This window comes from Pan paniscus, chromosome 16 (assembly GCF_029289425.2).
Source record: "Pan paniscus chromosome 16, NHGRI_mPanPan1-v2.0_pri, whole genome shotgun sequence".
NCBI lineage: Eukaryota > Metazoa > Chordata > Mammalia > Primates > Hominidae > Pan > Pan paniscus.
In genome coordinates, this window is record NC_073265.2 from 13706131 (window position 1) to 13778219 (window position 72089).

General features: G+C 41.5%; 1 long non-coding RNA gene and 1 pseudogene across 1 annotated transcript; both read right to left on the reverse strand.

Moving 5' to 3' along the window:
• Positions 1-1866: 1866 nt before the first annotated feature.
• On the reverse strand, positions 1867-19009 carry LOC130540863 (uncharacterized). The gene is made up of 4 exons (XR_008954879.2): positions 18739-19009; positions 4203-4400; positions 3419-3542; positions 1867-2257 (listed from the first exon to the last, which is right to left on the reverse strand). It is a non-coding gene; the product is annotated as an uncharacterized LOC130540863 (long non-coding RNA).
• Positions 19010-33955: 14946 nt separating this feature from the next.
• On the reverse strand, positions 33956-34131 carry LOC117978133 (U1 spliceosomal RNA; annotated as a pseudogene).
• Positions 34132-72089: the final 37958 nt, after the last annotated feature.

The window sequence follows — 72089 nt, forward strand, 5'->3', positions numbered from 1 at the left end:
AATGGTGAAAGAACTGGAAATAAACCCTGCATCTGAGCTTTATGAAGAAGCGATTATAATCAATACCAAAATGAAAAAAAGAAACATCAACAGCTACTGTGAACCAAGGTCTTCACAGTTTTGCTTCTTTCCACTAATCTTCCAAAGAGGTTATTTTGAGACGATATGTTCAAAGCACTATAAGCCATTCTTCTCCAAGAAGTGGTGACAATTACTTTGCTTCTTGCTTCCCACTCCTAAAAGGGAAATTTAATCAATATTGTCAGTTCTTACAAGAAAAAGGGAAAACGCACACACACACTCAAGCTCTACTTCTATAATCAAATAAAACCGTCAAGAATTAATCAAAACTTGACTCGAAGCCCTTCCAGAACTGCAAAGCTCACATAGCATCCCAGAGATGGATGATACCATGATCTTTGATGTACACAGTGGAGCATTTGATAAAATGGTGATTTTTTCTGCCATAAGTGGTATAATTACGCTATGCATCATATGCATCCATTTAATAATATCCCTGTTCACAGTCAGCCAGGCATTTCTCACAAGCTGGCATCTTCACAGGCCACTTGTTCTGCTGATTCCACTTTCTTCTGTAGCTGCGCAGGCTGCAGCCGCTGTTTTTTCCCTTACCAGGAAAACTGATGATCTAGTGCTTTCTTGCGTGTTGAGGTTAGTAGATAACTAACATATTTTAGCACATTCATTATAGCCAGTTTTCCCCTAAGAAAAAATTGCACATTTGGGTCTTCTGCCTTGACAAATGTGGTGCTTCATCTTGAAAGCTGATTAAAATCAATACCTCTGTAGAAAATTACATGCAAAATGTATTAGTATCCAGTATATTCTGATAAGAATGCTTCTCATTCATAACTCTGATACCAACCTGCTCACCGCAAACAAAACAAAACAAAACATAAAAGAAACACACACACACATGCTAAAACTGGATGCGAGCACTCATGGGAATGACAGTGTGTTTTTAACCAACAATAAAACTAAAAATTACTCATCAGTTAAACCATAGCTCATAATTTAGGAGAAGTTACATTTTGAAGTCCTGTTTTATCTCCAATTGAAATTTCAGAAGCCTCCAGAAATTCTATGGTATAAACTTTGCAATTTTAAAAATACATCATTTCAAAGCCAGTGGTCTGGAAGAAAATTGCCTATGCTGATGAACAAATATATTATAATTTTCACTAAACCATACAGCACACTTTCTTACATCAACTTTTTTCATCTCATCTGATTCTCTCCCACAACCCATGTGTTAACCACACTTACCTTTTAACTTTTCTCCTAAAATATTAAGCCTTTTCCAAACAGTTTTGCTAGACAAAAATCCCCATTCATCTTTCAAGGTCTAGCTCAAGTGTTGCATAACCGTTGTTCAAGTTACTGAGGCTGTGCAACAAACAACCTCAAGACTCAGGTGCCTAGAACAAGCCCAGATTCTATCAGTCAGAAACTTGGACAGGACACAGCAGAAATGCTTGTATCTGCTCTGTCATGCGTGGCATTTCAGATGCAAAGATCCAAAGGCTGGAGGTGACCCAAAGGCTGTTGGTTGGAATCAACTGGAAACATCATTACTCACATGTCTGGTGGTTGATACTGGTTGTAGGCTGGGACCTCAGCTGGGGTTCTGGTTTGAGAACCTTCATGTGGCCTCTCCATGTGGTCAGGCTTCCTCACAGTACGGGGGTCTTCGGGTATTCAGATTTTATACATGGTGGCTCAGGGCTCCTCAGTAAGTGAAGCAGATGCTGCATGATCTTGTAAGAAAGGAAAACTTTTCCTCCATCCTCTTAGGTTCTGCAGCTTAATTTGTGAATTAAACTGACAAAAGATGGACCAACAAATGAAGAGCATACAAATTTTATTTGTTGTTAATATTTTTATATGCATGGGAACTGCAGAGAAAGAACTAAAAAAATCCAAAGAAGTGGTTACACTTAGGAGCTTACCTACCATTTTAACAAAGTACGATAAATTGTGGGGAAGCAACCAAAGAAAAGGGGCTTGGGCTTCTAGGGGCAATAAATTGTAGGAAGGTAAATATATGGGAGAAACTATTATGGATAAGGGTTATTTAGTTGGGTTTCTTTATGTAGAGTAACCTTGATGCTGTCTCCTCTTCTTGGTATGAGAACAAGGGGACACCTTTATAATGGAAATTTATTCCTTGCTTTTAAGCAGATAAAGGAAGGGTAAACAGCTCTTCTCGCATCTTCTTTTTCTCAATTGCCTTCAGCTTAAAATAAAAATTAAAAATTTTAAAAATAAAATTTATGCAAAAGTAACATATATTAGGGTTGTATATTCTGATACTCTTCAACATTTTCTGGTCTAGCCTCCAGAGTTACTCAACATCAGCATCACTTTCTCTACATTCTGTTGGTTATAAATAAGTCAAAGGACAAATAAGACAAAAAAGTATTTGTATTGTTAATACTGAGAGGTGACAACGTGCTAGCAGCCCTCACTGGCTCTCAGCAACTGCTCTGGCAGTGCTCCAGGAGCCCTTCAGCCCGCCGCTGTGCTGTAGGGGCCCTTCTCTGGGGCTGGCGGAGGCCCGGCGGCTCCCTCTGCTCCCCACCAGGTGTGCAGGGAGAGGCACAGGCGGGAGCAGGGCTGTGCATGCTCGCGGGCCAGTGCTGGTTCCGGGTGGGTGCAGGCTCAGGGGCCCACACTCGGTGTGGCCGGCCGGTGCCTACTAGGCTGCCGGAGTACCCAGGCTAGGTGCCGCAAAGTCTCAGGGCAAGTGCCATTGAGAGGTGAAGCCGGCTGGGTTTCTGTGTCGGGTGGGGACTTGGAGAACTTTTCTGTTTAGCTAGAGGTTTGTAACTGCATCAATCAGCGCTCTGTGTCTAGCTAATCTGGTGGGGACTTGGAGAACTTTCCTGTCTAGCTAAAGGATTGTAAATGCGCCAATCAGCGCTCTGTGTCTAGCGAAAGGTTTGTAAATGCACCAATCAGCGCTCTGTCAAAATGGACCAATCAGCTCTCTGTAAAACGGCCCAATCAGGTTTCTGTAAAATGGACCAATCAGCTCTCTCTAAAATGAGCCAATGAGTAGGATGTGGGTTGGGCCAGATAAGGGAATAAAAGCAGGCTGCCTGAGCTAGCAGTGGCAACCGGTTAGGGTCTTCCAGACCGTGGAAGCTTTGTTCTTTTGCTTTTTGCAATAAATCTTGCTGCTGCTCAGTCTTTGGGTCTGCACCATCTTTGGCAGCTGCTGCTCACTCTTTGGGTCCATGCTAGCTTTATGAGCTGTAACACTGTGAAGGTCTGCAGCTTCACTCCTGAAGCCAGTGAGACCACAAACCCACCAGAAGGAAGAAACTCTGGACCCATCTGAACATCTGAAGGAACAAACTCTGGACACACCATCTTTAGGAACTGTAACACTCACCGCAAGGGTCTGTGGCTTCATTCTTGAAGTCAGTGAGACCAAGAACCCACCAATTCCGGACACAATACTATTGGATGTATGTTTGTCTGGTGTTTTCTTTGGTGAGTTTGTTTGTTTGTAACTGCTAAAAGAGTAGAGAGGAATGAGAGGGGGTTGAACTGCAACATCACAGAACACCTTAAGACGTAAGATTAAGGGTATCTAATAGGCCATCTTAATTTGTGTTGCAACAATCCCCGATATGGGAGTATTGAGAGGGGCATCCTTTAAGTGGTGATTGGATCACAGGGGTTATCCCCTTATGAATCAATCTACTCATGGATTAAAGAACTAATGGGTTAATGGCTAAAAGGGTTATCATGGGAGAGGAACTAGTGGCCTTATAAGAAGAAGAGAGATCTGAGCTAACACGCGAGCATCCTCGGCCCCTTGCCATGTGGTGCTCTGAACCACCTTAGGGCTCTTCTGATTTCCCATCAGCAAGAAGGCCCTCACCAGCTGCAGACCCCCATCCTTGGACTTCTCAGCCTTCATAACTCCAAGAAATAAGCTTTTTAAAAATAAGTCACCTAGTTTCAGGTATTCTGTTATAAGCAGCAGAAAAATGGACTAAGACAGTATGTCTTAAGTAAATCTCACAATTGCCTGTACGGTAGATATAAATAAATATTATTACTCCTGTTTTACAGAAGACAGAATCAGAGAGGCTCAGCAAGTGCCAGAACTCAAATTCAAGTGCAACTCTGCCTGATGGAAACTCAGGTGATTTCCACTCTGCCTCCACCTGCATTCCTCAGCACCCTGCAGTTGGTCCCCAGACTCTATGCTCCATGCTGCTTGTGTTTGTTGGTTGGCTGGTTTCGTGTTCATGTGTTCTGGCTTCTTCATTTTGGGTCTTTACATCTGTACATCTCTAGCAGTTCTTCCCATGTTGTGTAGCAGTTGTCTCTACATGACGGTCTGTCTTGTGAGGTTGAGCTCCCTGAAGGCAGCAAGCTTGTAATTGGTAAATTCTCATCAGTTAGCCATGTCTGGAACATGGTAGGTATTCAATAAAGGTTTTTGCTCATTTAATCAACTGTTCATTAGCATTTACTGAACCCCTACTGTGTGTCCAACACTGTAGCAGGCAGTGAGGATGGAGCGGTGGAAAAAAACAGGCAACACACTCTGCACTCCATCTAGTGTGCAGAAAACATGCAAATAGTCATATACACTAAAACACCTCCCTCAGCACACTGACATACTACTATAACATGCAAATACTCAGATACATGAAAACACTTCACACAGCACACTGACACACTACTATAACATGCAAATACTCAGATACATGAAAACACTTCACACAGCACACTGACACACTGCTGTAACATGCAAATAGTCACACGAAAACACTTCACACAGCACTCTGACACACTGCTGGAAGATGCATATAGTCACATACACAAAACACACAGCACACTGACACACTGCTATGACATGCAAATAGTCATATACACGAAAACAATTCACACAGCACACTGACACACTGCTGTAACATGCAAATACTCATATACACCAAAACACTTCACGCAACACAGACACACTGCTGTAACATGCAAATAGTCACATAAACAAAACACTTCACACAGCACACTGACACACTGCTGTAACATGCAAATAGTCATACACACGAAAACACTTCACACAGCTCACTGACACATTGCTATAACACGCAAATAGTCACACACATGAAAACACTTCACACAGCACACTGACACACTGCTATAACACTCAAATAGTCATATACACATGAAAACACGTCACACAGCACACTGACACACTGCTATAACACACAAATAGTCACATACACGAAAACACTTCACACAGCAGACTGACATACTGCTATAACACGCAAATAGTCATATACACGAAAACACACAGCACACTGACACGCTGCTATAACATGCAAATAGTCACATACATGAAAACCCTTCACACAGCACACTGACACACTGCTGTAACATGCAAATAGTCACATACACCAAAGTACTTCACACAGCACACTGACACACGGCTATAACATGCAAATAGTTATATACACGAAAACACTTCACACAGCACACTGACACACAGCTATAACACTCAAATAGTCATATACACATGAAAACATGTCACACAGCACACTGACCCACTGCTATAACATGCAAATAGTCATATACATGAAAACACTTCACACAGCACACGGACACACTGCTATAACACGGAAATAGTCACACACATGAAAACACTTCACACAGCACACTGACACACTGCTGTAACATGGAAATAGTCACATACACCAAAGTACTTCACACAGCACACTGACACACTGCTATAACACACAAATAGTCATATACACATGAAAACACTTCACACAGCACACTGACACGCTGCTGTAACATGCAAATAGTCACATACATGAAAACCCTTCACAACACACTGACACACTGCTATAACATGCAAATAGTCATATACATGAAAACACTTCACGCAGCACAGCGACAAACTGCGGTAACATGCAAATAGTCACATACACCAAAGTACTTCACACAGCACACTGACACACGGCTGTAACATGCAAATAGTCATATACACATGAAAACACTTCACGCAGCACACTGACACATGGCTGTAACACACAAATAGTCACACACACGAAAACACTTCACACAGCACACTGACACACTGCTATAACATGCAAATAGTCATATACACATGAAAACACTTCACACAGCACACTGACACACGGCTATGTCAGAAAGGCATGCAGTACTCTGTGAGTGTAGGATGGTGTCGAGATGCAGGAAAGAGTTGTGAAGAAAAGGGTATGTGAGTGAGGGGTCAAGGCCGAGCATATAGGTGGAAAGTCCCGGCAGAGGGAGCCATGCAAGCATCCCCTCAGGCAGCAGGGACGTGGCACGACTGGGGGACCGGTGGCCGGAGGGCAGAGAGATTATATTTCCATTTTGCCCCATTAAAAAAGACTAGAATTTAATTTCCAAGGATGTCTCAGCACAGATGCTTAAATCGAATGCGTACTTCCTTAGGAATGAAGAAATAGCAATGCATGTAAGGATAAGTAAGTCAGAATGAGAGAAAAAAATAGTTTTTAAAAAAAGTACAGGTGACTAAAGCAGCATAAGGCTAAGTAGGTTTAAAGGATGAAGACATTAATAAAGAGCTTCCTGCAGGGTTATGAACAGAAATACTTTTTCAAAGAAATTAGTGGGGTTTAAACACTGCATGTTCTCAGTTATAGGTGGGAGCTCCAAGCTATGCATTGAGCACACATGGACGTACACATGGGAACAACAGGCGCTGTGGACTGCGGGGGGCAAAGAAGGGAGGGGCATGCATTGAAAAACTACCCAGCGGTACGATACTCACTAGCTGGGTGTAATACACCCATGTAACACACCTGCATGTGAACCCCCATATCTAAAATAAGAGCTGAAACTTTCAAAGAGGAGCAGTTACTTTGACTGACTTTTATTAGTAGTTGTAACTCTTTTCTTTTCCTGGAAACCTGAGTCCTCAATTGGAAGGTAGTAGCCACAGGGTACCGTAGTTCAGATAGTTTTTGAAGATAAGCAATTAAAATAGATCAGGGAATGGCTCATTTTCAAACTTGTGAGCTAAGAATCCAGAAAGCAGGTTGTTCCAAGATGATGCTGTGAAAGAAAAAATTGGCCTTTCAGTGGGGACAGGGTTCTTTCCAACCTCATGTCTGGCTCTTGTACTTTCTCTTTCATCTCCTTTGTGACCCCATGGACTCTCAAATTGAAATGAATTAAATTTATTCACATTAAGGCATTAAACTACTAACGGCTTCATGTGTTCTCTCTTCCACTGGTGTTTGTATTTGATAGAAAATAATGCCCTAAAAAATGAATGGTTTAGGGAAGCTAATGGAAGAGATGAAGGCTGGAAGGGGTAGGTTCTCAATCACATGATGTTCAACGTGCTCAGCTACATAATCAGCTCAGAAAGGAGCCTGAACATTGATTCTCAAAGTGTGGGCCAAAGTCCCCTGGGACATCCTGAGACTTTTTCAGTGGCAACAGAAGGCCAAAATGACTTTTATAATAATACTAAGATGTTATTCGTCATTTTTACCCTCATTCTCTCACAAATATACGTGGAATTTTCCAGAAGATTCATGATAGGTGACTTCATAACAGATTAAATGCAGAAACAGAATAGTACAGTTATCTTTTATTAAGCTACACATTAAGGAGATTTGCAAAAATGTAAAACAATTTCTCTCTTCTCAACACATTTATTTGGTTTTAAAATAAATGTGATTAATATACAATTAAAATAAATTACAATATTAAATATAATTTTAGAACTAAATAAATTAAAATAAAAATTAAATTGGAATTTAATTTTTTTTTTTTGAGACGGAGTCTTGCTCTGTCTCCCAGGCTGGAATGCAGTGGCACGATCTTGGCTCACTGCAACCTCTGCCTCCCAGGTTCAAGCAATTCTCCTGCCTCAGCCTCCCAAGTAACTGGGACTACAGGCATATGCCACCACACCCAGCTAATTTTTTTGGATTTTTAGTAGAGATGGGGTATCACAATGTTGGTCGGGCTGGTCTCGAACTCCTGAACTCAAATGATCCACCCGCCTCGGCCTCTCAAAGTGCTGAGATTACAGGCATGAGCCACTACGCCAGGCGGAATTTAATTTTTTTTAATTTTCATTAAAATGTTATTTATTTGAAAGGTTGGTAATTATTTAAAATTAACTAATAAATATTTTAAATATTTGTCCATTTCAAATCTTAATATGATAAATATGGTTTTATATACATATTTATATAAACAAATCATAAATTTATTTATATATTTATATTTTTTACTATATATTTTATAAATATTTATTTTTATCCCATAAAAGTGAAAGTTTTCAGGGGGCGCAACACATTTTAGATTATAAAGAAGTTCTGAGAACAAAAAGCTTGAGAACCACTAAACTGTTCTTATTCTGATCCTGACTGTTTTCTGTGGTTTACCTGTTTAAGACTTCTTGGTGATCTTTGATTGACATATTCATCAAATCTGCATCCCATATATTTAATAAAGACAGGAAGAGAGAGATGGAGGCAAAAAAAGAGGAAGGAAGAAAGGAAAGGGAAGAATAGATGAAGGGAATAAAGAAACCTAATAAACTATCCACAGGGAATGCACTGTAGGGGCCACGGGGATGTGTATTCAATGCACACCAGGTTCACGGCCAATACCCAGCTGTGCTCATGACTGAAATGCTTCCAGCAGATGTGCTACGCCCTGGATATCTTCCACATAAACCTGACGTGTGTTCGTTTCCTGAACACATTGTAGACAGATTTACTCTTAAGACGTTTTGTTTGACCTACCCTTTGTTTTATGACAAAAAATGTAATTGCTGGTAGTTAAATGTAGAAAGTTTTATGTGAAAGTCTGTATCTCCATTTTATCTTGAATTTGAAAATAACTGGTAAGACAGTCACCAAGGACCTGTGACAAACAGTGGGCTGGAGCTGCAGAGCCGCTGTCCCTTGCAGCAGGGCACCAAGCACAAACGTCCCGGAGTCACCTCTGACATGCCCCAATCTTCCCTGTTATCTACCCCGGCAGGACTCTGAGAGGAGGCTAATCGTCTCAAGATCATCTTTAAATCTCTTCGGGAACATGAGAACAATGTTCTGTGCCAACAAAAATATAAATTAAAAGGCAAAAAGTCACCCGATCACACCACACAGTGGCAGCCCTCTACATTTTGGTCTGTTTTTAGCAAGCATTTTTTCTCATGTTTAGTATTACGTACTTAGGATCATATATGATACACGATTACACAAAAATGAGGATGTTTTTGTATATCCACGAAGTCACTGTATTTTCCATATTAGAATAAGTGTTTGACATGCCATTAAAATGCTTTTAAACATAGTGTTCAGTCCTGCGTAATTCCCCACTGTGTGCATGCACCGTAGCTCACTCCGTGAATTCTATCTGTCAACATTTAGGTTCAATTTTTCTTACTGTAAATAATGATGATGAACATCTTTATAAAACAGCTAGTTATACTTAGGATAAATCCTAAAAGTGGGTGAAAGAATATACATACTTTTAAAGTATTTACTATGTGTATCTTCTTTCCCTTGGATGGAAATATAAGCAGTTTTTTATTTTACTTTTTGTAAAATTTTCAATTAAAAGTTTATTTTTTCAAAATTTATGGTCTGTATTGGCAAATAGAAACAAGCAGCTAAAATTTGAATCCCTAAAGTACATTTTAAGTATTACTTTAAATATATTAGGCTGTCTATGCTATGTGGCACAAAAACATAAGAACTGTGGACTTGGTTCAAAAGTTTGGGTGATACCATTCTTTGTGGGCTGGTGTTCTCATTTTTTAACTCCTATGATGGTTTCAGAATTTTTTTGCACATCCATTATTGGGACACTTTTGGACTATGATGTCAAGGTGACCATTCTAACAGGCTATTATTTTAACTGCAGTCAGTGGCCACATGAGAGGCTTTGTAAAAGTCCTGGATGAAATTCTCACTTTAAAAATTGTATGTCTGACACTAAGTGGACATTCAAGTGTGCTGATAATGAGTGCGGGGAAGCTTTCACTAACTGAGAAGAAGGGCAGAAATTAGCATGAAATCATGGAGTAGGTGTGGGCAGCAAGAAGCCAAGCACAACCTGAAAGAAAAGGGAACATGATTAAGCAAATCCAATCCCAGGGCAGCTAAGAAAACCACAGACCATGTTGCCACCAAAATGGACATGTGACTGATGCAATATTTATATACACAAATATAAAGCAGAATTTGCATTCTATCATCTTCAGGTTAGGCATGGATCAATCCCAAAACAAGGATTCTATGCTACAGACTTAGGAGAAAACTGTACCATAAGAAAAACTACTTCAAAGTCATCTGGACTAATAATCTGATCCTCATGGCCAATGCATGCTGAACGGAACACAGGGCAGCAAAAAGTGACCCCAGAGAAGGAAGGAAGAGGGAACGGGAAAGGAGAGTTTGGTTATCATTGCTCTTGGAGAAACAAGATGCATGATGTTTTATTAATAGGCACAATTCCTTTATGTAAGTAACCTGATAAAAGGTAGTAGGTTGATTTCATGCTCTGCTGAAGAGATGTGGGATGGCTTTCTACCCTGAAGCCACTAGGGCTCTTTTAGGCACTGCATGGAGCATATTTGCTTTTTTCCTTTATATAAATTGCAAATAGCATCTTAGTCATATAAAAGAGTTGGTCCAGCTCCCTGCAAAAATGCTCTGTTATGTCCAGTGTGCATTTCATATATTTCACATGCTGCAGGGGCTGTCAGCTCATGCAGTCATATCCAACATTGACATTGACTATGGCAGTCACAATGACAGCAGTTTTGTTCTTTCATGCCATTTGGTACTCCACAAGGCACTACTTAACCCAAGACAATTTTCAGGTTTCACTGATATCTTTGAATCCCCTTAGAAAGAGGAAATCTCCCTAAAAAGATCTTAGGACATGCAACCAAGTATGAATTCTACTTAGAAAATCTTATGATATGTGACTAAGGTACATAAAATTCTCATATTTTAGCCAGTTTTATTCATCACAAAGTTTTGGAGATATCCATTGTGTTCTGATTCCACAACTGCTATTTAGTCATTCAATTAATAAATCTGTACTGAATGCCTAGTTGTGCCAAGTGCTTCTGGGCCCTGGTCATAAAGCAGTAAAGAAGACAAACAGTACTTTCTGATCTCATGAAGAAAACTAAACAGGGCAGACAGAGTGCCAGCCTGCCATGCAAGCACGGTGATCAGGGAAGGGCTTGCCAGAAGGCCCATGAGCAAGACCTGTAAAAGTGAGAGAGCCACCCACAAAGATGTTGGAGAAAGGATGTTGCAGACAGAGGCCCAGAGGAAGGAGCATAACCCAGCACGTTTGAAGAGCAGCAAGCAGTCAAGAGAGGGTGAGCAAAGGAAGCACATGTGAGGTGGAGGAGGAAGGGGCTGGGGGCCACCAGATGGAGGGTTTTTGGTTTTTACTGATTGTGGTGAGAAGCCATTGGACATGTTTACAAAGGACTGATATTACCAGACCTGTCTTTTAACAAGATCCCTATGTAATGAATAGAAGACTAAGAAGAACCAATGGAAGAGGGAGAACAGTTAAGAGACTATTGCCATAATCCAAGTGCAAGGTGGAGGTGACTTGGACCAGGAGTAGCAAGATGAGTGGTGAAGAGGGGTCAGGTTATGGATCTATTTGGAAGATAGAATCACAGAAGTTCTGACAGATTAAATTAAGCATAGTGGAGAAAGAAGGGTGTGTAAGGATTATCTCCTAGGTACGTGGGTATACCCATTTGGAGTTCAAGGGTAAGGTCTGGACTAAAACTTTGAATCTGGGAGTCGTCAGTGTATGGATGGTGCTTAAAGCTATGAGACTGTTTGAAATCCCTAAGGGAGTACATGCGGGTAGAGATGTCAGAGGACTAGCCCCTAAGCTGTTGCAGTGTGTAAAGGACAGGATGAACAGCAGGAACCAGCAAAGCAGAGGGAGAAATGAGGCCAACGATGAAGGAAGGAAACCAAGAAGCCTGTGGTGTCATGGAACCAAGTGAGAAAGTGTTTGAGGGTCAGGCAACACCCAGCTGTGCAAATGCTATTCATAGCTAAGTGAGAAGAGGGTTAAGAATCGATCATGGGCTGTAACAACATGGAAGATATTCACATTTTGAAATGAGCAATTTCTGTGAAAGGACAGAGGAAACTGTCAGACCTAGTGGATCTGAGAGGAAAAATGAAGACAAAAATTGGAGATGGTAAATATGAAAACCCTTTCAAAGAATTTCACTCTGAAGAAAGCAGAAATAGTGCAGTAGTTTGAAAGGAACATAAGATCAGGACAGGTAGTGCCAGATGGGAAAATTCAACTGTGCATGTTGATAGGAACACTCCAGTAGAGACATAAAAGTCGACATTGTGGGAGGTAGAAGAAGAATTGCTGGAATTCGAGAGAGACATTGGAATTTAGTGCTCCAGTTTAGCTTATGGGTAACAAAAAGGAAGACAGTGTTTCGACATAGATCCAGGTGGGGGGTGATGAGGAAGTAGCAGTTTGCAGAAGCTCTCATCTTATTCTGGTTTTGGCTTAAATTTGTTTTTCTTTCAGTGACATACACCCCAAAGTCATTAACTGAGAGTGAGGATGGGAGAGAAAACATTAGAGGCTTAAGAGGAGAGAGAATCTGAAGGAGCATCCCAGAAACATGAATGAGCGAGGGAAGGCATTAGAATGGCAGGTGTGCTAGGAGCCTACTAGCGGTTAGCGACAGGGCCAGCTGCATTGGTGGCTTAATGTGTGTGACTGTGGAGTCACACATAATTTTTGCAATTTGTAAGTTTATGTTATTTCTTGTGTGTCACTGTTGCCTGTTTTATGGTTTATAAGTCACAAATTATTTTTAAAATGAAAACACCTTAGATTTTAGTGCATTTAATGAGGCTTTTTAAAAATGTCTTCTGAACGAACAGCCCCACACTTTCATTTTGCCCTGGGCCCTGCAAATCAGGCAGCCAGCCCTGGTTAGTGATCACAAATGTAAGGGAAGAGCAATCAGCGTCACTGTGGACTTCTCCAGCCACACTCAGCTCTGTGGAGAGCTGGATTTACAAGGGATAGAGTTGTGCCAGGTGGTTACCACGAGGAGAGAGAGGGACAGGTTTGTTGAGAATATATAAAAATGATGATTCTGAAAATCAACTGGGAGTAAATAGACCCCATCTGGCTCCAACTCAATAAAACGTATACAATATACATCAGTGTATATTGTAAGTGTCACATCATACCTCAGGGAAGGTGCATTCTCCAGGGATCTTTGCACAGGATCCAGCAGTGGCTGAGCTATCTCTCTAGTTCTTTGATAGAAGCACCTGAAATTTTACCTGCTGTTGCTGGTTACACGCAAACCTCCTGTTAGTGAATAGTTAATTACTCCCAGAGGATGCAATACCTGAGTAGCTCCCAAAGTTTCCTGTGGGAAAGTTATCTTGGAGGAGCCAGTGTATTGAACTTCTTCAGCTAACAAATTTCTTCACCATGTGCATGACTATCTCGTTACAAGTTCCCATAGGCATTCAACACATTTGCTTTCTTTATTATTTTGTTAACATCAGACCATTTCCTAACTCATTACAGCTTATCCTATTACATATGACCATATGTGATGATTACTTTTATGTGTCAACTTGACTGGGCTACAGGGTGCCCAGATATTAAGCCAAACATTATTCTTGGTATGTCTGTGAGGGCTGTGAGAGTTTCAGGAGGAGACTAACATTTAAATTGATAGAGTAAAGCCAATTGTCCTCCTAATGTAGGTGAATCTTATCCAACCAACTGAAGGCCTGAATAAAACAAAATGTCTGGCCCTCTTGTGGAACAAGGGAACTCCTCCTGCCCGGCTGCTTGAGCTGGAACATCACCAGTCTTTTCCTGGCTTCTGACTCAAATGGAAACATTAGATCTTCTGGGTCTTGAGCGCACTGGCTTTTGAACTGTAAATCACACCATCAGCCCTCCAGGTTCTCAGGCCTTCAGACAGGCTGGAACTATACCATCAGCTCTGCAAGGTCTCCAGGCTTCAGCTTGCCAACTAGAGATCACAGGACTTCTCAGCCTCTATAATTGTGGAAGCCAATTCCCTACAATTAATCTCTCTACACACACACACACACACACACACACACACACACTTCTGTTTCTTTGGAGGATCCTGATTAATATACTGTTATTCCTTAGTTTGCTGTTATTACTCTCATGTTTACAGTAACCACAATGTTCCTGTATTCCTCAGCCATCATACAACTGCAGGCTGCACTCCAAATTCTGGCAAGCTTAACTGGATATAACTTCACAATAAAACCCAGGTATAAGAATAAAAGGTGTCTTGCCCAAATCCCTCTGCAGAAACAGTTTAAACATCTGCTATGCTGATAGTTGCTCAACAAAAGTAATTATCATACTTTCATATTCAACAAACATAAAAAAATATTCTGTGAGAATTTTTACAATTATTAACTTTTTTAATTCTTAAAATATTCTAGTGAATAAACCATTATTATGCCCATTAAAACATGAAGAATAAAGAGGATAAATAGCTTGCTTGAGTTCATACATTTAGTATAGAGAAGAGAACATAGGATTTGTAATTAAATTCTTGCTTTTCTACTGTTATAAGTTACCTAAACTCTCTAAGATTGAATCTTTCATCCATGAAGTGGGAATAATACTGGCTACTTCAGGTAGTCATGGTGAGAATTCATGCTATTCTATATGTTCAAAGCCCAACACAGTGCCTGTTTTTTAGAAACTTAACACCTTTTGTTTGTTTCTATTTTCCTTTGTCTCTCTCTCCTAAGCTCTTTTTGTCTGCCTTGTGAAAGACATTGAATTACATGGATGTCTCTGAAATAAGAATTAATATATTTTTTCAAACTCTGATTTTTTCAAAGCTGATAATTTATTCCAGGTCTCTTGTTTTGCAGGCTTGGTATTTGTTTTCTAAATCCAAATTTGAACATCCTTAGAAGCATATTCTTTCTAGTTTTCCATAGAACCCACTCTTCCCTGCTATCCACATTTAGTCCGATTCATACATTCACGTTACCTTCCTGTCCCTACAAGGTTTGGAATTTCAGCCCCTGCAGTGCATCCTATGACTCCGTCACTTCAATGACTTCAGAACTTTTTGGTTTGGGCACAATGATCTAATTTTATTTTAAAACTTTGGGGAATGACACAAACAAGAGTTATTATTTTTAACAGTTCAGGAATTCATATGTTCTCATGGTCAAATCAAACTTCTTTTCTTTGCTTCACCAACAAAGGTTGTCACATCTGCTACACCCAAAAGCCACAGCTCAGCAGTCATTCACAACCGTCAATATACTTATCAACTCTAAAACAATCAGGAGGCGGATTTTAAATTTACAACGAGGTACCTCATTTTCAAAGTATTATAAAATCTGTTCTCTAAGTCATGTGTGGTGTCTTTTTTTCTCTTTCTTTTCTCTGGAGTGCCTTCAAAATAAACATTGTAATTTGAGATGTGGACCATATAAAATGGACCAAATGATAAGATAATGGGCAAAAGCATTTCCAAAGTGAGACCAGCTGTCGACCTTGTCTTTGGAAGGGAGGTTCTGGCAAACTTCCATTGGCCCCCAGCCTAGTTTTGTTTCAAACTGATTAGCAAACTTTCTAGTCAATCAATCCTGTCCCAAATTAAGTTGCTGGTAAGAAAAAAGGAGCAGCCTGATTTGCATTACAAAGCTCTCAGGCATCTAAGAGTTGAGATGTGACTATCCTGAGGCTCCTTCATGCTGAGTAAAAGCAAAGGCTTCTCTTCTCTCCAAGTCAAGAGGAAGAGACAAGTAAGCCCAGAGCACTTTAACCTACTGAGGAATAGGTTAAAACTGAGCATTCAGATGTTTCTGTATTTGTGGGCATATGTAAGTGAATAGTTTTTACATAAGCTGCATTTCTATTTTCACAAATACCTTCACTAGCAAATTTTCACCTAGTTCGAATAGATTTCTGGTGTTCTGAGCACAACAGTCTTTACCTATTACCCTTCTAAAAGCTAAGGTGACACCAATTAAATTAAGGGTGACTGATAATTCTCTTTTATTACTACATCTGTATTCTTATTTATATACTTTTCATTAATGCTCTTGGAGTCAATTAAACACGAGTTTAAGCTTTTATATTTTATAATGTTTCAAGAATTATGATGTGAGTTAGAACATATTCCAATCCACAGGACAACAATACTGAAATAAAATTCTCTCTTTCTCCAGTTTTCCGGAGATTTTATGAAAATTGAATTTTATTTCAAGTTACTGCCTGAAAGTGTATTATTACCAGAATAACAAGACAAAATTGTAGCCTTAGAGCATATAGCAAAATTTGTATTAAAGATGAGAGGTGACAATGTGCTATGTGCTGGCAGCCCTAGCAGCCCTGACTGGCTCTTTGTGCCTCCTCGGCCTCGGCACCCACTCTGGCCGCATTTGAGGAGCCCTTCAGCCCACCACCGCTGCACTGTGGGGGCCCCTCTCTGGGCTGGCTGAGGCCACAGCCAGCTCCCTCTGCTGTGGACAGGTGTGGAGGGAGAGGCATCAGAGGGAACAGGGGCTGCTGTGCACAGGTGGGAACCGGGTCTGCTGTGGGCGTGGGCTTGGCAGGCCCCCACACTCCCACACTCGGAGCGACTGGGCAGCACCGCTGGCCCCAGAGAGTGAGGGGCTTGGCACCTGGGCCAGCAGCTGCAGGGGGTGCACCGAGTCCTCCAGCAGTGCTGGCCCACTGGCGCTGCACTCAAATTCTTGCCAGGCCTCAGCTGCCTCCCTGTGGGGCAGGGCTTGGCACTTGCAGCCTGCCATGCCTGAGCTTCCCCCCTGCCATGGGCTCCTGCAAGGCCTGAGCCTCCCCGAGGAGCACTGCACCCTGCTCCACAGCTCCCAGTCCCATCAACCACCCAAGGGCTGAGGAGTGCAGGCGCATGGCGTGGGACTGGCAGGCAGATCCACCTGCGGCCAGGTGTGGGATCCACTAGGTGAAGCTAGCTGGGCTCCTGCGTCTAGTGGGGACTTGGAGAATCTTTGTGTCTACCTAAGGGATTGTGGATGCACCAATCGGCAACCTGTGTCTAGCTCAAGGTTTGTAAATGCACCAATCAGTGCTTTGTGTCTAGCTAACCTAGTGGGGACTTGGAGAACTTTTGTGTCTAGCTCAGGGATTGTAAATGCACCAATCAGCACCCTGTCAAAATGGACCAATCAGCTCTCTGTAAAACAGACAAATCAGCTCTCTGTAAAATGGACCAATCAGCAAGGTGTAGGTGGGGCCAGATAAGGGAATAAAAGCAGGCTGCCTGAGCCAGCAGTGGTAACCTGCTAGGGTCCCCTTCTGCACTGTGGAAGCTTTGTTGTTTTGCTCTTTGCAATAAATCTTGTTTCTGCTCACTCTTTGGGTCCACACTGCCTTTATGAGCTCTAACACTCACCACGAAAGTCTACAGCTTCATTCCTGAGCCAGCCAGACCATGAACCCACCAGGAGGAATGAACAACTCCAGACAAGAGGAAGGAGCAAACTCTGGACACACCGCCTTTAAGAACTGTAACGCTCACTGCGAGGGTCCGTGGCTTCATTCTTGAAGTCAGTGAGACCAAGAACTCACCAATTCCCGACACAAAGAGAGGCCTAAGAAACCATCTAGGCCAATGCTGTGGTTTTGGAGTCCAGGACATTGTGGCTTAGAGACAATAATGGATCTGCCTAAAATCACAACACAAACTAGTACCAGTTCTTGAATGAAAATGTAGGTCTTCCTGATTCCTAGCCAAATGCTTTTTATAAGAATGAAAATTTTGTGTCCTTGGAAGGCCTAAGGCATTTTCCCAGAGTAACTTAGAAGAGTCTGGCTCCATGAATAATATAGAAATAAGATTTTTTAAAATGTCTAAACTTGACTGTATGACCCTGGATATAAAGTATAAAAGCAGAAGACAGATGTGATGTGAGGCTGGCAACAACTCGTGCCATGCTCTATGTACCCACACTAAAAGACAATATCCTTTCCACCTTACATACTTTATGGCAGTATAAGTAGCATGTTAAGTATGCAAATCCTACAATGCTGGCAACATTTCAAAACTAGCTGTGTCAGCGTGTTCATAAGCCTGGGAGCTCACTAAGCTACAGAGCTCTTAAAACGTAGAAGTAGAAGAGGTAGAAAAAAAAAAAGGAATCACACTCCTTATTACTGTAAACCAAAGAAAAAAATTTACATTTTCAGCATTCTGTTGGGTAGGAAAAAAGCTTTTCCTATCCCATCTTACATTTTGTGCTGGAGCCTGTGAATTAAATTGAAAAAACAACAGCAACAAAAATTAAGAAGAGGCAAGAGCATACACATGTAATTGATGCCTTAATGTTACATGCATGGTGGCTACACATAAGATAAGTGAAAAACTCAAAACACTGGTTAGACTTAGGGGCTTATATACGATGTTTGTAATTCTGGAATAGATCCTACTGACCTTGAAGCCAGCCCAATACTCCCATAGTGTGTTCTTTCGTATAAACATAGACATTGACTCTTCCGCTCTTAAAGCTTGAAACTTGTATTTGTTTCATCTGCGTTCTTTCCTCAGGAAAGGACCTTCAGGCCTCTCCAAAAAAAAAAAAAAAGCATTGAAGAACTGAAACTCACCAGATGAGGCCACCAGATGACTCCTTGTTCCTCCCTAGTTCGTGTTTCCTACACATTGTCACATTTCTTGCCTGTTGTATAAAACCCCACTTTTAGTCAGTCAGGGCGATGGATTTGAGGCTGAGCTCCCATCTCCTCAGCTGCAGCACCGGATGAAAGCTTCTTCCCTGGAAACACTCACCATCTCAGTGATTGGCTTTCTGTGCAGTGAGCAGCAAGCAGGACCTAGACCAAACCCATGGTGTTTTGGTAACAACCTCACCAAAATAGATGGGCACACACACAAGCCTTTAAAGATACAAAGTTAAATGGATAGTATGGATCATTCAGTATAGAGGAAACAGCATAGCAAATGTATAGAGATGGAAAATTACTAGATATGTTCCAGGAGCAACATGCAAATTCCACTGCCAGTTTTGGCTGTGAGGTCAAACAGATCTGATCTGAATGTTTGCATTCCTCCAAAATTCATACATTGAAACCTAATTCCCAATGGAATAACATTAAGAGGTGGGGGTCTCTAGGAGGTGACTAGGTCATAAGGGTGGACCCTTCATGAATGGGTTTAGTACCCTTATAAAAAGGTCTGAGAGAGCTTGCTTCTTTCTTCTGCCATATGAGGACATAGAGAAAACTCCATCTATGATGAATGGGCCCTCAGCAGGCACCGAGTCTACTGCTGCCATATGAGGACATACAGAAGACTCCATCTATGATGAATGGGCCCTCAGCAGCCACCGAGTCTACTGCTGCCTTGAGCTTGGACCTCTGGCCTCCAAAACTACTAGCAATATATTTCTGTTGTTTTATAAATTACCTAGTCTAAGGTACGTTGCAGCAGAAATGGACTGAGAGAGACATCTTTCAGAGAATTACCTCTGTTTGTCTGTTTCTGTTTTGTAAAATTGGAAGAAGAACAGAACTTACAGTTCTGTGGTATAAGATTGTGTCCAGAATTGGTGGGTTCTCGGTCTCACTGACTTCAAGAATGAAGCTACAGGCCCTCAAGGTGAGTGTTACAGTTCTGAAAGGTGGCATGTCTGGAGTTTGTTCCTTCTGATGTTCGGATGTGTTCAGAGTTTCTTCCTTCTGGTGGGTTTGCGGTCTCACTGGCTCAGGAGTGAAGCTGCAGACCTTTGCGGTGAGTGTTACAGCTCTTGGGACAGTGTGTCTAGAGTTGTTCGTTCCTCCCGGTGGGCTCCTGGTATCGCTGGCTTCAGGAGTGAAGCTGCAGACCTTCACGGTGAGTGTTACAGCTCATAAAGGTAGTGTGGACCCAAAGAGTGAGCAGTAGCAAGCTTTATTGCAAAGAGCAAAAGAACAAAGCTTCCACAGTGTGGAAGGGGACCCCAGTGGATTGAAGCTGCTGGCTCGGGTAGCCTGCTTTTCTTCTCTTATCTGGCCCCACCCACATCCTGCTGATTGGTCCATTTTACAGAAAGCCATTTGGTCTGTTTCACAAAGAGCTAATTGGTCAGTTTTGACAGGGTGTTGATTGGTTCATTTACAATCCCTGAGCTAGACACAAAAGTTCTCCACATCCCCACTAGATTAGCTAGATACAGTGTCGATTGGTTTATTTACAAACCCTGAGCTAGACACAGAGTGCTGATTGGTGCATTTACAAACCTTGAGCTAGATACAGAGTGCCAATTGTTGCATTCACAATCCCTTAGCTAGACATAAAGGTTCTCCAAGTCCTCACCAGATTAACTAGATACAGAGTGCTGATTGGTGCATTCACAAACCCTGAGCTAGACGCAGGGTGCTGATTGGTGTGTTTACAAACCTTGAGCTAGATACAGAGTGCTGATTGGTGTATTTACAATCACTTAGCTAGACATAAAGATTCTCCAAGTTCCCACCAGACTCAGGTGCACAGCTGGCTTCACCCAGTGGATCCTGCACCAGGGCCGCAGGTGGAGCTGCCCGCCAGTTCCGCACTATGCGACCGCACTCCTCAGCCCTTGGGCGGTAGATGGGACTAGGCACAGCTCTGGAGCAGGGAGCGCCCCTTGTCTGGGAGGCTCAGGCCGCACAGGAGCCCATGGGGGGGTTGGGGGAGGAGGCAGGCTCAGGCATGGTGGGCTGCAGGTCCCAAGCCCTGCCCTGCCGGAGGCAGCTAAGGCCCAGCAAGAAGTCAAGCACAGCAGCTGGTGGCCCAGGTGCTAAGCCCCTCACTGCCCGGGGCTTGTGGGCAGGCTGGCGGCTCTGAGTGTGGGGCCCACGGAGCCCACGCCCACCTGGAACTCGCGCTGGCCCTCAAGCACCGTGAACAGCCCCGGTTCCCGCCTGCGCCTCTCCCTCCACACCTCCCTGCAAGCTGAGGGAGCCGGCTCCGGCCTTGGCCAGCCCAGAAAGAGTCTCCCACAGTGCAGCGGTGGGCAGAAGGGCTCCTCAAGCGTGGCCAGAGTGGGCGCCAAGGCTGAGGAGGCACAGAGAGCGAGCCAGGGCTGCAAGGGCTGCCAGCACGCTGTCACCTCTCAAGATAAAATGAAATAAATGGATATGAAGTTCTCAGCACAGTGCCTAGAAAACAATAAGATCAGCAAATGTTAGCAACTATAATAATAATTATCATTAGTTGCTGCAGTAGAGAGTTTATGTAGAAAACTAGAAGGACGTAGGCTAGTAAATGGTCAGGTCCTATCAGAAAACCATCCATTATAATGTGTGATATCAAATCTACTGTATCTCAAGTATAAGTTCAAAAAATGTTCAGAAGTCAAGCTGTTTCAGGAAAGGTCAATAACACCTATCATTGGCTCATCATCATGGTCCTTCAACCAGCTCTCTCCTCATTTGGAAATTTGCTATCTGTGAGAAGAGAAGGAGTCTCCTTAATGGGAAAACATGCTTTGGATTTCCGCTTGATGGGAAGCACTGAATACTAGTGAATTTTGCTTTGTGGCAATTAAATTGAAAGGTCAAAATATACTAATTTGAATTCATTTTTAACGTGGCAGATAACTACCAAAATTGCAACTATCACTAAAGCACTTTGATGTACATATGCAACAAAGGCAGAAAACTGCTCTGAATATCTCCTAAATCAAATATGTCTCTTGTGTATCTTACAAGTAAAAATGTCGTTTTAAGGGTTTCTTTAATGTGGAAAATTTTGCTAAGAAACAAGAGATGCCCACTAGTTTGATTTGCAGTGACATCCACTTTCATCAGCTGTTATGGTTACTGATAATTCTTGGCAAGAGCGTTTAACTCATATGATGTAATATTCAGCTTTTTAGTAAAGTTATTCTTTATATGCCTTATCCCAAATCCCAGCATACACGCTCTTCAGAGGCCATGTTTTGTGTTTGTCTCCATGCCAAAAGTAGCCATAATGGACTTCAATGCACATAGACGAACGCTGGTTGAATAAATTGCACCTATAACCAAGAAGATCAAACATGCTTCCTAGTCTACAGGGTATTTTGCAAGTAATATTAGAAGAGAGACTGTGGAGTATCTGACACATTGATATAACCTCCAGTTGCTAGATGCCTAGTAACTCCATGCACGAAAAGAGTCTTTCAAGAGATTCTTTCATTAGCAGAAGTTGCACAAAATGTCCACAGGTCGCTCGAAACCCTAAATATCTATGATATTCTACCAATGCTATATTCCCAAACGTGTCTTAACGGTTCTCACCAGATTCTATTTTACTCACTTTTGAAAGGTCACCTAATTTTTTAAAGTGAGCTAATTACTGTAGTGAGTAAAATAGTCTTGAATGATTGCAGGTGGCAATACTATCCTATTACCCTTCTAAAGGCTAAGGTGACACCAATTAAATTAAGGGTGACTGATAATTCTTTTTTATTACTACACCTGTATTCATATTTATATACTTTTCATTAATGCTCCTGGAGTCAGTTAAAAGATAAAGGGCAACTAAACTCAGCTCATTAATAAAATTTAAAAGTTGGTTTCCAGACTCTATATGCTAATTACTCTCTGCCACCACGAAGGCATTTTAAAGCAGCACAGATGAGCACATAAGCAACGAAAACGGACTTTCCACAAATAAACCTTGAAAAAGAAAAAAAAAAGGCAAGATAAACAAGATCAGCAGGCCAGCAGTCTTGTCAATTCTTCACTGTCCCAGTGGTACTTTCAACTCATTAATGTTGGCTGCTGTGTTCTCAGGTGACTTGCTGGTATAAATGCCTCACTGTCTGGTAACCAAAGGGAACAGCATTTTATTGCCAGTAACCTGATAAAGAATTTTGAAAACAAGAGACACAGCAGATAATGAGCATTTTGCATGGGCCCTCTGCACTCTATAACCATTCAAATTTTCCGAGCAGAAAGACATGACCTTTTCAGTCCTTGTGCCTTCTACGCTGTGCAGTGCTAGTCGGTGCCAGGATAAAGCCAACAGAATCCTCCCAAGTGGCTCCAAGCACAGATGAGGCAATCACGATGGAAAGCACTAATCCGACTCATTTTACTTCCTCTAAACACAGGAGCGCTAACAAGTTTCCTCTACTTAAATATTGCTTTTGTGTGTATGTGTCTGTGTTTGTCTGTCATTTAAAGGTATGACCGGGTGCTACCTTGCAGCCTTTTCCTGGTAAACTCTTGGTCATTTTCAACATTTTCCTGACATTCCAGCTGAATAGTTATCATTACTTCAATTTTTAATACAATAATTTAGAGCAATCTATGATTCCAGTTTTCAAAAGGTACAACACACATAAGTACTTCCCTTAAGATGCTGATAACTAGTGAAAACACTATACTGATAATTCTCTACTAAACAGTAAAATAAAGGCTAAAATGTTATTGATGCTTTCTCATTCTGTATAGGAAGTGATTTTTCATAGCGTTATTGACTGCATTCCATCTGTTTTGCATATTGTTAATGAACCTTGTTCTCTTTAAAACAAAACAAAACACCTTTCTTTAAAAAAAAGAACTCACTTATTTCCTTGACACCAACATACACTATGACTTCCAAATTATGCCACCTCTGGGGAACAGTTTTTCATATCCTCTCAAGTACTTATTTTTTTTTTTTTTGAGATGGAGTCTCTCTCTGTTGCCCAGGCTGGAGTACAGTGGTGCAATGTTGGCTCACTGCAACCTCTGCCTCCAAGGTTCAAGTGATTCTCCTGCCTCAGCCTCTTGAGTAGCTGGGATTATAGGTGCCCGCCACCATGCTTGGCTAATTTTTTTGTATTTTTAGTAGAGACAGGGTTTCACCATGTTGGTCAGACTGGTCTCGAACTCCTGACCTGATGATCCACCTGCCTCAGCCTCCCAAAGGACTGTGATTACAGGCATGAGCCACTGCGCCCGGCCAGTAATAATTTTTCTCTGTGTGTTACTTGACATTCTCCACTTTTCTGTTCTCTTTTGTGCATTTGTATTCTATTTTATATTAGTCCATGGTTGTGGCACATATTAAAGATGTTTGTAAATTCTTGTCAAGTAAAATGAATAAACGATCTGATGCCAGTTGTTCTTAAAATTACGTTCCCTCTCAATCTCAGAGGGACTTAATACTCTTCACACTTTTTACCGACTGAATGCAGGAAAATCCCAGGTCATCCATGAAGCCTGTGATTTTGTTGGTTCCACCGTCCAAAGTGTCCCAGCTATCATTCAAGAGTGGACATAATGCTCTGCTCCCAGACCACGTCAAAGTGTCCACTCTGGGTACCCCATGACAACCTACTGGCCAGCACTGACTACCAGACCCTGTTGAAGTGTCCACTCTGGGTGCTCCACGACAACTTACTGGCCAACACTGACTACAGGGCTCTAAACTAAAGGAGAGAACTGTTGGGTGGTTATGCTTGCAATTAGACCCTCCAGGGTGTCTACTACCACTGATGGAAGCAGGGGAAAAGAAATATTATACATTCAGAGTTTGACTACTCCAAAAGAGTAGGAGTCCCCCAAACACTGGGGACTCCTACAGAAGCATCATATATGAGACATATGAAGAGTAGAAAATGTAGGAAACATTGACAAACATGTATTAAGTCACTTCAATAGAAGCCTTGGAAAAGTCTAGGAGCTCTATTAGAGATGCATGAAGAGAATACAATCAGGGGACATGGTATGACCAGAGTTGAATAAACAGCATTTCTCACTACTCTTCCTGAAAATAATACTAAAAACAGCAAGAATATATTTTAAAATACAATTTCATTTTAAGTCGAACTAGGAGTAAATAGAAATGGATCATAGACTCAAAAGTACATATAGAGACTCTAAACAGCTGAAATCAAGCAAGCCATGGAAGACCAAAGGAAGAAAAGCACAGTGATGGCTTAAAGGCACAGTGGTGGCTGATTTCAGAAAGGGCTGAAGGCCAGGGACTCTGAAATATAAAAGTTGTATTCTTTGTTTGTAATAATGGATTCAGAACCTCTATGGACCGAGGTCATCGAAGCCTTTCTGGACTGAGTTTCACTCAGAGAAGGTGATGCTCTACAAAGAGCCGATGACTTAGGTGTATGTGCAGAAGCCACTGAATTCTATGGCAGTGAAGGAGAAGACTGTTGGGTTGTTAAGCTCTTAGCCGTGTCTGCAGAAGCCACTGAATCCTATGATGGTGAAGGAGAAGACTTAGCCATATCTGCAGAAGCCACCTAATTCTATGGTGGTGAAGGAGAAGATTTAGCCATATCTGCAGAAGCCATTTAATCCTATGGTGGTGAAGGAGAAGACTGTTGGGTTGTTAAGCTCTTAGCCATATCTGCAGAAGCCACCTAATTCTATGGTGGTGAAGGAGAAGACTTAGCCGTATCTGCAGAATCCATCTAATCCTATGGTGGTGAAGGAGAAGACTTAGCCATATCTGCAGAAGCCACCTAATCCTATGAAGGTGAAGGAGAAGACTTAGCCGTATCTGCAGAAGCCACCTAATTCTATGGTGGTGAAGGAGAAGACTTAGCCATATTTGCAGAATCCATCCAATTCTACGGTGGTGAAGGAGAAGACTTAGCTGTATCTGCAGAAGCCATCTAATTTTATGGTGGTGGAGAAGATTTAGCCATATTTGCAGAATCCATCCAATTCTACGGTGGTGAAGGAGAAGACTTAGCCATATCTGCAGAAGCCTCCTAATTCTGCAGTGGTGAAGGAGAAGACTTAGCTGTATCTGCAGAAGCCATCTAATTCTATGGTGGTGAAGGAGAAGATTGTTGGGTTGCTAAGTTTGCAAGACAACTTTGCCTCCTCCTTTCTTCTTCATAGAAACTTTTCACAAATTATTGGTTCAAAACATTTCAATTAATTCAGTAATTAATAATTATTGATTTATGTAAAGACACTATAAGAAAAAACTATGGGGAAAAATGCAAACTTATCAATGGAGAAAGATCACACAACAAAAATCAATGCCAAAAGCAAGATGAAAATGTTACCCAAATATTTTGCCATGAAATGAAAACTTAATGGAGCTGTCAGATCAAAAATGGAAGACCATGAAGCAGAAATATAAGAACTCAGAGAAAGAAGTGGTGAAACGTTAGAATAAAAAAATGTGCTGACAAAAACCAGCAAACATGAAGAAAAACCAAAATCTTCATAGAAATGAAGGTGAACCTAGAAGAAGTAGAGAAATTAAAACAGACTTTAGAAAACTCAGTAAGGAACATAGAAAATATAAATAAAAATGTAAAAGTAAATACAGTAAAATTAAAGGGAAAATCTAAAAATTATTAGAAGGCAAACAGTGGCTATAGAAGATAAGCAGAGACAATCTAAAATATATCAAAAAAGGAAGGTATGGAAAGAAAAAAAAAAAAGACAGCATTGAAAGAGCATGAATCCCTTTAAGAACTGATTCAGCAAAACTTTTCCAGAATAAAATTAGGTTCCACAGAAAAGGAAACACTAAGAACACCCTAGAAAATTTTAAAGAAACATTAAGGAAAAGATCCTTTAATCAAGCCACTCCTAAAAAAGAGAATGGCTAGTCTCATATTTTTTTCCTAGCAAAATTTAATGCCAAGATACAGTGGCCCATTACCTACAAGATATTCAAAAAGTGGAATGAAAACCAAAGGTTTTATACCTAGTCAGGCTAATTTCAAAGTATACTTCAGGCAGTTTTAAATACACACAAACTCAGGGAATATTTTCCTACTTGGGAAAAGTCCCAGAGAACAAACTTTAGCCAACAAAGAGGTAACTAAGGAAAAACTATGGTGAAATATTATAATTGTGAATTGCATTGACTAAAACTAAAATAAACATGAGAACCAGGGTAATAAAATGAATATAAATGCCATATCCCCTGGAAATAAACCAATATCGAAACTAACAAAAAGTAGAAGAAGAAGGAGGAAAGAATGGAAGACATAGGGTAGATCAAGGCTGCTGCATACGATGTTTGTACAGTTTTCAACTTTGAGGGGTCTCGTTTGCTGAGACCCTGACATCATCTGCAGCTCCAGAGCTGAGAGACACGATGTGCACACACACAGGTGGGGGTCTGAGGAGGAGGACTTGGTCAACTCAGCTATAACAGCCAGGACTCAAAGTGGATCATTCAAAGCAGTAAATCAAATGTTAGAAATAGAAGTGTATGTAATAGCAAAATAACAAATACTAAATAACATGCCACGGATACTCTCATTGACCGAATTCTAGTAGTGAGAGGCCTGGAAGGGAGTAGAAAGAGAAACCACCTAGTTTTAACACAGCGGAAAATAAAGAAGTAATCACTCCTGGGTAAAAGAGGAGATCATAAAAATACTGCATAAAGCTGTCATTTTAAAAATTACCACCGAGCAAGTCCCCAAATGAAGCTACCAGAAAAAAGTTTTTCTCAAGCAAATAAATCAGATCACATGGAAAACAACTTTTAAAATTTATGAACACATAAGATGCTATCATATATGCATGAAACACCAAGCATAACTGTTATATCAATAAATATAAATGTAAATATGATATACACATATATAATTAACCATTACTGAAGGACTTAAAAAAGAATTTGATAAGATTTCCAGAGGAGAGGAGCTTGGGATACTCTTTTCCCCGCAGTGAAACAACTGTTTAACTGGTAAAAATTATAAAACACATTTAAAGTCTCTGGAAATTGACCTAAGGGCAGATGCAAATTAATAAGCATTTATTCAAGAAAATCTCCTAAATGTTGATAAAACAGTGGAAGTCTGTGTCCTCTGAGCCAGAGCTAGTTCCTATTCCCTCCTCCAGCTCCATGTCACAGGAGATCTTCTCCACATCACATGACCACACATCACATGACCAGGAACATGGGAACTCCTTTTCAGCCCCACTCCCAGTCAAAGACGTATGATTACACCCCAGGTGATCTCATCCCCAGACACCACCCCTCTAAGTAAAGGAAATTAGGATGCCATCTCACATCAAGGGGACAGATGAGATGTTTCAACAATGTTGATGTTTGGACAACTAGGAAGATATATGAAAAAATAAAGTTAGATTCATTTCCCACATCACATACAAAAATAAATTCCAAATACGACAAAAACTTTAATGTGAATAAAAATAAAACTATACAACAACATAAAATAACATTAAAGAATTTCTTTAAAACCTGGAAGTGAGGATGACCTTTTTATTTCTGAAAATCCAGAATCCATAAAGTATTAACATTTTATCACACACAAATTAAAAATTTCTACATGGCAAAAAATAATGTATTTGGATCTAAAGACATATAACAAATTGGAGGGCAGACATTTGTAATCATATCACAGATAACGAGTGAATCTCTCTGTATAGGAAGTTTTAGAAATGAAGAAGGAAAAGATAAACAACAGAAAAGGATTCAAAGATAAATAGTTCTCAGAAAAATTCAAATAATTTTTTGATAGATGTCAACCTCAGTTATAAAACGAGAAAAGCATTTAAATTACCATGAAATAACATTTTTCACCTTTAGATTGGCAAGAACTAAAATTTTTATAATATATATCATCAGTAAGGCTGTGGAGTGTAAGCTTTTACTACCTCTATCAAGGGCAATTAGTATCTATCAAAGTTGCAAATAACTGTAATATTTGACAGAGCATTCCCACTTTGGGGTTTATACAACATACTTGAACATGTGTAAAATAATGTATGCATAAGTGTACTCATCGAAGCTATTAACTATTAACAAAAGATTCAAAATAATTTTATTCTTCAATCTTGGACTAGTTAAGTAAATTATTGTCTAAGTTCAATGGAATGCTATGTCTTCATTTTAAAAATACATAAAGTCTACATATTGACTTATATGAAATATTATTTAGAGAAAAAATAAGGTTTAAAACAGTGTGTTTAATAAACTGTCCTTGCTGTAAAAAGAGAAAACATAAAGGTATACATTTATTTTTGCTTGCATATGCCAACAGAAACCCTAGAAGAACGCAAAAGAAACTAATGACATCAGTAGCCTCATGATGTGGCCATGGGGACTGAAATGGAGACAATTACGAGATTAGGAGGAAGACTTTTCAATGTATACTTTTACACTTTTTAGATATTTAGCCATGTGCATTGATTTCCTACTTCAAAACATACCCAAATTTTAAAATAAAAGATATAAAATTCAAGATAATATAGATCAAATAATCCATTCACCCTGGCCCAGTCACCACTCCTTCCTCTACAGAAATACGCACCTACAGAGAATTTTTGAAATCCTCTAGAGAAATACACACCTACAGAGAAGTTTTGCAAAAATAAAAATAAAAAAGCAAGAGGCAAAGCAGTGTTTATTACTAGCTGAGATGCTTTTGCCCCCGTAACCCCCACAGGCTGAACCACTTGGAGAAATTGTCCAGCCTTGCATAGACACAGAAATGGGCTCCTCTCTTGAAAGCAATTCTGAACCTCAGTGTTACACCGGGCCCAGAACACAAACACGGGGAAGCAGGGAGAGAAGAGGAATTAACAATGCCTCCAAAGACTGGGGTTAACCTAGGCCTTCCCAAGCTGGAGAAGTAGATGAGCACCAGGCTGCCACAGCTAGTAGGGTGCAGGCACTGGCCCCTGAAATTCTCATTCTGTTTCTCCCAAGAAATGTCTGAAGGGAGGTCAATGTCTGCTCAATGATCTTGCCCTTGCACTCAGAATAAGAAGCTTCTGATTTTTACCCCTTCGAGGCCCCACCTGTAAACAATGTAAACCAATCAGGTATCACAAAACCTGAACGCTACGCCTTATTTTGGGGAAATGAACTTTATTGCTCTTGATCTACACTCAGCTCTTGTAGACAAGTGGGAGCGTGGGAGACACAAAAGGGTAGAGAAAGAGCCCTGTGCTTACCAGGGAGGCTACTGTGGTGTTTCGGAGGCTAAGTTCAGGAGTTTATCCAGCACAGAAGGCAGGGGTTTAATGCCTCTTATCAATAAATATTTACACATATAACCTGCATGCATTGAATCTATAATGTGCATACATTTCTTGTACCTGAAAATATCTAATATTAAACCAAGGAGAAATATAATTATAGATAATATAGTACACATAGTTATAGCATACAGTTTAGATGAAGCATTTTTGCATGCTAGGGTAGACAATACACACAGTTACAACATACATCGTAGATGAAGCATTTTTGTATGCTAGGGTAAACACAAAACCTGTTTGCTATGAAGGCCCTGGCGGTCTGTACATCTAGCCAATCATTTGCATACTATTAAATAACACGTTTGCAGTAAAACTAGAAGGCAATAAAGCTGTATTCATGTGTTCTCTAACCTATTTGATCAATGCTGCCATAAGAGCTTCAGAGATTGAATATTTGTGTGGCTCTCAATTTTGCTCACAATTTACGTAAATTAGAAGTTTAAATGTAGGATAATGGTAATAATTTATGTCATCTAACAAACAACTCTCTAAAGTCTTTGGAATATAAGGTCTCTGGATAGCCAAAACTTCTAATTAATTGAGGATTACAACTTTAATCAACAATAATTTTTTTAAATAATTTAAATATTTGGGGTGAAAATCTTTTCAAACAATTTTCAAAGCCTAAAAGCTTTGAATTTGATTGATAATTTCTAAGTCAACACTATGAACACTGGGTTACATATAATAGATATAATCTATGTCATACAAACATGTACACAATAGATATGATGAGGTCTGTTAAACTATGTGGGGTTATTTGCATTGGTCTATTTTTCCACTTACTTTGTGAGTTTTTCTCTCCGTTTCCTTGCTGTCAGTGTCCTCATGTAGCAGCTTTTCTCCTTATTTCTATTTTTCTCATTTTACATCTACTACAGGCTTTGAAATTGCATACTGAAGCTTCTTTAACTAGTATGTAACCTAAGATTAGGCCTTGAAATAAGGGCGAAAGAGATCACTTTCTAGCCACATGTGTGAGATTTGAATGCAGGCCCTTGAGATGATACTTTGGCTGTATACAGGTTTGTTGCTTCCTGCTTTAGGCTACATCTAAAGAAGAGTTTTCTCTGATAAGAGTTTGGGTTAGATTCAACATAACCTTAGAAGAAATGTCTACCCTATTTTATTTATGCTTTGCTTTTTTTACAAAAAAGAAATTTTCTTAAAATGTATATAAAATCACATGATAAAATATTAAAAAAAAAAGAAAAGAAAAAAGTGAGGTCTTTGAAATGTAAGGCAAAAGGCAAGAGCAGACAGAGCCAGGTATAAGACTCATCACACAACGCAAGCCAACAACCCTCCATCTTTGCCAGAGATGAGGAACAAAGTTGGTTTTATGCTTTGTAGTCCATCCAAAAAGCTAACAAAACTCATATTGTTACTTAGTGTAAATAAAACAATCGCTTTAGTAAAGTGCAAGTTTTTCAGACAGTGAGTCCAGAAAACAATTACTTCTTACTTCCTCCTCAAGAAATCACTGTGAAATGCAAAAATAACGTTCTCGGCAATGACGTTACAAGAAACCCAAAGATGAGTTTTAATAGCATAATTCAATGAAAAATAATTCTATGGGAAAAGAAAAGATTACAGCTCACCAGAAACACAAAATTGCGTATTCCAAAGCACAACCACTGATGGTCTGTGGCTGCTCCTGGTGGCTCAATGGCACTATCTGTGACAGTGTTGGATGCACACAGGTGGTCATCTCCCAGTACAGTGTGAGTCATTCAGCACCTCAAGTCACTGAAGAGTGCCTGACAGACCCTAGGCCCTCCTAGCCCCACATCTCAGTCTTGGTTCCTCAATACATCAGCTAAGTCTTGATTTAAGCAAATGAAAACACAGCAGGGAGCTCTACTATTATTCCAAATATGATTACTCACTATAGGCTTTAGAACAAAGGAAATAGAGACAAATTAATCAAAAGAAGCAAAATATCTAGTAAAGATATTACTGTCAGTGGTTTGTGGTTAATGAGTGAGTGACCTCGATAAGGACTACTTATTGCTAAAGGCATCCTCCAATACACAGAGTGGGGAAAGTGAAAGAAAATTAAACACACAAAAACAGCACTACTCTTTTTTGCCTGTGACAGCAAGTCAAAATGTCAACACCAACTCCTTAACTTTACTTTCCATGTAAGCAAGCAGCATTAGCATTTCTCTAGAGGAAAGGACAAAAAAATAGTTCATAACAAGGTAACATTTGGAATTAAAAACACAAACTGGTGTGGTTCAACAAAGCCAGATTTTTCAGTGCAAACAATGTATCAACTGTCAGTTGAGTGAAAAGGTAACCCAGTCTCCAATGCCTAGGGGCCTGGAATTATACACTGCAAGGTATTGTGCATCAATTTCCTATGTGTCAGAGAAAGGAACAGTTTAGCCTTGACACCAAGAGGTCTGCACACACAAATACCTAAAAGTAACCTAAAAGTCTATTCATGTCCTTAGCCCACTTTTGGATGGGATTATTTGTTTGTTTCTTGCTAATTTGTTTGAGTCCATTGTAGATTCTGGATATCAGTCCTGTGAAGATTTTCTCCCACTCTGTGTGTTGTCTGTTTACTCTGCTGACTGTTCCTTTTGCTGTGCAAAAGCTCTTTAGTTTGATTAGGTCCCAGCTATTTATTTTTGTTCTTATTGCATTTGCTTATGGGTTCTTGTTCATGAAATCCTTGCCTAAGCCAATGTCTAGAAGAGTTTTTCCAATGTTGTCTTTTAGAATTTTTATAGTTTCTTGTCTTGGATTTAAGTCCTTCATCCATCTTGAGTACCACTTGTTCCCCAATAACCTATGGAAATACAAATATTAAAAAATACAAAAATACAAAATAAAAGTCACTTAGCACTCAATTGCAGTATGTCTAAACCTCTTGGAAAGATGGATGCCTTTCAACTATTAAAATTATTTTTTAACTATATATCTGAAAAGTATTATTAATAAAGATTCTTGAATGTAGCAGTTATAGTTCCAGAGAAAGAGTGCCAGGTGTACAGCTCTTAGAATGTAAGCTATTAAGATGCAGAGATTGTATCTGTGCAAATCACTCTGTTCAACACCAAAAGCATGTCAGCAAGAAGTGAAATATTTACAAATTTTTTTGATGACAATGACAAGGAATCAGGACCCTTGATTGGAAGAGATGGATATCCAAGTCAAACCAGCTATCTTAGAAAAGAAATTGGGAGCTCCCCTTACCAAATGTTGAGAAGAGCAGAAGCAGAGCTGGGCCTCAAGCTAGTGCCAACATCTGAAAAGGGGCTGTTGGGAAGAGCAGAAGCAGAACTGGGCCTCAAGCTAGTGCCAGCATCTGAGCATCTGAAAAGGGGCCAGGACTCCCTGTCTCTAAGTCTTTCATTCCCGCTTTCTTGGTATCTTGGCTTTATCTCCAAACCAAAATCCTTTTCTTCCCTAGAGGAGGAAATAGAACTCCAGTAGCTCTCTGCTAGCATCAAGCTAAGCTGAGGTGTAAAAACTCTCTTCTACTTAGTTCTGTGCATGGACAGAATCATCTGCCTACTCACAAACCAATCCTGTATTGGGGGTGTGACATTCTGATCTCCCAGGTTGGGTCATGTGCCTACCCTTAGGGTGGGAGGCAGGGATTTATGAGTTGGGTGAGGAAAGAGAAGTAGTTCCTGCAGAGGAAAGGAACATGCACTGAACTACAGAAATGGGGAGAAGCAATGAATATTAAAAGAAGTAGACTGATGTTAGGAGAAAATGGCAAAACTAGGGTAGATTCCCATATATCTCAGCAGGAGTACTAGAGAGCCCCATGTGTTAATACACAAGAATACATTTTATAGAAGATGTTATTATTATTTGTATGAAACTGGATACTCAGTTGAATTCATACATGAATGCATAATGCCATCGCTCACTACCAAAAATTTTGCAGTAGAGCTTCCCACATTTGGGGCAATTCCAGGGATCAGCATATCCCTATAATGGATCCAGAGTGGAATGGATAAGCCTTGCCCTGGGAAAACTGCCTTTAAGATCATGGTATCTGCCCTGCCAGGTAAGTATGAAACTGGATATTTCTAAGGCACATTGGAACAAACCTCATTTTTAGCCACAAGTTATGGGTATCTTGAAAAGCCCTTATTGCAAAACACATAGAAATAGCAGGTAAAATACAGTCAACATGGACTTAAATGCCTAGTTGTGCTTCCAGGAGGATAAGGAAACCCCCGGGGGAAGATGGCAAAGCAGAAAACCTGAATGGCCAATGAATGCAAAACCATGGTGGCTAGGGAAACATTTCCCAACCTCAAGAATCTAGAGACATGAATCTGAAGGCTGAGTGGGGTGGCAGAAGACAAGGCTTTAGGTCACTGCCAGGTAGAGACCTCTGCATACATTCAGAACTCATTAATCAGGAATTAAAAGCTTCTAACAAAAGTAAAGAGATAAAAAGAAGCTTGTTCATCTCATGTTCATTGCAGCATTATTCATAATAGCCAAGAGGTAAAAGCAACCTAAATATCTGTCAAGAGATGAATGGATTTTAAAAAGTGGTATATAAACAATAAATTATTATTCAGCCTTAAAAAAGAAGGAAATCCTGTCATATGTCATAACATAGATAAACCTTGGGGACACTATACTAAGTGAAATAAACCAGTCACAAAAATACAAACACAGTGCTGCATGATCCTTCTTATATGAGGTCTTTAAAGTAGTCAAACTATTAGAAACAGAGACGTAAAATGACAGATGCCAGGGACTAGCGGAGGGGGAAAAGAGGACTTGTTCAATGGGTATAGAGTTTTATAGGTGAATCCCACACTCTAATCCTACTCAAGCTGGTATAGAGGATGGGAACAAAGATAAGACTATAGATTTATGAACAATAAAAAGTGTAAACCAAGCATTCTATACCTAGCCAAACTGTCATTCATATATGGAGACAAAAAGAGAAAAAGAGTTTCAAACATGCAGGAATGTAGGACAATCATTTGTACAACCTTACTGAAAAATTGTTCTCTGAATTAAAATAAATGTGGCCGGGCACAGTGGCTCATGCCTGTAATCCCAGCACTTTCGGAGGCCAAGGTGGATGGATCACTTGAGGCCAAGGTTCAAGGCCATCCTGGGTAACATGGTGAAACCCCATCTCTAGTAAAAACTCAAAAATTAGTTGGGCCATGGTGGCGGGCTCCTGTAATCCCAGCTGAGGCAGGAGAATCACTTGAACCTGGGAGGCAGAGGTTGCAGTGAGCACAGCACTGCACTCCAGCCTGAGTGACAGAGGGAAACTATGCCTCCGAGAAAAACCAAGCAGACAGACAAATACATTTTACACTGGCAAAGATCAAATTATTTGTGATTATAGTGCTCATGATTTACTGAGCATATAATCCCTAGCAGTAGTTTCACTAGATACTTTATAAATGCCATTTCTGTCTATCCTTCAACAAGCCTCTAAATTAGATGTTCTATCCACTTTGTGGATATGAGAAATCTAAGAGAACTGACTAACCTACTCTTAGATTTCTCATCTACGAAGTTGACAAAATAGCTCATTTACAGGCTTTGTAATTTCTAAAATATCATATAGCTAGGATTGTAAATTGATCCTGGTACTTTTTGATTTTTGGAGTTAAAGTTCATGCTGAAGCATGTTGGGTTGACAGGCATTCTGAAATTCAGCACAGGGCATAAGCAAAATGGCATCTTTTCCTTCTGGGGTAAAGGAGCCAGACCACCAAAATAATCGGTTCTTTAAACCTCCTTTCTGATGACTCACATCCTCAAAACTTTATGAACTCTTAACATGATATCGTGTACACTGGAAAAATGCAATGTATATTTTTAATAAAAATGGAGTGGGTTTTAGGAGATCTAGAGCAGTGACAGCTGACATCCAAACTGTTCTATTTCATGCGAGGAGGTTTCCATCTTCCACCACCACGACTTCCACCTTCCTGCTCTTCACTCCTCCTTACTTTACTGATCTAGTTACTGTTTTTCTCTCTTCCAATTCAGACTCAAAGTGACAGGACAGGACAGAATGAGGCAGAAATCACAGGGTTTGTAAGGCCTGGAGAATGGGGTCCACACAAACCTTTGGACCACTTTTTCTCAGGGGTAGACTTGATGCTCAGATGCTGATGTTCTGTGCTGGACCTGTTTGGGTTCCTCCTTCCCATTCACTCTTGCTCCTGAGCATCACCTGCTCTGACTTGTAAACGTTCTTCTAACATCCCCTAACACAAAGGAGTTAACTGAAGCTCTGAGAGGCCTGGAGGTCAGTCATGGACCTTCACATTATTTGACTTTAAACAAATCTTGAAAGATTCATCCCCCTCAACATGGCACTTGTGTGCATGTAGAGGCATTCATCTCACACCACTACAAAAGAAGCAGCAGTGTTTGCCAGAAATCATGGGATTCCTCTCTTTTCCTCGGGCTCCAGGTCTGAATTGCCAGGCCGGCTTTGTCAGGAGTGATATATGTAAGAGTCATGTCTGGGTAGGGCTGGATTGTGCTATGTGTGGCACATAAGGGATGAAAGTGAGAGATATTTCTTAATTACAAATGTATGTTCTTTATTCTTCAAAGTTTGGATTCACACCTCTCTATTCCATTTTTCTGCACAAAATCTCACTGTATCATTAATGGATTTGTCCAGTGCATTGATAATATCATAATCTATCCACTCTAACCTGATTAAGCATGCCCTTGTCATTTTAAAAAATGAGGAAACTGGCATACATGTTTCAGCAAAGAATTTGCCACACCTGCATTGTGTATGCAGCTGGTTTAATTACAGACATAACGTATTTAGCATAGTATGTACAAAGCTGCATCACACCTGAACATCTCATTTGATATATTTCCTGAGGCCTATTTGCTACTGTTCTTTCCTTTGTGACTGTCCTTACAGAATTAATATTTTTATAACTATTATATAATTAATTATACTTTAGGACCTAATTGAAACTGCAATCTTATTCCATCACATTTGGAAATGAGTGTATGCTTATAGCTCCTTTTGAAGATAATGAGGCATCACAGAAGGAGTCATGATCTACATTTCCTTGAACATCCAGAAAGCAGAAATTATGATACTGTGACTGGCCTTGGCTGTGTTTTGATGAGATTGTCTTGGTCATCACTTTCTCAGTTTCTTAGCACCAAGTTCTTGGGTGACCAGTTGCACAGAACACCACTTGCATTACTGAATACAAACTGACTTGGGGTCTATAGGGTGACGGTGGTTGAGGGTTGACAGCAGTGCTGTAGGAACAAGACTTGAATCACAGAGGGAGTCTACATGGAGCAATGTGGTGATATATTTCCAAGCATACAATTTCTACAACAGGTCAACTGCAATTCCCACACAGCTAACCCAGCCCTAAAGTGAATATTGAGTAAAAGCAATCATATCTTTATTCCAAACCATCTGAATTTGCTGATTTTTATAAATATGTTATTTTATTCTATCAAATAAATTCTACTCCTGGATTCCTTAAAACAACTCCTGCATTACTTTGTAGGTAAAACTATCAAAAAATTTGCATAATTACTTCATTTGAAGTTATTAAACTGCTAAGGCAGCAAAATTCATTAAGCTACATTTTACTAAACTCTAATCATTAAGTGAAACAATATTTTTCCCTCAAAAAAGGTAATAGTTTCCTGGAAATATTCTTCATGGCTTCATTTCCTCTGCTAATGGTTCCAGGTCATTTAATTCAATAATTTTTATAAAGGTAAAATTATAGGAATTTAACTGACTTTTGCTTAGCTTCCAATTATGTCTAATTTGTTTCTATTCAGTCTCATTAGATCCAGTTGTGTTTGGACTAATAGTAATTACTCCCAATAGTTAATGTACTTTAAAATAAGGACTCTGTCTTCTGTTATTTTCAAGTAATTTTTCATCAGGGTTAGGCAGGGCTTCTTAATCATATTAATACAAATGGTTTCCTATGTGCATGAGTAAGCTTGCATTTAGTACGTAGGCAATCTCATATAACTTAGCAAAGCTAGAAAGTCCCTAGACATGGCGCAGCCACTGTAGAGGTGGCCTCCCACTAGCATCATTAATATCAATTGTAATTGGTAGGCAATCACTTAGTTTCACATTTCATTAGCCGAGTTATACAAATGTGTAAAAAAAAATACAGTTTTAATAAAAGGGAGTAAAGGATAATATGAGTAATATTCACAATCTCTAGTTGGAAGAGGTAGTGTTTTCTCAGAAATGATGCATTCCTGGAGCAAGGTCATTTTGTGTTTGGTTTGTTAAATATCTATTTCCATTTTGACAAACCATTGGAAAAGCCCAGCTTCACAAGGACTCTCCATGAAAGCGATCACACAAAAGAACACCCATAACACAAAATCAAAACAAGGGTGGTCCGGGCTTCACATTAAAGACTCATTACCAAGTTTTCTTAGAAGAGATAAAGAACACAAAGTTACTTTTATGTGGTGGAAAACAGAGAGAAAGAGTAAATGGAACAATAAGCGTTAGGAAACAGCAGTGAAAAACAAGCTGTGGAAAAAAATGAATGGAATTATGTTTTGTTTGCTATTGATTTCCTATCCTGATATCAGAAAATATGGGAAAGAACAAAGCACATTTTTTGAGACAAATAGAACATAAAATAAATGAGTGTTAAAGATTATTTTGCAGTGCGAACAAAAATATCTGTGACTTGTTTCTTCCCTTCAAAAATACGATTTTGTACAATTACATCTATATAAATTATAGAAATAAAATTGTAAAGATGGAGAACAGACTATGGGATTGCCAAGGGGAACAGGTGGAGGAAAATGTGTCAGAGTGTCCACAAAGATTGCAAGTTGGAGCCTGGTGGTGAGGCTACAGTTCTGTATCTTGACTGTCGAGGTTGTAGTTACAGAGATCGACACGGGGTAAAAATGCACAGAACACATGCACACACATACACACACACATACATACAAAAACAAATGTGAACAAAATGGTTGTGATCTGAGCAAGCTTTCTGAATTGTACCTATGTCAGTTTCCAGGTTTTGATATGCTCTATGGCTATGCGAGACGTCACCGCTGGGAGAATTAGTGAAGAGTACCTAAGACATCCCTGTACCTTTTGCAACTTCCTGTGAATCTATAATTATTTCAAAAGAAACTTGAAAGTCGAGTATAGCAAGGACTAAATCCATCACTTCAAAGACGAAAAAACTGAAGATGAATGAAATTGTTGAAGAATATCAAATACTCAACAGTCCATATGAGAGCTGTATTCTGTCCACTCGAAGCTCGGCTGTCGTTTAGCCTTTTCCTGACGTGCCCTGGAGGACTTGAGCTCCCCTTGGATTGCCAAGGCCTATAATGTTTATTTGTTACTAACTTTGCACTGGACCCAAAAAAAAAGAAAAGTGATCAAATAATCATTTATAATAACAACTAGTACTTTTACTTATAAAGAGACAATAGTGGTAATGAATTTAAATATTTGGGGTAAAGAATAGGATCTTGGTAAGACAATATTGGCAAAATATAAAACAGAAAAAATAAGGAATCAGAAACATAAGTAGTTCAGTATTGTGAAAAAATTCTGGATCCGAGAAGCAAAAGAACAGAGATTGTATTGCATTTCTGCTCCAAACCTGCTGAATCCCCTTAGGCAATGCATGCCCTTTCCCTGAATCTGTTTTCTTTTCTGCAAAATAAAGTGAGCTAGATCATCTCCAAATATTCACATTTTCTGACTCTACATGGACTTCAGTTGAATTCCTAATTTCAGTTTGGATAATACATGTGTGCTGCACCACAAGTGGTGTGTCTAAACCCACATGTTGGTCCTAAAAAATAATTAAATCTAGCATTTGGCAGCTGGAAGCCATTGCAATCTTTTAAGTATTCCTGAAGCTTATTTTATCAGTGTATCAAGATAAAATGCTAATAACATGGTAGATATAAAGTCTGTTAGCAACTATCAGTGCTGTGTTATCTCAGAAGACTTTGTAAGGATAATGATAAGAAGTGGATCAAGTAAAACAGCCTGAATTGACCCCCAAGATCCACTAAAATGATTAACTATTCCATTCATGAAAATTCACTACAGTCAAACTATCTAAACCTGCTGTTCCTGAGCTGACGTTATTCCAGTTCTACATGGCAGTATTAATTGCACCTTCATTTGGCTAAGCATCATGAATAACAGCAGTCTTAACAATGTATCGCCACTTCCTTATATACCTGTTTACACTTGTGATCATAATAATGTCAACTTTAATACTCTCACCAAAAAAATGTTGAAAAAAATACCCCTTTTACAACGTAAATCTAAAGATCTAGGCTTGCATAAATGATCAAAAGCTAAAAGGTAGCACCAGTAATCTCTGTTAGTGCTGCAAAAAGACATCAAGTTCAGTATCAACTTAATAAAAAAGACAGTTATTAACCAGCAACTGAACTTTAAAGTTATCATGTTGCTTGCAACTGAAATACGAACCTATTCACAAACACAGACGATATTCACATGAACATCCCTGCTAAACTCTACCTGACCTCACCATGAGAGTAAACCGGGAGGAGGGGTAGAGATGATAGCTCTCCATATATAATGCTTGAATCTCCAGGAGGCAACAGAACAGGATCATTGCCCCACCATGGCTCCTTCCCATCTGTTTTGATCATCCAGGCAGACCTATAGTGAAACAAAATGAAAGCACTAACAGTTTCCTGGGCTGTATTTTTCTTAGTATCATATAGAGAAACACCTAGTCACACTGCCACTGACTGCACTCCTAACCCTGGATTTTGCATTCTCACACTGTGGTTTACAAGAGGCAAACAGCAATGTAGATCCATCACTATCATCGGATATAATTTTGCATTCTCACGCCATGGGTTACAAGAGGCAACAGCAATGTAGATCCATCGCTATCACCAGATATAATGCAAATAAGACACTTGCTGTGGATGGCTGATCATAACAATAACATGATCTGGGGGCATCAGAAGTCCTGCTTGACTCTTATTTTCTAACATTTTTGCAGGCTGCTTGGTGACCTCCACCCCACTTCAGGAACAACAGGATAGACTACAGCTGGGCCGATCCATAAACTCACCAGTAGCCCAGGAGACGGCCTGACATGAAAAGTTCTGCACGAGCAGGAGCAAAATGAGCCAATAGCTCCACTTGCATTCTGTTGGTATCCTGCATGTTATTTTCACAGAGCAATACAAGTTTCTGCTGTACTGCACGCACATATTACTCACTTTCTTTGCTGCCATGATGCTTAAGTATTTCAACTGCATTTTTAAGTAATATATCTTTCAAAACTTAGCTTAAAAATTGCATGATCTCCAGTTGTAGCTTCAGTAGTCTGTTGAAAAGTTTGTCTAAGACAGCAGGCTTTAAACATTGAAATAACTCCTTGGTCCACTAGCTGGACGATTAAAGTTGTATTTGTTAGGAAAAAGCAGCTTTTTAACATTTTCATGGAGGTATCCAAATGAATAAAGGTGACTTGGACACTTATCCAACAGTGATGGTGCTTTAGAAGTTAAATTATGTGAGTTTATGACTGGAGGACAAGTAGTTTACACAACTACACACCTTGATATCTGTCTAAACTAAATTCATACAGACGCACAGGTACACAGCGACAAATAACCAGCACACTTTCACAGAGAGAGCATGATTGCTCACTGATCATCATGCTTGTCCATTAAATACTTACTAATTTTTGTACTAAAAACCAGCATCAAAATTTTTACTGAATGAAATTACACGTAGTTAATACACTGTGGAAAGTGAAATTTGCACTGTGTCCATGAAGGAATTATACATGTTATCTAATCAAAGCACAGTAACAAAAATTCCTGCATATAAGAACCACGAAAAGCCAGGACTGCTTATATACTGCTGTAAGATTTTTATATTACTTGGGAGATGATATAATAGTACTTAAGAATAAACTGTGATAAGTTAACAATATATATGGTAAACGCTTGAGCAATAACTTTAAACAAAAATACATAGTGCAACTATTGAGCCAATAGTTGCAATAAAATGTAATACTGACATGGTTTGGCTGTGTCCCTAACCAAATCTCATCTTGAATTGTAGTTCCCATAATCCCCACGTGTCCTGGGAGGGACCTGGCAGAAGGTAATGATACTTATTGAGCATCTACTATATCAGGTGCAGCCAGTGTAGCTCTTGAACGAGACAGAGAAAATTATCATACCTCTACCAGGGTCATATTTGATCTTCATTTATCTACCATTTATAACATTTTATTTGTCTTTTATTGGAAACCCTTCAAATCCTTTCTGAAGTAGATATAGTTGAAATAAAGATATAAGTTGAGACTGAGATCATATACTGCGTTATTTCCCTTGCAAATTCATATTATAGTGAATATCTCATTTTGTTTTTCTTTTTGTTTGGAGAGAAGGAGTAGTAGTTCCTGTCTTGCTACTTTTCTTTCTAACCGTGCCATGATTTAAGTTCCTTCATTCATCGTGTTGGCTCTCTTGAAGATAAATCCAGACACCTGCCTTACACTGGAAGCAGCAAGGGCTTTTCCTCGCCAGCTCCCATGCAGCTCTCGGGCAGGCGTGTGACCAGCCCATGGCTGTCAGTCGCTCTCCCTCCAGGCTTGGACTCTTGATCCGTGATGAGAGAACAGCAGAGGCACATGATATTTATCACAGCACCAGTGCGCTGAGTGAACCCTTCCTGCCCAGAGACGAATGCAGGGTCCTTGCTTCCCCAGTCCCTTTGATTTCTATTTCCAAGACTAGTTTCTCAGCTTCCAGTTTATTCTTTGAGCCTTGCTCTCATTGCTACCACCAACATTTTTCAGGAAATTCCCCTTTCTTTTCATGTTATTTTCAGATGGTTGCAACTAAAGAGCACTAAGCAACACTCTCCAAACTCAACTGGGCCCTGCTATTCCCAGTGTTCCCAATGAGAAAGAATACATGGAGTCCCACAGAAGGAGGGGTCAGAGTCCTTAGCTAAGGGAGGAGACCACTCCTCATATTGTCTTATGCACAATTTCTGCCTCCAAAGAAATAAGAAGTAAAAACTAAAAGGCAGAAATGAAATCCACAGGCAGACAGCCCAGTGCCACACACTGGGCCTGGTAGTTAAAGATCGACCCCTGACCTAATCAGTCAGGTTAACTATAGATTACAGACATTGTATGGAACAGCACTGTGAAAATCCCTGTCCTGTTCTTCTCTGTTCTAACTACCAGTGCATGCAGCCCCCAGTCATGAACCCTCAGCTTGCTCAGTCGATCACGATCCTCTCACGCGGACCCCCTTAGAGTTGTGAGCCCTTAAAAGGGACAGGAATTGCTCATTCGGGGAGGTCGGTTGTTGGAGACGTGAGTCTTGCCAACGCTCCCAGCCGAATAAAGCCCTTCCTTCTACAACTTGGTGTCTGAGGGGTTTTGTCTGCAGCTTGTCCTGCCACAAGCCAGCACTGGACACTCAAAGTCTGTTATGCAATAAGCACTCAATAAATATTGGTGAAAGGAAAAGGGTAGAAAGGAGGAGGGAAGAGAAGAAAGGACAAAGAAAGAGAGGAAAAGAAGGAAAGGAGGGTGGGAGGGAGGAAGGAAGAAAGAGAGGGAGCAAGAAGGGAGGGACGGAGGGAAAAACGTAGGGTGGGTGGGCAGGAGGAAGGGAGAGAGAAAAAGATAAAGGGAGGGAAGGGAGGGAAAGGAGAGGGGGAGGGAAAAACACAAGGGCATAGGAATAAATCCCAAGTGACCATTTCTGGCAAAAAAATGCTGAGTTAAAAAAATCACGGGAGAACACCCCTTTGTTTAGGTACCTGCTATCTCTTAAAAGAACACAGAAATTATAGTTTATATATTTTACATGAATATTGAGGAAAATAAGGATCTGAAGGATATGCATAGAAATATATGAAAATACAAAATTTGTGCCTAAATTCAGAAAAGCTGGTAAATATTAATGAAGTAAAATAGCGGGCAAAGACATGTGGGAGGGGAGTGTGACTTAGAACGTAGACCTGAATAAAAAAATAAAAAGTTATTTTAAAGTTAGCTGAAGGACTAAGGGTGGAAATCCATAGGATTCCTGCTTTTTTTCTGTCTATGCTACTTTGGCAAGTATAGTGCATAAAAGACATAAGGAAGATTGAGAAAATCATGGATGATCTTTCTACTTAAATGAAATTGTATCCAAAACCAAAAAACAAAAACAAGAGTGAGAGACAGAACTTTTTCTATGGGTTTCCCACTGTGGAAATCTCCCTAGAGACACTTCATGTGTTCTTTGATTATTTGGCTGGTTGGATTATTTTCTCTCTCTTCTGGCTGTTTGCTAACTGAGGTTTTCATTACAGAGGCCCTCTATCGTCCGGGTACCAATTCCTGATTAATGAAAAGATACCATCTCTCGACATGGTACCCTCCAGGTTTGATTGACGCTGCTTTGAGCTTTGAGCATGCATCAGTTATGTGACCCCGGGCCTCTTGTTTCCTCAACTGTTTTCATTTTGTGGTATAGAAACTTTACATGTCCAGCCACTACTAAGCAGAAACACAAAGAAGCAATTATCTGTTCAATTGATGTTTCCCAGATGCAAGTTATTTAATGCTTTTATTAACCCTTAGAGTGGCATGTTATTCAGTCTCCACACCAGGTGAATATTCGGTAGGAAACGCAGCTCCTATACACACACTATTGTCATTTAAAATTAAAGGAAAAAATTAAAATGTCTCTCCAGCCAAACAAGCCCTTTTTCAGCATTTTTACATATTATGAAATATAAATCTAAGGCAACTTTTAGGTTGTTTACAGAGAATAAAAAGTTATCTTTAAATCTAGGGCTTAAAATGAATAATTAGAGGTAAATCTAGTTGGCTTAATCAAAATAACTGCTATAGGAATTACATATAATTAGCGTCCAAATAAAATCCTTAGCCTACTCTATACAGGAAAGTAATATAAATAATAGATAGGAAAATATCAATTCTCTCTCTCATGTCTTCTCAAGATCACATTTAAACCCTTGATCTTTCTTGTCATTTCAAGCACAAGCCAAAATACAAGCCAAAACACAAGCAAATCATGAATTTTAAATCTTGATTCCAAAAGCCACTCTCCTATTCTGGTTGGAAAAATAACAAAGCTATGTTCTGTCTTTTATCACTGCACATTTAGGCCACAATCATTCAAGTGTTTTGCCAACAATGAGCACAGCACAAGGTACCAGAAGGCAATGGGTAGACAACCTTTCGACAGCTTATTCCAGCACAGACTCACGCAAAACAAAATGCTGCCAGAGCCAAGTCCCCTTTCGGCTTCTTCCTGGCTTGGTACAATCTTATTCCTCACTTAATTTCTCCATCCTGTTCCCTTCTCTCTGCCCCTAGTAGCCCCTGTGACTCACGTAAGCCTTTCTCAGGCCAGCAGGCACGTGGGAGCCTCACCCGGCCTGGGGCCAGCAGATGAACCAGGAGTGTGACCCAGGTCCCAGCAGTAACCAGAGGTGACAGGGCAAGGGCTACAGTTTAAGCACTTTGAAGATGAGACTTCTGACCACATGGAGAGAAAATAAGCACCAACCTATACCCTTTGCACAGGGTACAGTAGAGCCACCAAATCGCAGTCAGGAGCCAGGACCTCTTCACTGGATGCTGTCCTCGCTCATATCACCCCACACCGGGTCATGGCGGTCTTTGTGCATCACTTTCCACCTCTTTCCTTTATCTTTGTCCTATTCCACCATTGCTTCTGCTTTCTTCCCCAAGACTGATCATGTATGTCCCAACTGAAAAAGAAAAATCTCTTTTCTGAACCCTGCATCAGTCTCTACCAGCGGTCCTCACACAGGGCAATGCCCTTCCCACCCCCACCAGAGGACATTTAGCAACATCTGGAGACCTTTACGTTTGTCACCGCTAGGGGAGGGGTTGCCACTGTCATGGGGTGTCCAGGCCAGGGATGCTGCCAAACCTCCTACAAGGCATAGGACAGCCTTCCCTCCGCAAGAACAAAGAACTGTGTGGCCCAACCTGCCCATAGTGCTGAGGGAGCAACTCTGCTTTGGACACCACTCGCTAAACTTCCCAACTGAACTCCCTGCGTGTTGTCTACACTTAGTGGTTTGCGCTTTCTCCCTCCCAACTCACGCTGAACCGCAAGGATTGGTTGGCTGCCTGCTCTGCTGCACACACACAGCTCTTGCAAATGGCACACCCAATTCTACAGAAAAACGCAGCGGATACTGCAGAGGAGAAACACAGGTTCTCTCCTCTGTTCTTTGCTTTTACACAAAGATAATCTTCTCACCAAGACTACTCTCAGTGTGACATCAGAGAGAAACCAGAATGGGACTTCACTGACATCACTCACCACCACAGAAATTCAACTAGCAGCTCTCCACAGGCAAGAATACCATCGTGCATGTCCCAGAACTCAGGACTAAGGCTGAGACACACTCCTGGACCCCAGAGCTAAGAAAAGCTGTTGCAATGGTAAAAAGTGGAGAGAGATGTTGAGCGCACACTCCTCCCCAACCTGGCAGAGCCTCACATGCAGAGATTCCTCTGGATCCGCAGTTGCACAGTGAGAAAGTGAGTTGGAGGCAGAAGTTCTGCTTCCCCACCATTCTGGGCCCCTTTGCAGGAGCTCACACTTGTGTTGCCCCACGGGAAATGCTTCCCCACCATTCTGGGCCCCTTTGCAGGAGCTCATGCCTGTCTTGTCCCACGGGAAACGCTTCCCCACCATTCTGGGCCCCTTTGCAGGAGCTCACGCCTGTCTTGTCCCATGGGAAACGCTTCCCCACCATTCTGGGCCCCTTTGCAGGAGCTCATGCCTGTCTTGTCCCACGGGAAACGCTTCCCCACCATTCTGGGCCCCTTTGCAGGAGCTCACGCCTGTCTTGTCCCACGGGAAATGCTTCCCCACCATTCTGGGCCCCTTTGCAGGAGCTCACGCCTGTCTTGTCCCACGGGAAATGCTTCCCCACCATTCTGGGCCCCTTTGCAGGAGCTCACGCCTGTCTTGTCCCACGGGAAATGCTTCCCCACCATTCTGGGCCCCTTTGCAGGAGCTCACGCTTGTCTTGTCCCACGGAAAACGCTCCCCCGCCATTCTGGGCCCCTTTGCAGGAGCTCACGCCTGTCTTGTCCCACGGGAAATGCTTCCCCACCATTCTGGGCCCCTTTGCTGGAGCTCACGCCTGTCTTGTCCCACGGGAAATGCTTCCCCACCATTCTGGGCCCCTTTGCAGGAGCTCACGCCTGTCTTTTCCCACGGGAAATGCTTCCCCACCATTCTGGGCCCCTTTGCAGGAGCTCACGCCTGTCTTGTCCCATGGAAAACGCTCCCCCGCCATTCTGGGCCCCTTTGCAGGAGCTCACGCCTGTCTTGTCCCACGGGAAATGCTTCCCCACCATTCTGGGCCGCTTTGCAGGAGCTCACGCCTGTCTTGTCCCACTGGAAACGCTTCCCCACCATTCTGGGCCCCTTTGCAGGAGCTCACGCCTGTCTTGTCCCATGGGAAAGGCATCCCCACCATTCTGGGCCACTTTGCAGGAGCTCACACCTGTCTTGTCCCACGGGAAACATTGGGAGTGCCCACAGGGCCAGTTAGAAACAAAAACAGGTGGGGCTCACAGCAAACAGGGCACAGATCGGGCCTGGCCCATGGAGGTGCCACATCAGAGAAACTAGCCAGAGGCACCACGCCACAGGAAGCACCCCCACAGGTGCTCCAGGCTCAGCCCCCAGCGTGCTTCAACGCCCTTCATAATAGCAAACCCTCGCAGATCCAGCATAGAGGGAGCTGCCTCAGCACAGGAGAGACGCCCATGCCACACCCATAGCTAACGTCATTCTCAATGGTGGAAAGTCGAAAGCGTTTCTCCTAGGATCAGGGAGAAGGATGCCCACTCTCACCACTCCTACTCAACATAGCACTAGAAGTCTTAGCAAGAGAAAGAAACAAAAGGCATTCTAATTGAGGGAAGAAGTGAAATGTCTCCATTTGCGGACAAATTGATCTTTTATATAGTACGCCCTAACGGCTCCACAAAAAAACTGTTAGGACATATAAACAAATTAAGGTTTCAGGATATAAAATCAACGTACAAAAATCAGTAGCGTTCTATATACTAATAACAAATATTTAAAAAGTAAATTTCAAAAAAAATCCCATTTACAATAGCAACAAAATAAATAAATACTTAGGTATTAATTTAACCCAGGAGGTAAAAGACCTGCATACTGAAAACTATAAAATGCTGATGAAAGAAAATGATGAAAACACAAATAAATAGAAATATTTTCCATGTTTATGGGTAGAAGAAATAATGTTGTGAAAATGTACAAACTACCCAATATGTTCTATAGATTCAGTCCAGCCCTTATCAAATATTCAATGCCATTTTTTACAGAAATAGAAAACACAATCCTTAAATTCATATGGAACTACAAAAGACCTTAAATAGGCAAAACAATCATGAAGGAAAAGAACACAGCTGGAGGCATCACACTCCCTCATTTTAAACTCTTTTAGCAGTTGCAATTAGTACACCCCAGAATTGGCATAAAAAACAGACAAATCAATCAATGGAACAGGATGGAACACCCAGAAATAATCCCCCACATTTATGGTCAACTGATTTTTGATGAGGGTGCCAAGAACACACAATGGGGAAAGGAGAGTCTCTCCAACAAATGATGTTGGAAAAACTGCATATCCACATGTGAAATAATGAAATTAGACCCTTATCTTATGACATTCACAAAAATCCACTTAAAATGGATAAAAGATTTGGCCTGGTGTGGTGGCTCATGCCTGTAATACCAGCACTTTGGAAGGCTGAGACAGGTACATCACCTGAGGTCAGGAGTTTGAGACCAGCCTGGGCAACATGGTGAAACCCCATCTCTACTAAAAATACAAAACTTAGCTGGGCGTGGTGGCAGGTGCTTGTAATCCCAGCTACTCAGGAGGCTGAGCCACGAGAATCACTTGAACCCAGGAGGCGGAGGTTGCAGTGAGCCGAGATCACACCACTGCACTCCAGCCTGGGTGGCAGAGTGAGACCCTGTCTCTAAATAAATAAATAAAATTTTAAAAATGGATAAAAGACTTAAATATAAAAACTGAAATTCTAAAATGACTAGAAGACAACATAAGGGAAAGTTCTATAACGTTGGTGTGGACAATAATTTTTTTTGGATAAGACCCTGAAAGCACAGGCAATAAAAGCAAAAACACACAAATAAAATGGCATCAAACTCAAAAGCTTCTGCAAAGCAATGGAAACAATCAGCAGAGAGAAGAGACAACCCACAAAATGGAGTAAAACATTTGCAAATCATACATTAAATAAGCAGCTAATGTCCAAAATATAAAAGAAACTCAATAGCAAGAAAACAAATAATTAGATGATGTTAAAATGGGCAAAGGACCCAAAGTCCTCAAAAGAAGATTTACAAGTAGCTAGGTGGTACACGAAAAAATGCTCAGCATCTCTAATTGTTAGAGAAATGCAAATAAAAACCACAATGAGTTATCACCTCACCCCTGTTGGAATGGCTATCATCAAAAAGATGAAAAATAAATGTTGGAGAAGATGCAGAGGAAAGGGAACTCTTATGTGTAGTGGAAATGTAAATTACTACAGCCATTGTGGAAAATGACATGGAGGTTCCTCAAAAAACTGAATATAGAACCAGTAAATGATGCAGTAATCTCGCTTCTGGGTGTGTATCCAAAGGAACTGAAGGTAGGTCCAAGAGACGTCTGCACATCCATAGTTATTGCAGCCCTATTCATAACAGCCAAGATGTGGAATCAACCTAAGTGTTCATCCGTGGGTGAATGGATAAATGTGGTATATATACAATGGCATACTATTCAGCCTTTCAAAAGAAGGAAATCCTGTCATTTGTGACAACATGGATGAATCTGGAGGACTTTATGCTGAGAGAAATAAGGTAGGCGCAGAAAGACAAATACCCCATGATCTCACTGGCATGTGAAATCTAATAAGGTTGAACTCATAGAAGCAGGAAGTAGAATGATGGTTACCAGAGGCTGACAGGTGCGGGGTGCGGGAAGACAGGGAGTGAGGAGTTGATGATCAAAGAGAACAAAGTTTCAGATAGACAGAGGGTTGGTGATCCATTGCATAGCAAGGTACGTAGTCAGTAATGCTGTGTCATATATTTCAGAATAACTAAGAGCATAAATTTCAATTGTCTCACCATGAAAGAGAACAGGTAAGCAAGGTGATGAATATGTTAGCTTGATCTAATTATTTCATCTTGTATACAATTATCAAAATATCACATTGTACCCCACAAATGTATACAGTTATGATTTGTCAATCAAAACAAATGTTAATAATATTTTTTGTTCTGAGACAGTCTCACTCTGTTGCCCAGGCAGGAATGGGGTGGTGCAATCATGGCTCACTGCAGTCTCAATCTCTCAGGCTCAAGCGATCCTCCTGCCTCAGCCTCCTGAGCAGCTGGAACTACAGCCACGTGCAACCACACTGGACTAATTTTTTAAATTTTGTGTAGAGATGGGATTTTGCTATGTTGCTCAGGCTGGTCTTGAACTCCTGGACTCAAGCTATCCTCCATCCTTGGCCTCCCAAATTACTAAGCTTAAAAGCAGGGGCCGCTGCATTCAGGCAACTTTTTTTAAAAAACTATGTTCTCTGCTGGTTTCTGTGACCTCGTCACATCATTGTCGTGGTCATTGATTCCTGAAGTGTGAACTCTAAATGTCTTTGTCTGGCTCCTAGGACCCTTTTCTACATGCCCACCATTGAATCTCATAGGTCCTCCCCTCACACCTTGCTTTTCGGTTGTGCAAACCACTTATCAATTCCCAAAGAGGCTGAGCACACTCTAATCTTTCCTTTTCTGCCGAGATCCCTCCCCGCTAATGCTGATTAACCCTTTTCCACCTTTCAAAATTCAAGACAAATGTCTCCTCCTCTGTGACAGAATTCTGGGCCACCGTCAGTGCCTTCCTCTTGCCTGACAAATATCTTGTCACACTTCAGTTTCTACACTTGCTATACCTATGTGTTCATATGTCTATTACAACCTCCTCTCCATGCAAATGGAAGGCCCTGGATCTGGATTCTCTGTACTTTTGTACACCGAGAGCCCAGCACAGTGTCTGGCAATTAGTTGGTCCTAAATAACAAAATATGGCAAAACAAATAAATAAAATACATGATTTAAAAGCAGACAATGTAATTGTCATTTGAACAAGTTCTCCAACTTTATTCTATTACCTTTAAATTCTCTTTTTCCTTTCTTCCCCATCCTTGCAAATGAAAAGATCCATGTACTATCAACCTTCCTCTCAAGGCTTGGGGTTTTAATGAGTCAAGGTAATAAATTTACCTGTTTTGGAGACGAAAGAGCTGAGACAGAGAGGCTAAGTAACTTACCCGAGTAGGAGCTGCGACCTAAACTCTGTATTTCTGACACTGCACTGATCCTAACCCAGGCAGTGAAGGTCCAGGGAAGTGAAATAAGACACGCTGGACCATGACGATACATGGGAGGGAAATCTGTGAAAGACAGAGAAACAGAGCTTAGTGCCCAGGGTGGGATCTTAGGCTATTCTGGGTGATGGTGAGTGGGCAGGCCAGCACCATTAAAGCAGCAGTAGGAGGCAGGGATGGGCCCCTCGTCATAACCCGCCTCTAAGGGAACTCACTGCAGGGTGAGCATGGCCCAGCAGTGACCCGTCAGGCAGGTGTAGCAGATATTTTGCATGACTCTGATGCACTGCTTCCATATTTTTAAGGGAGTGGTTGACTCACAGTCGGTATACCGGGGGTGACCCAGGCTCTGGTCTGCCACAGTAACACTGGTCACATGCTCCCCGGAGCGCAATGGTAGCTGGTTGAGCATCCTCACCAATTACGGTTACCTGCTTCTCATTCTCACGGACACACAGGCTTCTGACAACTTTTCCGATTGCACAAGATCATTTTTGAGGCTTCATTCCCTCCCCCACAGTAAAGAACAGACCCTAAATCCTCAGCTTGGTCTAAAAAAAGTATTCTAAAATACGTACATTGATTTTTTCAACTGAATGTTTTCAACTAAATCAACTCAATGGAAAGTGAAAAGGGAATTTTTGTTTGTTCAATAGCTTGACCAAAGGATTGTATCATTTCTTTAAAGTAAATTTTAGTCAAAAAGTAGGTTTATATAAAATTCTAACAAAGTTGCTTTCTTCTGGAAAAAACAAGTCCTGTAAAATACTGTGTATTTATATATAAAATAACAGATACTATATACTATATATATATATATTTATATCACACCATATAATATGTACTATATGTATATAAATATTTTATAAGGAGAATTTTATTCCTATGACATAATGGTGTTACAATTTTGAAAACCAGAAGTAGGGCCTAACAATGTGTTAAAAATATTTGCACTAAGTGTTAATTGATGCATTAGTGTCATTTTCATCTTTCCCCAACAAATATTTAACATTCAATACTTATACATATCCCCTGGTAAATGAACTTTCTTATTTGCCAGCAAAGGTTCTTAGAAAAATAGACTGAAAAGAAATAACTTCTATCTAAAGATGTTTCAAAAGCTTCACACAACTTACAGAATGGATAAAAATGTCCCATAACTTACAAGGGTAAATTAGCATGTGAAGGGTAAATATCATTTTACTTTAATGTCTCTCAAAAATCAAAATCTTTCCTTACCATAATTCTTAACCTAAAAAGCAATTAATAAGCAATGTTTTATAATGTTGCTGTATCTTGGGTGTGCCTGGGGAACTATTTGTGTTCTTCTTAACTGAGCTGTATAAGCAAGTAAAAAGCTGCTCTGAGAAATCATTCGGGTTTTGAAACCAAAATGATTATTAGATTAGGTCAGAGAGATCCACAGCCAAATTTATCATGCTCATATGTCTCTTTTTATCTGCCAAATATAATTGCTTGTTATTTGTCTTTTTAAAATATAAAATAAAGTTCAGTGCGCAAATAAAAATTCAATGCAGCTCAATACATGAAAGTTGTTTTTACAGCGATTCAAATCAAAGCCATCCTGTCCAATCCCGCTCTCATTTAGAAAGGTTTCCATTGGAGCAGAAAGGTGGTAATGGCTGACAGCCAATCTGCAGTGGAAAAAATGCAAGCCTGTGACCTAGAAGGCACTGGTGTTCAAAGTCCTAATTACTCAGATGTCAGAAGTACAAGATTACAGGCTTTTATAATGTCAAGTTAATTAAGATAGTTTGCAAAATAGCACCTGGTAAATTCTAAATTCAAGTGACCCCAGTGGTCTGCAAAAGAATATAAAGATGTCCCTGGTAGCCTTCCGCCTGTATCTCAGTGGTACTCTCTTCCTGCCTTTATCTCAGTGGCACTCTCTTTCTGTCCCTAATAATGCACATTGTGATCCCAAACCTGTACCTGTGAGTCGAGATGAACAAGATGGTGCACCAGCTCATGGGCTTCTGAGAAGAAAAGGAAAACAGGAGCCTGTCCCCATCCCACACTGTGCTGGAGACTTTCTTAGACACTGAACCACACTTCCACCCATTGTGTTGAAGACAAGAATACGGGGAGCCAGAGACGCTGAGGAAACGTGCCCAAGCCGGCGGCAAAGCTGAGATTTGCAGCAGCACCTGTTAGTCTAGAAGACTCTGATTGACATCAGCTGAGGCCAGATTTAAAGAGATAAGCATTCATGCGAGCATCTGTCATTTTGTCACACCCTCCCTAACTCGGTTTTAAATAAACAACTCAAGTGAAAAGGGGCAATATTATATGGATAACTATCATATTACATTATTTGTATTGGAAGACGCTTTTGTTTTCCTCATATATTCTTGATGTCACATGACTTCAGGCCTTTATGCAAAATGTACAACTGCCACTGTTAAAGTACGTGCTGAAATTATAACGATAACCCTCTCACATCAACCCCCACCCATATGGGCTGGCCCACCCTATAAGATGCATTGTCATTAGTTATAAATTGAACACTCATTAGAGCTGACAAAATGTTGAACAGCAAAGTATCAAGAATTCCCTGTCATTATTTGAGGTTAAATTGTCCAAAGTGACTCAGCGCAAGGGAGAATAGGTGTATTGCTGGGACACTTTTTGTATTTCAGACTCAAAATTCTCTTGAAAGAAATACAACTCGAACTTAGCTCATCATATCAAGAGCCAGATCACATAATCCTTCTCACTGAATAAAATCAGATGGGTCTGACAATGAGGTTGGAAGCCTTGCCAAGAGCTTTTGCTGTATGTTTCTCGAGGAGTGAGAGAGAGAGAGAAAGAGGATGCAACCTGAAGTTCAGGAGCAGCTATCACCACACAGTCAGCTCCTCCTGAATCCCAGCACCTTGAGGATTAGAGGGTCCTGTTCAACACAGTAGCCACTAGGCACCTGTGGGTATTGCCCACGTGAAATGGGCAGGTTCCAACTGAGTTCAGCTGCAAGTGCAAGCTATGTCCTGGATTTCACAGATTTAGAGTGGAAAAGAATGCAAACTCTCTTATTACGTGTTTAATTGATGATTTGTTGACGTGAGATTTGGATATATCGAAGTAAGTAAAACGTATTATTAAAATTAATTCCACCTGTTTGTGTTTTACTTGTTTAATGAGGCCACTAAAGACAACTTACCCATATGTTCCAAATAATTGAAAGTAGGATCTTGAAGAGGCATTTTCATGTCCATGTTCATAGCAGCATTGTTCACAAAAGCCAGATTTTCAATAGCTGAATGGATAAGCAAAATAAGGTCTACCTGCATAATGAAACCTCATTCAGCCATAAAAGATAATGAAGTACTAATACATCCTACAACATGCTTGAACCTTAATAACATCGTGGTAGGTGAAAGACGTCAGTCACAAAAGACCACATACTCTATGATTCCGTTCACATGAAAATCCAGAATGGAGGGGTCCACAGAGACAGAAAAGAGGTAAATGGTTTCTTAGCCATGGGGGTGAGAAGATGGGGCCATTTGGAAAGAGTGCTAGTTTTCTTTTTGAGGTGATAAAAATGTTCTAAAATTGACTGTGGTGATGTTTGCACCTACTTGTGAATATATTGAAAACCATTGAGTCATACAGTTTAAGTGGGTGAGTTGTATGGAATGTGAATTATATCTCAACAAAGTTGTTTTTTTTTTTTTAAAAAAAAGAAAACTCTCAAGAAACTGATGGAAAGTAGGGAGAAGAGAATTTCAGGCAGAGAGAGTGGCACTTGCAAATTGGATCTGCTGTGAAGGAACAGATTTGTTCTCTCCCCTTGGATGGTGCTCCATGTCTCTGTCCTTAATTAAGACCCAGGCCAGGCTTTCATTGGGCCCCATGGCACTGGCATGGGACAAAGCTCTCCAGGCCTGTCTTGCCCAAAACACTGCTCGTACAACCCTTTATTGTGCATGCATGCAGACTCACTGAAGCTTCTACTGGAAGAAACAGAAAAACTACCACATAACAGGAAGACAGGGTAAAAAAAAGTGCTCCTGGTGTAATACATTAACTTGCTAGTGATAATTAACCTTGTTATTAAGAGCCACAGTAATTATTACACAAAAATAATGTAACCATGCAAAGTAACAAATCAAATGGACATGTTTGTAAAAATGAGGATTGAGGAAGATTTTTTCTTACTGAACTGCATAAAAGATGTTGCATTTGAAGCATCAGAAAGTATTTCTCCACCAACAGCATCTCAAAAAAGTCAGAAATCTGACTAGTACCATTCCCTTAAAGAACGAGACACTTTGCATGATTGCGTTTTACAGCCCTCACTGAGGCTGGAGACTTGCACAACTGAATCAAAAGGGATGGCTAAACTGCTCCAGGGAAAGGGAACTTTTGCCCTCTGATTCACTTAAAAGGCAGAATGACGGACAAGCCAACCTGCTCAGCCTGCAGGTGAGGGAGGGAATCCGAGCCGCTGGCACAGAGAGGAAAACCACACTGTTAGGTGTCCAGTTCACTTCATGTGCTCGCACCAGGGTGAGGACAGCAGGCCTCACCCCAAAACGCAGAAATGCTAGCATGCTGTTCCCCTAAAAAGGAGCTGAAGAGTACATGATACAAACAGCACCTGCCACGTAACCCTCAAAAACATGAGGAAAATTACATGACACTTGTCAGTCCTTTTTGTTGATTCAAATATCTGTGGATTTATTACTAAATTTGTTGACTAATCCCTCAGGTAGTAAAGAAGTCATGAAAACCTGAAGGCTATTAAACAGCCTTTCCCACATTTTCAAATGTGTCCTGACCTTGACCAGGAATATTCTAGGGTCCGAAATGGTGATTTACGTGATCCTATAAAGTGACATAATGAGACTGGCTATTAGCATATGTTCAAATACGTTCAAAGCCAGAACCTGGACATGCGATGTAGTGTTTAGGGCCTAATGAAGTAGACCCGATTGATCTTTCACACGTTTGAGAAGCAGGCAGGCGGCTCAGGGCAGGTAAGCAGCTCCGCTGCATGAAGTCATCTAGGGCTCTGATACCCTTGACATTGCACTGGCTTTCCTCGGGATGTTCTAATCGTCCATGCCATCGATACTGACTCCCCACCACACCCATGCTTAATCCTATGAGAAGAGAAACTGAGCCCCAAATCCCTCCTTTTAAGGGCCTTTCACTGCTGGGGGACTTAGATACATGGTCCAGCTTTTTCACTGGGGAGGCTGGGATATGCAGTCTCCAGCAGGCAGCCATATGCCCAACCAAAGCTCAGGAGAATGGGGCTTCTGAGTTTAAGGCAGACAGGGGAAGGGGCAGCAGAGGACAGTTAATGTTGCCATGCCTGACTTAGCAAAGCAGTTGTGTGTTTCTCCTTAGCACAGAAGGCTATGTGCTTTGAAATGATTGGATTTTCAAAGTCATTTGACCATTTTCTAACTCCTCTCCATCACTTCCTGTGCATTCTATAATTTCTCACCCTATCCCATTTTCCCAAACTCTTCCTCTGCATCCTGCTCGTATATATCAGCTCCCTAAATCCTCTCTTGCATACTGTAGTTCCTCTTTAAAAATTGTCTTCACCCCTAGCTATCAGCGAGCATGACTTTCCCAGCCTCCTTCTCCACAGGAACGTTTTTCCTCCCATATTGTACATAAGCCATGGCCTGCAGGTGGGGCAAGCACGCCCTTACTCCCACTGCTGTATTCACACAATATCTCCTTCTTTCTCCTCCAAAAGCCTCCAATTCCTTTGGAGCACACGCCATCTGACTACACCACCTGCGTTTCCCTGCCATCTTCAGACCCCCCACGTTCTTTCCTTCATCCACCACGGACTTCAGCGGCTGGCTCCATCTTCATCTCTACCTACTCTTGTTACCATTTTCAGTGACTTCAGCTTGCGCATAGATAATCCACTGAGCAGTGAGCTCTCAAATCCTTAGCTTTCTCTCCCACGACACTCTTTCCTCCACCATCCCATGAGGCCCAGCCCCACAATCACGCCTTAGCCCTTGCCATGTAACAATAAATGCCCCACCCCATAAGACTGATTGATACTGGCTGGGTGCAGTGGCTCACACTGTAATCCCAGCCCCTAGGGTGGGTGGATTGTCTGAGCTCAGGAGTCAGAGACCAGCCTGGGCAATATGGGAAAACCCCATCTGTACCCAAAATACAAAAAATTAGCCAGGCGTGGTGGCAGGTGCCTGTGGTCCCAGCTACTCGGGAGGCTGAGGTAGGAGAATTGCTTAAGCCTGGGAAGCAGAGGTTACAGTGAGCTGAGATCGTGTCCCTGCACTCCAGCCTCGACGACAGAGTGAGACTCTGTCTCAAAATAATAATAATAAGATTAAAAAGACTGATGTTAACATCTCATTCTCCTACTAAGCCTTATCTTTCCAGCTCACTTACTCTGTGCTGCCTACTCCAAACATTTTCAACATTGTAAACCACAAATCCATTGACCTTAAAATGTTTTTATTATCTATCATCCCCTCCTGGTCTTACTTTGAACTTTTCCACTTTGGGGTCCAGGGCCCATCATTATAATCACGTTATTCAATTTGATAAACTATAACCACAAACTTTGTTTCCATTGAATTCACACAGCAAAGCAATAACCTATTCAAACCAACTATTCACCTACTCAGCGCTGTTAACAAAAGATCATGAAATCTGCAGAGGAAAAAGGAAGAGCTTTGTTCTCTATAAAACAGTCAAAAAAAAAAAAAAAAAGACAAAAAAAACTCCCGCAGACTGGGGAAGCACAAATGAAAGTGTGTGCACCGAAGAACAAAGGAAGGGTTTATGGCTCAAATAGGAAAAGTTTTCTCCCAGGTTCTCTGTCACGTCTGTTTATGCAAATGTAGGATTCACGTGTGTTCAGTTCTTATTGGTTGAGGTAGCCAAGCCCTGACTGGGTGGCTTCCCATCCCAACATTAGAAGTGTCTTTGTCAGGTGTTTTCTTTTAAAATGGCCAATGGGATGGAGGTGAGGAGTCTAGCCACTGTTTTTCTTGGCTCTGGTCACAGAAAGCGCATGAAGTAGGATGTTTGTGAAGAGATGGTTCTCCTCTCACCGCCCCCTATGGCTGCTTGAATCTGTTATCTAAATTTGGGTGTCTCCATTAGTCACCAGGAGCCCATTTCCTCCGGAGAGCTTGAGGTCCCATTTACAATTCTATTTCACTGCACCATCAGCCAGTAGCTGAAGAAAATCACAAAGCCATAGTGACTGTCCACACTCTAAACTCAAGGTCACAAATCTGAAACACATACTTATCACCGTCCAGAGGTTCTGCTACACCTCCCTTCTAAACAAAACTCCAGTATCCAAGACATCCAAGTATTTCACACTTTCTTTATGCTCCTGAAGCCTCCAATATTTCTTCTTCTTCCTTCTCTATAGAGAAGAGATAGAGGAACTCCATCTCCCCTCCACCAACTCCAACCTTCCAGGAGGATGGAAGCAACGTCAAGGTGTTCCCATTCCTGTCTCAAGGCAACACCTCCCCCAGCACTCAGGACCTCACCAGCTCTCAAGGCGCAAAGGCTTTGCTTCAGCTGTTTTCCGCTCTCTCCTCTGCACCATCATAATGTCATCCACACAAGAGAATTCTCACCAACACACTAACCAACTCCAAGATATCCTTCCCTCTGAAACCCTGCCCTGAGCCAGTGTCTTTCTAGCTCTTTTCCTCATTTCCACTCCCTTGAATTTCATTCTCTTCCTCCCATTCTTGTCAGTGTCCTTCCCCACCACTCCCATAAAGCTCCTTTTATCATCGCCACCAGTGGCCTTCATGTTTCTGAATATGGTAATTCATTTTCTTTCTTTCTGCCGAATATGGTGATTCGTTTTCTTTCAGCAGCAGCCGACAGACCTGAGAATGCTTGTTGAGGCATTTCCTTCTATCAGCTTCCCTGTCACCTTCTCCTGTCAATCCCCTTGCTTCTCTGGCTACTCCTCGGTCTTCTCTGAGGGCTTCGGCTTCTCTGCCAGACTTCTAAACCCTGATGTTTGTCCTGGGCCTCCTCCCTTCTCTATCTATCCTCCCTATCTCTACTTAAGCTAAGTTGGGTCATGCTTTCAAATACTATCATCCCTAAGTGCATGACTTCCAAATTTATATTTTCTAGTCCTGACTAGCCATAGATTCCTAATAAGCCTCTGAAACTTAACACATCCAAAACATTAAATCCAAGAAAATAGAACTATCCACCCAGTTGCTTCAGCCAAAAGTCTAGAAGTCCCATTGTTTCCCCCTCACTTCCCACAATCAGCTCACCAGCTGAATCCACCCTCTTCTCTCTCTCACCATTGCACCACCCAGTCCAACTCATGAACCATTTCCTCAAGTACTGTAATGACTTCTTAACTGTTTCTGGTTTTGCCCACTTATAATCCCTTTTCCACAGAGGAAACACAATAATCTATTTTAGGTATAAATAAAAGCAAGTCATTCTTTGGTTAAGCCTTCCGGTAGCTTCCCATTCCTCTTGGATAAAATTCAAACTCCTTACTATGTTCCACAAAGCCCTGTATTATCTGGCTCTTGTTTATCTTTCTATTTTTATCTCCTGCCACACTCTGCCTGGCTTACCGCATCTGCATCACATTGACCTTCTGTGAGTATTTCAAATGCTCTTCATTCCTCACCATACTCCAAGCTCCTCTCCTTGCCTGTTCCTCACCACACTCCAAGCTTCTCTCCTTGCCTGTTCCTCACCACACTCCAAGCTTCTCTCCTTGCCTGTTCCTCACCACACTCCAAGCTCCTCTCCTTGCCTGTTCCTCACCACAGTCCAAGCTTTTCTCCTTGCCTGTTCCTCACACACTCCAAGCTTCTCTCCTTGCCTGTTCCTCACCACACTCCAAGCTTCTCTCCTTGCCTGTTCCTCCATCTGAAATGCTGTTCCCCTAGACAGCATTTATATCTTTATATCTGTCTCCTCCATGTTTAACAATTTTATGGATTTTTATTTGGAATTCACATTAATATTGATGACATTAAAGTACATATAAATTCATATCCATATTGTATTTAGATCAATGATGAGTTTATATAAATGTAAATTTTAGTTCCAACAATTTGGGTCATCTGTGAATACAAGTATGTTTAATATAAAATGTATTTTAATATAAAAAAGCTATTGATAATGTCATATAGATTGGAAATTTTAAACTCTATTGATGAACATTGAGTCTCTTTTCACTTAAATGTTATATTGCATAAATCAAACACTTTGTCAAAACAAAGCAATAAATGAACAGACAGGTAGGTGATAATTTCTGGCAGTGACAAAGCTATGTAAAAATCTAACAGTGTAAAGTGATGTGGCAGGTATGCGAAGGCGTCTAATTTAAGTAAAATCAGCAAGAAGGATCTCAGAAGAGATGGCACTGGAGTCATGTTCTCAAGTAGAGATGAGCGTGTTTTGAAATGATATGGTCAGAGCCTCACGTGATTTGAATACTATTTCTTACGTATCTACTGGTGAGTTTCAGAGGCAAACAAGAACTTGAATGAGAGCACATTAAAAAACTAATTATATTTCAAGAATATTTTACAAATGGTTTGAGGTAGGCTTAGTGATATGGTTTGGCTGTGTTCCCACCCAATTCTCACCTTGAATTGTAATAATGCCCGCACATTAGCCACCTGGTGGGGCCAGGTGGAGATAATTGAATCATGGGGGCTGTTTCCTCCCATAGTGTTCCCGTGGTGGTGAATAAGTCTCATGGGATCTGATGGTTTTATAGAGGGGAATTTTCCTGCACAAGCTCTCTGTTGCCTGCTGCCATGTAAGATGTGTCCTTCTTCCTCTTCACTTTCTGCCATGATTGTGAGGCCTCCCCAGCCATGTGGAACTGTGAGCCAATTAAACCTCCTTCCTTTGTAAATTACCCAGTCCCAGGTATGTCTTTATTAGCAGCATGAGAACAAACTAATACACTTAGCTTATGTACAAATTATAATAATTATAATAACTTGTACCTAAGCTAAGCCTGCCTCAAATCATTCTTGAAATATGATTGTCCACTTTGCAATTCAAAAGGTACCAAGTTTCTTAGATTAATACATTTTTGAAATGCCTAAATAAGGAAGGGTTTTCAAACAGAAGGCTTCCCATTTAGGTTTCTGCTGCTTCTTGTCCTATAGTATTTAAACACCACCATCCAGGACATCCAAGAAATGGTGGTTCCTTCTTAAGACAAAGGACCATTCATCTTTATCTTTCTATAGTATTGCACACCTCTGGCATATAATAAGCATTCAAAAACCATTTGATCAACCAATCAATCAATCTTTTATCCTCCAATGTCAAGCTAAGTCAGTTTCTAACACGTAGAAAACACTAAATCAATGTGTTGAGCTAGCATGTTATGAATACATCATTCATCTAAATCCCTGAGTTTTGGAGGCAGGAAAATCAGAAGGACGCTGACATTGGAGGCGGGCAAGTCTGGAGTCAAGGGAGCCCCAGCCCCACTCTGCAGTATCTATTTGGACTTAAACAAGTCCAGTAACCTTTCTGCATTTCAGACACTTCATCTGTTACAAAAGGATTATAGCTTTCAAGGTGCCGCAAGGGGTTGAAAGACAATGTGTGGAGCTCCCAACAAAGTGTGTGGCCCAGGGTAAGCCCAAGAATCATAAAAGTCGATGTGATGATGGTGTTATTATTAAGTGCCTTGTACATGTTTATGCCTTGGGTGCCCACGAATACAATTAGTAATGACTATTTTCATCATTGTGGGCACCAAGAGGCTTTCTGAGTTTTTTTCCAAGCAGAACAGAACCAAGAACTAATTATTATACTCCAAACCCTTATTCTTAGTCTCAAGACTAAGCAGCACATGCCATGAGAGTTAGAGTCCTCCCTCTAGCTAGGAGCCTCTGCTAGGAAGCAAGCCAGTGAGCTATCCATAAAAGCACAACCTCTGCTAGAGAACAGTAAGCTGCAGACAGGTTTTATACGTGGCTATACTTCTCAGACCAGAAGAGACATTCTGTTGACATTTTCATCTGACAGTATAAAGTTACAATACAAATATAAGGGTAGTTGTTATTGGATAACACTTCAACAGCATTTTCTTTTTAAATCTCTGTATAGAGAGGATTTCTATTAACATATAACAGGCAAAAAACCTGAGCATCATCCTGAGCATCATTCTTTCTCTCACGCCCTGCCTCCAATCCCTCAGAAAATGTGATTGTCCTACTTTCAAGATCTATCCAAATCTGGCTTTTCTCACCACCTCCAATGCTACAACCTGGTTGGAGTCACCATCATCTTTCACTGGGAGGTTGCATAAGCCTCTCACAGACTCCACTGTTTCTACCCCTGACCCCTGCAGTCTACTCTGAGCACAGCAGTCAGAAGCATTCTTTGAGACTTCCTTTTAGACACACTTCTGCCCAGCACCCTGCAATCACTTCCCACTTCTGAGCTGGTGGGCTCTGAGGCCATCCATGGTCTGGACCCAATACCAGTCTAGCCTCCCCTCTGAAAGCTCCACCCTCCCTCACTGCTGCAGCCATGCCAGACTCCATGCTCATCCATGGATGCAAGTGGCAAGCACCTGTCTCGTGATCCTTGCTCTATCTGCTCTCCATTTGGAAGTCTCTTCTCTCAGATAGCCATGATCTATTTCTTTATCTTTTTCAAATTTTGTCTCAAGCTTCATCTTTTCAGGGGGTCTACCCACTGCTCTGATCACCCTGCTTAACCCTGAAACCTCCCCCACCCAGACACACACAGCACAGTGCTCTGCACTCTCATCACTCTGTCCTACTGTTCTCCATAATTCTGTTCACTTTTACCACTCTGTACTGCCCACTGTATTGTGTTTATTGTTGACTACCTGCCCCTCCCTGTGAAAAACAAGCACCTTGAGGATGGAGATCTTTGTCTCTTTTGTTCACTGATTTGCTGAAGCACAGAAAACTTATGAGCAGTGCTTGGCTCATAGCAGGTACTCAGGAAATACTGAATCAGTGAATATAAACTAAGAAGACAATGATGCCTTACCATGAGTGGAAAGATGCCCATCATGTGGGAAGCAAGGAAATCTTTATGTGTGCAAAATCAGGGCTTTGCCACCTGTTTAGAGCAACCATTTCTTCCTCTGCTTAGAGACATCAACAGGATATGAGCAGGTGTTTAGTAGAGAATATAATCAGTTTAGTTTTTCAGAGCAGATGATACAAAAATATTCTCCTCATACAGATTATGAGATATTGAGCCTAACAGTTTTGAAATTTAGGAAAAGTTAATATGAATGAGAGAAAAATAACCAAAAAGAAATAGCAATTATTCCTTACTAATGTTATTTTTCTGCCTGCAAAGTAAACATAGTAAAAGAAATTTTTCACTTTAAGTTATGAAAGTTGACACTACTACCTATAATTTTTACATGTGCCTCTATTATATGTCCTCTAGTCTTTCACTAAACTAGACCCATTGTAATCTGCTATTATTGGTACTTATTTTACCTATAATTTGGAAATAAGGTGATTAGCATATTTTTCCTTAAATTTTATTCCTGGTCTCAAAGACTTTTTCGACATAGTCATTAACTCTAAGACTAAACAAAAGAGAATAGCTAAAGAAAAGGTTATACTAGGCTGGAAAGCTACAGGTTGAAGGCCAGGTTGGCCCACATTTTTTTTTTTTATAAATAAAGATGATCGAAACAGCCATGCCCGTTCACCTGCCTCTTGTCCATGGCTGCTTTCTAACTGGCAGAGTTGAGTATTTGTGACAGAGACCATATGGCCACAGAGCCAAAAATATTTACTCTCTGTCCCTTTACAGAAAGGTTTGCTGACCTTGTATGAGGCAGTCGATCTTCCTTCCTACTGGCTTTTCACATGTTGCTGTGTGTCTATGTGAGGTCATTTATTGAGCACCAAATATGCCAAATATGCATCATGGCTATGAGTCTAGCACAAGACGGTGACGTTCGCAAACATGTCATGATAGTTGCCGAAGGTGCTGTGGACAAACATCACTCCCTTCCCTCCACGTTAGAGACAAGATGGGAAAGAGAAATGGGGAGAAATTGTTCATATCCACAAAGTAGACGTCCTTCACTAAAGAGCACTGGCTCAGCCCTTGAATGCTGAGAAACTAAAAACAGAGAAAGGTTAAGGACACAGGAAACAGGGATGAGGAACAGCTCCTTACATTTTCTAATAACTCAGGGTATTGCCAGTGGCCAGAGCCAACCCAAATCATCACATCCAAACATGGGACAAGGCAAAATCTGAAACTGTTAAGAGATATGCAGCATCAGTTTCATTCCCGCTGCGGACGAGGGGCAGCCCGCACATGCTGAGGATGGACCCCGACCCTCCTGCTGCTAGCAGGCTGAGGGCAATGCCATCTCTATGCTACCCTGTGTCAGGTCACCAGAGTGTCCCCAGCATCTGAATGCCGAGTGCAACCAAGGCTTTAGTTCAGCAACGTGAAACACCAGCTGCTCCTCGACACCCCGGCACTCCCACGCTGCACCCCACACCCCGGCACTCCCACGCTGCACCCCACACCCCGGCACTCACACGCTGCACCCCACACCCCGGCACTCCCACGCTGCACCCCACACCCCGGCACTCACACGCTGCACTCCACACCCCGGCACTCCCACGCTGCACCCCACACCCCGGCACTCCCACGCTGCACCCCACACCCCGGCACTCCCACGCTGCACCCCACACCCCGGCACTCACACGCTGCACCCCACACCCCGGCACTCCCACGCTGCACCCCACACCCCGGCACTCACACGCTGCACTCCACACCCCGGCACTCCCACGCTGCACCCCACACCCCGGCACTCCCACGCTGCACCCCACACCCCGGCACTCACACGCTGCACTCCACACCCCGGCACTCACACGCTGCACCCCACACCCCGGCACTCACACGCTGCACCCCACACCCCGGCACTCCCACGCTGCACCCCACACCCCGGCACTCCCACGCTGCACCCCACACCCCGGCACTCACACGCTGCACTCCACACCCCGGCACTCACACGCTGCACTCCACACCCCGGCACTCCCATGCTGCATCCCACCCGAGGAAAGCACAAGGAAATCATGTGAGCACCACAGGGGCCAATGTGTGCTGCATCGTCTCCAGCGTTCCAGTCAACAGACACTGAGCAGTAGACAGCAAAGAATTCCTCAAGCTGGGTTCAACAGGAATCCCTTCCTTGAGAATACGTACCAGACCACAGGATTATTTTAGAAAGCATTAATCCTAGGAACATGTACTTGGGGTGATTCCTAACATACTAGGAGTTATAAATAGAGCACAGACATATTTGGTCTATAAATAAAATTCTTTTAACTGATGTTTTATTGTGGTAAGATATACATAACTAAAATGTGCCATTTCAATGATTTTCAAATGTACAACTCAGTGGCATTAAATTCATTCCCATTGTTGTGCAGCCAACACCAATATCCACTCCAGCACTTTCCATCATCCCACACTGAAGCTCTGTACCTTTCAGGTAGGAGAGAAAAAACACCAGAGAGGAGACAGGACTAACATGCAGCTCCCATTTAGACAAACAGATCAGCGTCTGGAGATTCACATTGTGAACTTCTGTTCCAAGAACCAGTGTAGGGACATACTAGGGAGACTGAAAGAATTCACAGACCCTTTGAAAGAAGTGGCTTGCCACTGCAAATGCTGCTAGACAGCTGAAAAACTGTGAGTTCCCAAAGTGTGAGAGGCGAAAAAGTCTGCCTCTGAACACACATCCCCACTGGGGAACCTGAAAATTCAGATCACAGGAGAAGGCTTTAATATTACCTAGAGCTGAAATGGATTTAGGAAGCCGAGCAAAATATAAAAGTAGAAGAAGCAGTGGGAAGAGCCCTGTAGGCACTCCCAGTCCCCAGCGAAGCCCAGGGAAGCCATTCCTGGCTTTATGTCACAGTCCTTGGGGGAGGGAGGGGAGCCAGTGAAATTGCAGAGGGGCCACAGGGTGACCGAAGCTCGTAGATGAACTTTGTAATAATTTTGACCGAGCACAAACTTTCCTGAGTAGAATGGAGATGGTGGGGTGTGGGGGTGGGTGGCAAATGGGAAGCACAATAGAGCACAGAAGCTTGCAGCCAAAGGTGTGAGCAGGCAGAGAGGTGAAGCCTGAGAGCCCTGCTTGCTTTCTCAGTGGAATGGCTTGTAGCCTGGGGCAAGATCTCAGCCCTGCTCACTGGCTGCCAGGATATAAACTCAGTGCAGTTTGGGTGGCATGCAGGAAACTGGCCCCACTGGCTGCATGAAAGCTGGGTGAGGCCTGTCACTGGCAGCTTTCCCCCACCTTCCCTGGCAACCAGAATGATGCAGCAAAGGCTCCATTGGCCTGAGAACCACCCCATAATCCCCCATAGTGGCTGAAGCAAGCCCTGCCAAAGGAGAGTCTGAGCTTAGACATGCCAAGCCCTGTCTTCAACTGATGGTTTTTCTCTACCTGCCCTGGTAGCCGAAGACAAAAGACATAAACTCTTGGGAGCTCTATGTCCCTGCCCATCACCTGAGAAACCCGAGTACTTATCCTGGCCAACATAGGGCAAGATGGTAGCCCCCTTCTACAACTGTAGCTTGTGCTCTCTTGAGAGTGCCACCTCCTGGCTGGAGGCCAAGCAACTCATAAGAGAACAACCCTGCTCCATAGAAGGAGAAAACAACAGCTAATTCCACTGCCTGCAACATCCTGGCTAACCAGAGGTCCTGAGTCTGTCCATGTGAAAATTTCACTGCTAGCATAACCAGCATTTGAGAAAACCATCACATTACAACAACCAAAAAATCGCAGAGTTCACTTCACTCCCCTGCCACCTCCACCAGAGCAGGGGCTGTTATCCAGAATTGGGAGACCTGAAGACAAATCACAGCACAGGACTTTTTGCAGACATTCTGCAGCACCAGCCTGGAGCCCAGTAGCCCCACTGGGTGTCTAGACCCAGAAGGGCATTAGCAATCACTGCAATTTTGCTCTCAAGAAGCCCTATCCCTAGAGGAAGGGGGAGGGCACACATCAAGAGAGCACCACCATGTGGGACAAGAGAATCTGAGTAGCAGCCCTTGAGTTCCAGATCTTTCCACTGAAACAGTCTACCCAAATGTAAAGAAACCAAAAAAGTAATTCTGGTAATATGACAAAACAAGTTGTATAGTACCCCCAAAAGATCACACTAGCTCTCCAGCTGTGGATCCAAACCAAGAAGAAATCTCTGAATTGCCAAAAAAAAAAAAAAATTGGAAGGTTGGTTATTAAGCTATTCAAGGAGGCACCAGAATAAGGTGAAAACCAACTTCAAGAAATTTTGAAAACAATACAGTATATGGATGAAAAAGTCTCCAGAGAAACAGGTATAATAAAGCAAAGACAATCACAATTTCTGGAAATGAAAGACACACTTAGAAAAATACAAAATACACTGAAAAGTTTCAACAATAGAATAAAACAAGTAGAATAAAGAACTTCAGAGCTCAATGACAAGGCTTTCAAATTAACTGAAAAAAAAAGACAAAGAAAAAAGAATTTTAAAAAATTAACAGACTCCAAGAAATTTGGGGTTTTGTTAAATAACCAAGCATAAGAATAATTGGCATTCCTGAGGAAGACAAGAAATCTAAATGTTTGGAAAACTTATTTGAGGGAATACTCAGGGAAAACTTCCCTGGCCTTGCTAGAGATCTAGACATCCAAATACAAGAAGCTCAAAGAACATCTGGAAAATTCATCACAAAAAGATCATCACCTATGCACATAGTCATCAGGTTATCTAAAGTTAAGATGAAAGAAATAATCTTAAGAGCTGTAAGGCAAAAGCAGCAGGTAACCTATAAAGAAAAAGCTATCAGATTGACAACACATTTCTCAGCAGAAACCCTACAGGACAGAAGGGATGGGGTCCTATATGTAGCCCCCTTAAACAAAACAATAACAGTCAAGAATTTTATATCTAGTGCAACTAAGCTTCATAAATGAAGGAGAGAAAAAGTATTTTTCAAACAAACAAATGTTGAGAGAATTTGTTACTACCAAGCCAGCACTGCAAAAAATGCTAAAAGGAGTCTTAAATCTTGAAATGAAACCTAAAATATACCAAAATAGAACCTCTTTAAAGCATAAATCTCACAGGATCTATAAAACAATAACACAATTCAAAAAACAACATATTGAGACTACAACTAGCATGATGAATAGAACAGTACCTCACATCTCAATATTAATGTTGAACATAAATGGATTAAATGCTTCACTTAAGAGATACAGGGCTGGGAATGGTGGCTTATGCCTGTAATCCCAGCACTTTGGAAGGCAGAGGTGGGCAGATCATGAGGTCAAGAGATCTAGACCATCCTGGCCAACATTGTGAAACCTTGTCTCTACTAAAAACAAAAATTAGCTAAGCGCGGTGGTACAAGCCAGTAGTCCCAGCTACTTGGGACATTGAGGCAGGAGAATCATTTGAACTCGGGAGGTGGAGGTTGCAGTGAGCCAAGATCACACCACTGCACTCCAGCCTGGTGACCGAGTGAGACTCCATCTCAAAAAAAAAAAAAACAAAAAGATACAGAATGGCAGAATGAATAAAAATCCACCAATCAAGTATCTGCTGCCTTTAAGAGATGCACCTAACACATAAGGCCTCACCTAAACCTAAGGTAACCAAGTGGAAAAAGATATTCCACACAAATGGATACCAAAAGTGAGTAGAAGTATCCATTCTTGTATCAGACAGAAAATACTTTAAATCAGCAACAGTTAAATAGTGATCAAAAAACTAGTCCAACAGGAAAAAAATCACAATCCTAAATATATATGCACCTAACACTGGAGCTCCAAAATTTATAGAACAATTATCATGAGACCTAAGAAATTAGATAGACAGCAACACTATAATAGTGGGCACTTCAGTACTCCACTGACCACTAGAAAGGTCATAAATACAGGTCAACAAAGAAACAATGGAAAACTACACCCTAGAACAAATGGACTTAACAGATGTTTACAGAACATTCTATCCGACAACTGCTGAATATATATTCTTCTCCTCAGCACATGGAACATTCTCCAAAATAGACTATATGATAGGCCACAAAATGTGTCTCGGCTGGGTGTGGTGGCTCACACCTGTAATGCCAGCACTTTGGGAGGCCAAGGCAGACAGATCACCTGAGGTCAAGAGTTTGAGACCAGACTGGCCAACATGGCAAAACCGTGTCTCTACTAAAAATACAAAAACAATTAGTTGGGCATAGTGGCATGCATCTGTAGTCCCAGCTACTAGGGAAGGTGAGGCAGAAGAATCACTTGAACCTGGGAGGAGGAAGTTTCAGTGAGCTGAGATCATGCCACTGCACTCCAGCCTGGGCAACAAGAGTGAGACTCCAACTAAAAAAAAAAAAAAAAAAACCCTGTCTCAATTAATTTAAGAAAATTGAAATTATGTAAAATACTCTCTCTCAGACCACAGTGGAATAAAATTACAAATTAACTGTCAAAGGAACCATCAAAACTATGCAAATACATGGAAACTAAATAATCTGTTCCTGAATGATCCTGGGGTTAAATAAAATAAAGATGGAAATTAAAAAATATATTTGAACTGAACAATAATAGTGACACAGCCAATCAAAATCTCTGGGACACAGCAAAAGTGGTGCTAAGAGGAAAGTTCATAGCATTGAATGCCTACATCAAAAAGTCTGAAAGAGCACAAATAAACAACCCAAGGTCGCACCTCAAGGAACTAGAGAAGCAAGAACAAACCAAACCCAAACCCAGCAGAAAAAAAGAAATAACCAGGATCACAGTAGAACTAAATAAAATTAAAACAAACAAACAAAAACAATACAAAAGATAAATGAAGCAAAAAGCTGGTTCTTTTTGCATAAACAAAAGTGAGAGACTATTAGCAAGATGAGACAAGATAAAAAGAGAGGAGATCCAAGTAAACTCAATTAGAAATGAAATGGGAGATGTTACAACTAATACCACAGAAATACAAAAGATCATTCAAGGCTACTATGAACACCTTTATGTCCACAAACTAGAAAACCTAACAGATTTGGATAAATTATTGGAAATACATAATCCTCCTAGATTAAACCAGAAAAAAATAGAAACTCTGAACAGACCAATAACAAGTAGCTCAAACAGGTCCTGAGGACAGGACCCAGGGGGTTTGGGCCTCCGATAGGAAGAGACACCCGCGGCCCCGTCTCTCACGCTGCCCCAAACAGGACCCAGGATCCAGCCGCCGCCGCAGTGGCAGCAGGAGCATCGCGGCCGCCGCGTGGTGATGGCGAAATTTAAAGGGGACACAGCCTATCTGTGGGGAGTGGAGCGCGAGTCGGCTCAGCCAATGCGCATGCGCGAGGCGCGAGCAGTTTCTCCCGTCACAGTGGTTCCCACGGTTGCCTTAGAAACCAGTCCCCGAGGCTTGGCAGAGCAGGAGCCCTCCGTGGCAGTGCTTGGGTGTCGAGGCTCTGAGGCTCCGGCCTCACCTCTCCACGGGGTCGAAGGGAACGTCTGCGGATGTCTGGAGTCGCAACAGGCCGACCATGATGATGAAACCCCAGGCGGAGAAGGGGGAAGCAGCACGGGATCCCAGCCTCAGGCCTGCACGGACAGTGTTGGTTGGGGTGAGTCTCCCCAAAAGTCGTGCCGCCGTCCGTGATCTCGAGGACGGGTCGGCCTGCATGCCCCTGGGCTGCTCTCTCACCCGAGGGTGGTTCTCCTCCAGAGCAGAACCCCGCAGCCTCAGGGGTTGCCTGGGGGTGTGTATTTCAATGCCTCTGCTGTATGACTCTGTGTGTCTGTGTGTGTGTCTGTGTGCGTCTCTCCCATTATCTCTTCTCTCTCTGTCTCTCAGTCTCTGTGTGTTTCTTTCCCACTCTGTGGGTTTGTGCCAGCCGAAGTTGCGTCAGGGCTACCAGGTCGCTTGAGGATTGGGGGTGTGGCGAATTTTGTAGAAACCTCTTTGCTCCTCTGGTAGGCATATGAAAACGTGGCTTGGGTCAGGCACAGACGGCCCCCCCAGCCCCCGGGTCCCAGGTGTTCTTTGACTTTCCTTGGCATTGATGGAAAGGTCACCAGTTTCCCCCTTCCACTGGCACATGCCTGGAACCCAGCCTCTGTTTCACCGTCCCCCAGCATGTCTCCGGTGACACACATTAACACCAACTGCTGTGAGACTGGCCAGTGCCACGCGTGCTCACATGGTCTCCCCCTCGGATTCGCCTCTCTTCCTCTTTGCAGGTGTCCTATAAGCGCGGTCGGCTTTCCGGATCCCCAGGGCTTTTAGAAGCGGGGCAGGCCACTGCTCTTTCAAAGGGGGAGGGAGGCAGAGGGCTGATGGATGAGTGAATTTGCAGCTGACACTAAGCCTTTAGACCTATGGGATCATTCGGTGCTGTAGCGAGGCCGTGCCGACCTCACCAGATGTGGTGAGCCCA